At 43.1% G+C, this 71,806-nt stretch overlaps 4 protein-coding genes across 5 annotated transcripts; 2 read left to right on the top strand and 2 right to left on the bottom strand.

Moving 5' to 3' along the window:
* Positions 1 to 6,928: 6,928 nt before the first annotated feature.
* fam120b (family with sequence similarity 120 member B) lies at positions 6,929 to 21,290 on the bottom strand. The gene is made up of 15 exons (XM_083992493.1): positions 21,232 to 21,290; positions 20,747 to 20,872; positions 20,440 to 20,630; positions 20,228 to 20,361; positions 19,920 to 20,042; positions 19,492 to 19,683; positions 18,908 to 19,184; positions 18,618 to 18,795; positions 18,190 to 18,291; positions 17,759 to 17,931; positions 15,795 to 15,887; positions 11,595 to 11,801; positions 11,323 to 11,476; positions 8,012 to 8,294; positions 6,929 to 7,904 (listed from the first exon to the last, which is right to left on the bottom strand). Exons 2-15 carry the CDS (start codon positions 20,868 to 20,870, stop codon positions 7,874 to 7,876), a joined length of 2,262 nt encoding a protein of 753 aa, XP_083848619.1. The 5' UTR covers positions 20,871 to 20,872; positions 21,232 to 21,290; the 3' UTR covers positions 6,929 to 7,873.
* A 7,602-nt stretch (positions 21,291 to 28,892) lies between these two features.
* On the top strand, positions 28,893 to 35,195 carry dldh (dihydrolipoamide dehydrogenase; the record flags this gene model as incomplete). The annotated part of the gene is made up of 12 exons (XM_084001538.1): positions 28,893 to 28,946; positions 29,078 to 29,380; positions 30,177 to 30,237; positions 30,976 to 31,233; positions 32,633 to 32,693; positions 32,848 to 32,978; positions 33,106 to 33,275; positions 33,375 to 33,591; positions 33,705 to 33,878; positions 33,989 to 34,718; positions 34,839 to 35,070; positions 35,190 to 35,195. The coding sequence occupies 12 exons, from the start codon at positions 28,893 to 28,895 to the stop codon at positions 35,193 to 35,195; spliced, it is 2,397 nt and encodes a 798-aa protein (XP_083857664.1).
* Positions 35,196 to 54,782: 19,587 nt separating this feature from the next.
* mis12 (MIS12 kinetochore complex component) lies at positions 54,783 to 56,522 on the bottom strand (the record flags this gene model as incomplete). Its single annotated transcript, XM_083998772.1, has 2 exons — positions 54,783 to 55,102; positions 56,100 to 56,522. 2 exons carry the CDS (start codon positions 56,520 to 56,522, stop codon positions 54,833 to 54,835), a joined length of 693 nt encoding a protein of 230 aa, XP_083854898.1. The 3' UTR covers positions 54,783 to 54,832.
* Positions 56,523 to 57,043: 521 nt separating this feature from the next.
* ppm1g (protein phosphatase, Mg2+/Mn2+ dependent, 1G) lies at positions 57,044 to 67,138 on the top strand. Of its 2 annotated transcripts, none has more exons than XM_083997883.1 (14): positions 57,044 to 57,206; positions 57,540 to 57,680; positions 58,500 to 58,569; positions 58,860 to 58,945; positions 59,488 to 59,617; positions 59,834 to 59,945; positions 60,433 to 60,641; positions 60,879 to 61,060; positions 61,160 to 61,291; positions 62,214 to 62,316; positions 62,671 to 62,802; positions 62,886 to 63,015; positions 64,148 to 64,247; positions 65,478 to 67,138. In XM_083997883.1, the coding sequence occupies exons 2-14, from the start codon at positions 57,570 to 57,572 to the stop codon at positions 65,673 to 65,675; spliced, it is 1,695 nt and encodes a 564-aa protein (XP_083854009.1). In that variant the 5' UTR covers positions 57,044 to 57,206; positions 57,540 to 57,569; the 3' UTR covers positions 65,676 to 67,138. The 2 variants fall into 2 exon arrangements, with proteins under 2 accessions (XP_083854009.1, XP_083854010.1); XM_083997884.1 differs by having other exon boundaries at positions 60,879 to 61,045.
* The last annotated feature ends 4,668 nt before the right edge of the window (positions 67,139 to 71,806 follow it).

The following is a 71,806-nucleotide window of genomic DNA, read 5'->3' on the forward strand; positions in this document are numbered from 1 at the left end:
TATTTTGTCTTTAGGAAACAATATCAGCTTGCTATCTGATTCCACATGTTTATGTCTTTCTGGTAAAAACAGGAAGGAGAGTGTTGTTTGCAGTAGACAATAGCACTAAATGTGCCTAATTTATTTTTAATCTTATGGGTCCTTAATTTCTCCTATTGCTTCAGGCACATTTGCTAAAACCTGCAGTGTCCAGCGGTCTGAGGAAAGAACTGAACCTTTCTAAGAAATTAAACTATGGTTTGTATTTGTAATTTAGTAGGACTGCCCAAAAAGATGGAGCGTCAATACTAAAAAATAATGAGTAATTCCAGCTGTATCCTTTAAACACAATAGTAAAACGATACACCAATAAATACAGTGATTGTTCAAAAGTACTTCTTAAAGTTTGAGACTGGTAAATTATAGGTTTTAGATCATTTTTAAGATTGTTTTCAAATAATTTAGAGCTTTAAAATGTTGTCATTTTTGCCATCATCGGAGATCAGTTTAACTTTGTGAATATTGATAATGTTTTTTATGTTCATGCGTCTACAGAAAGACCAACACAGACACAGACGCCACCATGAAAACTTGCTGAAAGCAAGAGTTTAATGTCATGTCTCAGGAAATCAGTGTCACTATAATGTCCCACAGGCAAACAAGCCACAGGGACCCGTCACTGGTTTCAGCAGGTTCAAATTAAAGCACATTAGTTACTTCTGGATGTCACGGCAGAAAATAGCTTTTGTTTTCAACAGAGAACGAAGAACTGAAAAATACTGACACACAGATATCATGTTTACAGCTGGACTAACGCTTGTTTTACTGAATACAGTGGAGAGAGATGGGGGATAATGAAAGGAGATAGCAAACACACACACACACACGCTTTTACAAAAGAAGTGGGGGTCCCACGAGAGGTGTCTCAGAGGATATGGGCTGACATATGGCCAGCAGACCACTGCACTGGGTGGAGCAGGGTGTGTGTATGTGTGTGTAGTGGGTAGGTGGGGCCAGTGTGTGTGTGTGTGTGTGTGTGTGTGTGTGTGAGGGTGGGGCTGCTGAATGGTCTGACTGAGGGTGCAGATGAATAGGCCAGTGGTTAGAGACAGTTGAAACTCAATATTCATTTTCACTGTTGCCCTGCTGCTGTTTGAGTGTGTGTCTTTATCTGTGTGTGTGTGTGTGTGTGTGTGTATGTGCATGTGTGTATTATGGATACATTTTATAGCTATTCAAAAAAAGAAGGAGGATTCAAATAAATGTGAATAAGACTTTCCAACATCCTAATTTGTTATTAACGCTATTTAAAAATCCAAAATAGTTAAATGAAAAAATGTGTCAACATTTGTAAAGAGTAGGCTAAAGGAAACTTTTGTTTTGTCAGGCTCCTCTCAGACCAATAAATATCTGAATAGATTTATACACGGGATGAAAAAAGTCATAAAAAGGTCATAAACAAACCAAAGAACAAAGAAAAATCTTTGTGAAAGATGTGAAAAAAAAGTGAAACAACGAAGTTTCTCACAAACTAAGAACTTCTTTTTCACTCCTTATTGTATTGTAAGTTTAAACACAGCTTATACACTGTTTATTGTTAGCTGATTAAATCTTACAATGGTTTCTTCTTGGTTTGTAAATGGTCTGGTTGAGTTTCCAGGTCTCCTGGTGACAATGTCCTTCAGTGAGCTACAGTATAAAAAAAACACAAAAAAAAACCCAACCAGTGTGAATGGAGACCAAAGGAGAAGTGGGATAACGTAGGAGCAGGTCGTCCTGGAAGGTCAACCTCATTTCATCAACATGTGGGAATTCCTCCACTCTGCCAGTCAATTCCTAAACATAAACACATACAAACACACACACACACACACACACACACACACACACACACACACACACACACACACACACACACACACACAGAGCCAGGGGTTGTTTGACGGGCTATTTGACAGAATGGCCTATTGCCATGGTTACAGCAGCACTCCATCAGTCCATTCAAGGAACAGATGGCCGATGTGCAACAGGAGGCATATGTTTCAATGAACACACACACACACACACACACACATGCATTCACACAGGGACAGACACACAAACACACACTAACGGCACTCTGTCTCATTCACACACACACACACACACACACACACACACACACACACACACACACACACACACACACACACACACACACACACACACACACACACACGTACACACTCGCATGGATGCGCCCCCGCTCAGAGGGAGGGTATTGAACAACCAGCAGCATATGTTCCACTAGTCAGAGAGCATTCATTCAAGGACAGACAGAGAGAGTAAAGGAGGAGGGAGGAAGAGAGAGAGAGAGAGAGAGAGAGAGAGAGAGAGAGAGAGAGAGAGAGAGAGAGAGAGAGAGAGAGAGGAGGAGGGGGCTGTGGAGGAGAGAGAGAGAGAAAGAGAGACAGAGATATGCGAAAAAGCTAAAAGGAGTGAAGAAGGGATGGATGGATGGATGGAGGTGAACGGAGATAAAGAAGGGAGGAGGAGTGGAGGGAGCAGCAGACACACTGGCTGGGAGCGCTGAGGTCGACATGAAGCACACTTACACACTTCAGTCTTTTTTTTTTTTTTGCTGTTTGCTTTCCTGTTTTTTTTACAGGATTTCTAAATTAGGACCGAACCCAAAAAACAACTGATGATGACAAATCATTCAGTACGATCCGTGACACAAGTATAGGACCAGTCCTTTTAATTTAAGTAGGCTATGTATACTTGAACATAAATACTATTTTTGTATAAATGTATTTGTGCTTTCTGCTCAAGTAGAGGCTCTGATTGATTCTTCCAGCTCCACCACACCAAGTAAACTGGAAAATACAGTGGAGACAGATGAAACAATGTGCACTGACAAAACAAACCACATACAACAAGCTAATTAGTGAGCGACAGAGGCGCTGGTGGGCATGTTTTGAAGAGTTTTAAAACAGAGCCAGGCTCGCTAAGTGTTACCAATCTTCTCACACATGTTCAGTGGATGAGTTATTGTTTGGAGAATGAAGATCTCATCATTGAAAACTGTCCCTTCTGTCGAGACAGTAAAACACATTAAAGGTCTTTATGGGGGAGAACCAAACACTTCCAAGGCTGACGGACTCATTAAAACTACATTGAGGGTAGAAACTATTCATAATGGAGCTTTCTATAAACATACGTACACTCTCTCCATTCAGACTGTATATATGATGCTGTAAATGTGCATTTGTTGAATGTATAAACCTATTATAAGGAAAACAAATATCATAAAATACAAGTCTGTTTCTAGTATTTCAGTAAGAAAGACAAATGTTGGTATTTGTTACGTTTTTCCTCCTTTTCCATTACCTTTTTATCCATCACCTCCCCTCTCTCTGTCCAATTCCACTAACTACATGCTATTAGGCAGCAGGCTGGAGCACGCCATGATTGGTTACTCTCTCTCACACACACACACACACACACATATTGCAGTCTGGGAGTTGTTCCCTCTGTGTTTTGGCCTCCGCTAAAGAAAGACGTTTATATTTATAGACTCTGCTGTAAATACACAAGGGTTATATTTGGCCACTATGGCTCTGTGTATTTTTGGACGCCTGTGTCACTTTGGTGCATGCCTCTGTAAAATCGACTAAAACAACTACAAAATAACAGAGCCGCTTCTGTCGCCAAGATTCTTTCTTTGTGTGCGCAAACACACACACACACACACACACACACAGAGACACACACGCACAGAGACACACACAACCAAGAAAACAAACAGGCCTTCTTCTTTGCTTCGCTGCCTGAACGCAACAACAGTTTAACTGTATAAAAACGTTCATAACGAAACAAGCTACAAGATTTATTTGTAATAAAATTGAAACCAATTTCCCATCTGTGTCCCTGCCAGTGACTCTGTATATGAAAAGAATAGACACACAATGTGCACAACAACACTGTATCTCTGGGTACTTGTTAACTTAGCAGAACATGTCATCTATACACTATACATTACCCCCTGCAACTTCAGGTTTGTTGCCAGTTTGCTCAACAAGTGGTGCTGCGGTTGAGCTAATTACATTTTTTCCCCAAAAATACTATACTTAAATTGGATAAACATCTCATACTAACAGATTATAGTCATATGTGTGGCTCTGAGGCAAAGTGGTGCCTTGGGCTGAATGCTAACGTAAGCACGCTCACAATATAATGACAATATAATGTCAACATGCTACATGTTCATCAGGTGTGATGTTTAGCATGTTCACAATCTTAGAGTGCTAATTAGAATAAATACTTAATCATACACCAAAGTGTTGGACAAATTATATTTTTGACCTGATTATGGTGTTCACAGTTTCTATCCCAAATTCAAAACCTATTATCATAACACATCAGTTATTGTGTTGTGTCAGATAGGTAGTTTGTCAAGATTCAACACATTCGCTATAAAATCTCATCTGTGCTGATGCTCATTATAAAAAAATGTTTAAAGGGATAGTTCACCCAGAATTCAAATTTCACTCATTATCTACTCACCCTCATGTCGACTGAGGGTTGGGAGAAGTTTCAGAGTCCTCCGTGCCTTCTCTGAGTTACAGCGGGGCTCCGTGCAGCACTGCATGTCCATATGACGGTAGCAAACGGAGCTCACTTTTCTTTGTCCAAAAAGACACTAACAAGCTTGAAATATAGACTTATTTAATTATTTTCGGAACAATTTCTCATGTTGGGGCTTCAATACAAGAGGGATTACAGACGAGCAGTATGGAGGTATTTGGATGTTTTTTGGACGAAGAAAAGTGAGGCCCATTCGCAACCGTCATATGGACATGCAGTGCTGCACGGAGCCCCACTGTAACTCAGCCCTTAGTCAACATGAGGGTGAGTAGATAATGAGTGAAATTTGAATTTTGGGTGAACTATACCCTTTAACTTTGAATGTTAAACAACATAAATCTAACAAAATACCCAGGACACGGCCTCTACAGTAATATCATGTTGCCTGTGCAAAGCTAAGTGCAGTAACAGAATGAAACTCTGCTGCTAAGTGGCTGTTTTCTTGAGCTAAAGTTTATCAAAGTGGTTTTGTGGTCGCCTTCCAGGATCAGTGTAGGTGCTGCCCGCCGTGGCCGCCGCCGGGCACCGCAAGCGTTTCACTCAAATCCGACCGTTGCATTTTGGGTCACACACACAAATGGGTGCCTGCAGCCTGGCTTGATGACTTCAGCCTCAGAGACTTCAGATAAGACGCAGGCAGAGACTAAGTTAGTGTGAGACAGAGTGGAGCAGAGACAGCCTGTTGAATGACAGCCACCAGAGAGGAAAGAGGCCTGAGCCAATCCCACGGAGGACGGAGCGGAGGCCTGGAGAGGGGGTTTGACTGTCTGTCGCCCTGCTGCTGCTGCTGGAGGGACCACGCCCAGACCTACACACACACACACACACACACACACACACAAAGCTGATCCGCTGGGCAGCCAACAGGGTTTCCTGTGGCGGAGGCAAGACTACCGACTTTATTCAAACTGTCTCCTCTAAATTCACTTAGTCTCTTTTCTCCACTCTCTCCCCTCTCTTCCTGTTTTCTGTTGTTTTCTCTATTCTTAGTCTTCCTCCACCTCTCTGGCGTTTCCTCCGTCTCCCTCACTTTCCTCTTCTTAATGTTTACTTCTCCTCTCTCCCTTATTACACGCTCCTTCGTTTCCCTCTTCCATTTTCTTTTTTTTCCCCCTCTTCCTCCCTTTTTAACCTTCCATCCCTCGCTTCCTCCTCACCACAGAAATCACATCCCTCCTCCTGTTATTGTTATTATCTCAAAGGGGCGACTGGACCCACGTTATGTGTGTGTGTGTGTGCTGTGCGGCCCACCCTTGTCCCCTCTCCTCACATATTCACCCACACCCTCTCCACTCACCACAGTTACTTTTACACACACACACACACACACACACAGTTTCTTCTGCTGCCATGGCAGTGAGAGGAGAGACAGCGAGAGGACAGTTCAGTCAAATCCCACTGAAAAACGTTTTGCATACGACCGAGTCTTTGAGATACCCCACTTCTCACCACTTTAACCCACGAAACTCAAAACATTAACGTGAGGACTAAATGTTGAACATACAAAACCCAACCATTTAATGATAATTTATTGAATTATTTATTAATTGCCAGGATAGTGAAAATGACAGGGAAGTATTGGGGGAATGACACGCAGTACAGTTCGTCACAGTCGGGAATCGATCCGGCGAGCACCCAAAGAAAATCATTTTTAAACCTTAACTGTATTTAAACTCATCCACAGTTTCTTTAAGGCAGTGGCTCCCAACCTTTTTTGGCTTGTGACCCCATTTTGACATCACAAATTTCAGGCGACCCCGCGATCACGTGACTGCACGTCAATCAAGCCAGCTCAGATATTTTTATATGCTGCATTTTATTTTAACTTGATTTATATTCGAGAAAGTGAAAGTATAGAATACAGTTGTTTAAGATTGTGTGTGGTGTTTTTAATCATAACTTTAAAAAGAATAATAATTAGTTTAAAAAAATAAATCAATTACTAGACACTTCATGCGACCCCACGTGGGGTCCCGACCCCAAGGTTGAAAAACACTGCTTTAAGGTGTTTTAACAGTCATGTCTCTGTGCTATGCAGCCTTATGTGTAAAATGTGCATATAAATGAAGTTATATTTTCGTTGTTATTCTTGTTACTATTACCATAATTGTTAGTGTTACAGTTTATAGCACCTGTCAGAGTGATGAGTGGAGCTGAACTGAACAGTGGAAAGAAACACACACACACACACACACACACACACACACACACACACACACACACACACACACACACACACACACACACACACACACACACACACACACACACACACACACACACACACACACACACACACACACACACACACACACACACACACACACACACACACAGAGGAACTTTCTCTGCATCCTTTTCCTCTGGTGGGTTTTACAACGTCCATAGTGCCACAGGAAGAGAGTCAGCCAAATTTCAACTAAAAAACATGTGGCACCATTTGATAAAAATCTAATAATGGCAACAAACACCTCTGCACCAACGCTGCAGCCTCTTGGTACAGGGTGAGTGCACAGTCCTCCTCAGTAATCAAGACATTCACAGTAAAATAGTTTAAAATATATCCGTCTTTCTCCATCAGTAATGAGACAGCTGACATTCTTGTGTGTGTGAAAAACAGAAACCAGTTGCCCAACTTTGTTTTTGAGTTGATACAAATGACTCCAGATTATAAAAGTTTATAAATCTATGACGCTTTTCTTTGATGTCCTCTTTCAGCCGAAAGCCGATACCGGCTGATTACTGCTTCTCTGGTGAAAACCACCGACAGGATTATGGCACTGGATACACACAGATTTTAAGATCTTTGCCCTTTTATTGTCAAAGATAAGAGGTAAAAACAGGATTGAGGATTAACCATTAATCCACTTCTCAGTTCATGTTTGAAGTGGCTCATGCCTGTGTTTGTTTGGTGACTTCTCCTTTGTGCTGTTGACTTTCTGTCAACTTCACGCAGGCAGGTTTCCCTGAGATCATTTGTGATTGGCATTAAAATACACCACAAAGAGTTTTGTTGTTTTTTCCCTCCTCAATTTAAATTGGCAAATTATTGTAAGTATCTTCCGATCTCCCCCTTTGGCTCCTCTTGATCCCCATTTTTCTACCTACTGCATCCTTTAGACAAACATTCCTGACGGGTAATTCGCTAATCAGTTTGCTCAGAGAAATTTGATTCCCTCTCTCCTTTCATCACGACTTTACCATCCTCTTAACGCCTCAAGTCCTCCCCTCTAATCCTCCGCTCCTCTCCCCTCCGTTCAGGGTCGAGTTATGTTCCTGGTGCAGGAGGCTGAGACCATCTGACAGCAGAGGAGAGGAGGAAACATGATATTATAGAACAGATAAGAACAGAGGACACGGCCGAGAAGGAGAGGGAAGTCATTTTTGGTTTTGATGCCGGTGTTACCTGGGAGCCAGTTGGTATCTCCCTCTGTGGTACGACGGACTTCTGGGCTGTTCAGGAGGAGGGTTCGTGTTCGCTGGGCCTCCACTCTGCCAGTCAGGAGAGAAACGAGGATGAAAATGTCGGCCTCCTCTCCGTCCACCTCTGTGTCGTCCTCTCTCCCACTGGCTCTCTCTGTTTTGATATTCACCACCGTCTCTTCTCTCCCTCCATCCCCCTCCGTGTTGTGGACCTCCTGTCACCTCTCCCCTCTCCCTCCAGTTCTCACCGCCACCTGACGGCCAACCTGAAGATAGGAAACAGAGCCATACTACTGTAACATTCAAATACACACAGTACGTTTACATGCACAGCTTCAGCGAGCTATGCTCAAAATTCAATTTTGGCGTCTAATCGGACTTCTGTCCTTGTCCCAGTTTACATGCAACAGAGAAAATCGAATAACTGATGGTGTCTGCCTCCTCAGGTGGCAATATGCGTCGTTTCAGGTTCAGCAGGTTAATACAGCCACCTGTCCTGTTGAGTTTTCTGTCCCTGAGTAAAAAACTGAATATAAACAACTTAAGCTTAATAAATTCATACATGCTGAAGAAAATCGATTTCCAATCACATTATCTGGGTGTCTTAATCGGAGTTGGAGAACTTTAGTTAGTCGGACTAACACATTTACAGTACATGCACTTCAGTTGTCCAGTTATAGTCAGATTAAGGAAATAATTCAGTTTTTTCACATGTCATTTAAACGTACTGACTGAAAACACAGTAGACTGCAATATAATTTTGTGATTTTTCCATCCGTGGAGGATTTTTCCAAACTTCACAGTGGGTAACATTTGTTCTGTTATGGATGATAAAAATGATTGACTTTCTGAAAACATGTCCCTGCTCATTTTTACCAACCATTATGATCTATCTTCTCTTCAAGCTTTTAACGTGCTTTTCACATACGCTGACAGATGTGGCAGATTTTTTAGCCAATTACAAAGTGCTGGTAATAAAACATCAAATCCAATTTTAGCCCTTGCCAAAAGGGAGCAGTAGTTTGCTATCATCAACCCGCTGCCAGAGTGTGAAACTGCAGAAAAACGGACATGAAAGCATGCCACGCATAAGTGAACAATGTGTCAGGCAGGCCACAAGTACCAAAACTTTTTAAAGGTCTATTTTAGTGGTTGTTAGTTCTTTTGGAAAAGTTTCTCTGATTTAAATTCAGAGTAAAACCAAAAGAAAGAGGCAAATGAATTCAAAGAGATTCAAGATTATATGTTATTTAAAAATATGTTATTTCGACATTAGAAACATGTTATTGAAAATTCACATGCACAGATTAAGTACTCTCAGAAAGCAAATGTGAGCCAATGTGAAAATGAGGTTGTTTTTCATTTACTTTTTGTCTTTTTTAAACCAAAAATAGGCTTTAGAGACGTGGTGAAGCGGCTACACTGGATCCACTGCTGGAGTGTAATTGCGAGGGCAGGCGGGCAGAGGAGATATTTGCTGAGGAGACTAAACATCAGGCCTGATTCCAAACAAAAACCAAACCGGGCCCTCAACGATACCACATAGCGCCACCACTACTCTCACGCACACACATTCCCCCCACCCCTCCTCTTTCTCTCTCTCTCTCTCACACACACACACACACACACACATCCCCACAGTTCTGTAGTAATGATTGGTGTCTGCGTCTAGCAGAAATGAAACACTGAGGTATAAAGAGTGTATAGCCTTCCATCTATAAAACCAGAAACATCCTCATGAGACCCACAGGGGTTGACTTGGGCAAAGAGCAGACAGTTCGGCGCAAATTGGAGACTCTGCGCCAACATGGCACGCAGAGAAACGGTCGCAAAAGGTTTATAAGTCGCAGGGTTGAATAGAAACGACGGGTTCAAATTTCATAGGCTACTGCTGAGTCGTCTTCTGAGATTGACTACTGAGTGGGACGGAGCGCGTAAATTACAGTCGACTCGACTCCTGTACTGACAGGGAGCCGGACTTGGCCCCATGTCCACACATTACAGTAAAGAGCATCACACAGACAGGCCACATTAACATTTCTGCAAAATCAACCAGTGGGTGTACAAGAGGGTGAATGTGTTGGACAGATGTCTCGAAAACTAGAAGGAAAACAACAGCGATAACTGAGGAAAGGAATCAGAGAAAGAGTGAGGAGAGGAGGGAAAAAACTGAAAGGATGAAGAGTGAAACGGAGAGAAACAACTGAGGGGAAGGGGAGCAGGGAGAGGGGGGAGACAGTAGAGAGAAGCCTGTAATCAGTTAGTCTTGTTGTGTGTCTTAAAATAGAGCTCTCTCAGCCTATAAACAGAAACCTACTATTACTAGTGCACTGACAAAGCAAGTCTCGGACCCAAGCGTGCACTTGTGTGCATTTGTGTGTGTGCACGCACGCTTGCGTTATGCATTAAGGCCGCAGCACACATGGACCTCATTACAGCATGGCCCTCTGGGTAATGTGGTTCTGTGTGGGGCACCAGAGAACTACAACCACAGATCAACTATCAGATTAAAACGCTGCTTCTCTGTTTGGCTCCAGAAGCCAAACTGTTTTCTGTCTGAGCTCCAGCGACTCAGACTCTGGAGGCCGGTTCATGTCTGTGCTCTTTGGACGGCGATTAGACACAACGTCTAGCTCCAAACTACTGGGGGCTTTACAGTAATATAAACACCATAATATCACGTTTTATAACAATTTTACTTCTTCGTTGGAAAGTTGACAGTGTGGATATAGAAACAGAGAGAAGAGGACGAGGGACGTGACATGCGACTAAGGTCCTGCATCGGATTTGCACGGAGAATACTGTGGTTAAGTGGCGTGCCTCTAAACCACCAGGCCACCAGGACGCCCCAGAAACACAATAACATTTCTTAATTCAGGTTTGAAACGTTTTTCTCTTGCTGACCTTTATTTAACCAGGATGGTCTCAAGATCAAAAAGTATTTTTCCATAGAGTCCAGGCTGTGTGATTACGCCACACGAAAACAACATAAGTGAATGTTGAGTCAGAGTGAAGGAGGACAGAGCATAAACTACAACATCTCTACAAACCTAAGGTTATGAAAACATTTTTTCAGCACTAACTTTTTTACTTTCATTTCATGCATTGAGAGCTTTTTTGTAGTTTACTTTCATTTTTACTAGATATCACCAGCAACATATTTACAGACAAAGATCAGCCCACCGGCTTTAACAAACAGACAGTGATCCTTTGCACTGGGAAAATCTGTTAAAAATCAGAGGTCTGAAGTGTTTGAAAGGTCTCCTATATGCCTCACAAGATATGACGTCTCACCTGCGTGTCTGTCTCTGTACCCAGGTCCCGGTGTGGTTTTATGGCCTTGCTCTGGTGCACTGGGTCTGGGTCTGGACTGCAGGACTCTGCCTCTCTTCCTGCAGGTTTCTATAAGTCTCTCTCTCAAGAGGAGAAACAGCGACAGGCAGGATGACTGGACAGAGGAAATAAAAAATCATTAATATAAAAAAGGTATCTCCTCAAATCTCTGCCACATGCAGCTTACACACACACATGCACATTCCCCTTTTTGTTTTCCTGTCTCCACTCACGTCGCTGTCCAGCAGCACAGTTTTCTCCGCCCCACTATGTGCCAGCAGGTATTTTGAGTGGAACAGCCGTCCGTCGAAGCTGTGCCAAGGCATCAGGGCAGCGCTGGGCAGCGGGCAGCCGCTGGCGCAGTTAGCACCCAGCAGGTGGCTCAGTCCTCGGACATAGAGAGATCCCAGCTGCACCGCACGGCTGGAGAGGAAGGGCAGCTGAGAGCAGAGGAAGAAAAACTGTTTTTATTTGGTCGGTGTCTTTATAAAGAAGCCAAATATTTCAGTCCATTCATTCTGCGAAAGGACAGAGCCATGACTCGGCAGCTGCAGTGGATCCTCCGAGTCCGATCACAAATGACTTTACAAGACACGACCGTAAATTCCTCCAGCTCAACATTTAACAAACCAAATAACAGATCCTCAACCCCACACAACAACAGACCACACAGCCTGCCACTCAAGTGTCTGGAGACAGATCTCACTGTCTAGCATTAGTGCTGCACGATTAATCTAATCGCAATCGCAATCGCGATGTCACGCCGTGCGATTACGTAATCGCACGAAAGAGTGCGATTGGCGATTTAAAGTCTACATAAATGTGCGACCGCGTGAGCCTGTAAACGGGACTTTAACTCCTGTAGTGTGTGGAGCAGAGCCGCTAATGTTTGCAGCATAGCAGACTCCGTCAGTAGTCATGTGACCAGCAGGTCTGATCACGTGACTACCCAGCTGGCAGACAGCGCTCCGTGTGCTGCAGGACCGTCTCCCCGTGATTACAGCAGGTGTGGAGCTTTAGCGTCACGGAGCGAACTGTGTTTTCCTCCGCAACATGTGCAGTGCGTTTAAAAAACGACGAGGTATATGCCTGTTGGGGCGAACGACCAGAAAGCTCCAGTGTTTGGTTTTCTTTTAACTGTCTTTTTTATTTATTTTTTATTTTTATTTTACGGTAACAGCCACACTCATTTGCCGTCTCCTCTCGTCCGTTGTGTGTGTGTGTGTGCGCGTGCGTGCATGCGTGTGTCTGTCTGTCTGTCTCTGTGTTACCTGTGTACCTGTGTACTGTGAGAGGAGGGAGGGGGGAGAAAGGCATAATGATGGCATCGCAGTAGACTATGAAACTGCACAAAAAGTTACCTATTTTTATTTAATACAAAGATACTGTAAGGAAACACTTATTATTTGAGAAATACACTCCTAAAATATGGTTATTTCCTGTGCTGTGCTTGATAATCAAGCAAATAGACTCCTTACAGCATTAATTTACAATATCGTAATCGCAATCGCAAATCGCAATATTTTCCACCATAATCGCAATCGCACATTTTTATCAAATCGTGCAGCACTATCTAGCATGATTAATAATTGCAATAATAGCTGCTTTAATTTCTATTTTTACGATTACAAAATGTGGATCTTCATTTGTTTTCACTTACTGGCTGTCCAGCGGCTGAGGAATCAATAACAACCTCAGTCTAAACGCCACACGTCTCCTCCTGGCCTGCAGCGTCATTCAGACACCGCTGCTGTGAAGAGCCATCTGCTTTTTCAATTAGTGTCACCACCCGGAAGAAAGTCCTTAAAATTTCCTCTCACAGTTGCTTAAATAATTGCCCCTCTTCCCAACCTCAATTTGGACAACCTTATCTGTCCAATCTCGACACACAGATCAGACAATTATATACGACTCGGACCACCCACTTCACCGTCACCTTGCTCTGCTTCCCTCTGCTCACTGGCAGCCAGCAGCCACTCTATCTGTGTATCTGTCCATTCATCTGACAACCGTATGTGACAGTGAAACACCTTTGATCATTGCAACTAATTTCATATTGATTTGAAAGTAAAATTTTGCATTTTTGTGACTTTTCCCTATATAAATTATATGTGATAAAAGTTAAGGCATTTTGAATAAAGACACACTGAGAACATGAAATGAATGGTGTTTCTTAAATTAATTCTGAAGTAGTAATTTCGATACATCTAATACATACATTTATCAAGATATTTAACACACAATATCAGCTTGACGATATTAATGTAATGAATCAGACACACGTCTTTTTTACAAATGTTTTTTTTTAACAGTGGATTCATATGATGATAAAGGAGCTGTTGTCTGCTGAAGAAGAAAGAAGAAAGGAGAGAAAAGGGAAGAAGAAACTGGAGAAGGACAATAAAGACAAAAAGGAGACGATGAAGAGGCTGAGAAAAGGACAGCAACTTTAACAGCAGGCAGATGCTCTGTGTGTGTGCGTCTGTTTTCTGCTCTCACCTGTCCTCTAGCAGATAGCATTGATAACAGGGATTACATGTATGCACACACACGCACACACACACACACACACGCACACACAGAGCCATGCCTGCCACCTGCTTCCAGTCAAACACAGCTTCACCTTCAGAAACAATGAACCACTGGACAGAGACACAAAAGCCTGAGAGCGAACACAAACACACCGACACAAAGACAGAGAGAAAAGAGACAGAGAGAGAGAGAGAGAGAGAGAGAGAGAGAGAGAGAGAGAGAGAGAGAGAGAGAAAGGTGAGCAGAGGCCGAGAAAGAAGAGAAAGTGCTTGAGAGTAAAAAAGAAGAAGAACATGAGAACACACAAAGACAGAGAGACAAAGACAGAAGTGTGTGTGTGTCCAGCAGGGCGATGTGTGTAAATAGCTCCATGTGGTGAACGACAGCCAGGAAAGACAGGCTACACACACACACACACAGAGTTTCTAATAAACAAATAAACTATGTCTTTCTTTGATGCGCTGTGTTGTCATGTGACGTGTTGAGGTGAGAGCAGCATGTCACTCTTGTGTTAAATTGTAGCTTTCTGTAAATTGTGCACACACAATCAAAACGTGTCTTGTGTGTCTGTGATTGTGTGTGTGCGAGTGTGTGTGTGGTTAATCCATACTAGTCACCCAGTTAACCCCCTCCTGCAGCTCTGAACTTCACTCAGACAGCATATTCAAATCAACGCCCAGCCCTAATTATTGTGTAGAAAACAGACGAGCAGCAAAAATACAAATTACTAGACATAAGTATGGTAATTAAGCAGTAAAAATAAATGGGGCTACAACAAGGCAGCAAACAGCCCGGTCGTTTTCCCAGAGAATGGAAAAGCACAGCTGACAGTCTGGGAGCTCAAAAGTCACACATGACAAGTAGGTTTCAAACACAGCGCTGTCTAGACGAGAGAGTCAAATATGATTACCTTCAGGATCAATCAATCAGTGTTATAATTATTGTTCAACACTCATTCAGCAGGAAATGGTTAAAAAAAAAACAACAGCGCTCATTGCAGGTTCACAAAGCCAAAGCTGGCAACAAAAAAGTGATATATGCACATTTAAAGCATATTTAAAATGGCTAAAATAAATGTATAAAATCAAATCCTCACATTTGAGAAACAGGAAATGAATAAGTTCAGTGTTTTTGCCTTCATGTTGCGAGGTGACAGTGTGATCAGACATGAGCTTTTTTATCATATAAAAAAATCCAATTAGGTTCTAGGGCTATTTTGAACTATTTTGTGATCAAGTGAAAATGACACAGCTCATCAATTAACCGTCACGTCGTCAAAAATGACACCAATTTTATAGAAAAATGTTCTCTCTTGTAGCCCTATTAATCTGAATTTATACGACTACTTACTACAGTAATCTGTAATGAAACACTTGATTTCTCCATTAGCTTTACTTTCAGATCGAGCCTCTGGTTGTGTTCCGGAACACGTGTAAAGTTCATTCATGTTCTAATTAATTCAGCTTTAATAATTGAGAACAATTGAACTTCTAAGAGGGAAAACGTGAAAATCGGATTGAAGAAAAACAACATTTACAAAACAAATCAACCACACTACAGTTCACCGTTGTTGTTTTGGGTTTTGTTAGTTTGTTTGTTTTGTGTGAAGATGCTCAATCAGTAGTGTGTGCTTGTGTTGTCTCCTAATTTTTTCCTGACTTTCTATTACTGGAAACATTTTGTGAGCAGTGTTTGCCACAAGAGGACTTTGTTTACTGTAAACTGCAGAGAACATTGTCCTCTTGCAGGAAACACAACACAACACATGTTTGGCTGCACTGAGAGACATAACATTGGGGCAAAAATCTGAAAATTTAGCTGTTTGTTTTTTCTTTTTTCGATGAAAATGACAACAAAAAAAAACACCTGGATCATGAACGGTGTTTTTGCTTGTGACTGACCTTAATCTGCTGAAGCTCCTGATGGGACTTAATGCTCAGACAGACACTCTGACTCAGGTAAGCATCCACGTCCTCTTGAGACAAAGTCTGCACCTGAACGCACCATAAACACAAACGCATCCACAAACACACACACATACATGTACACACATTCACACCGCAGAAAATACATGGTTAGCCAATTCAATCACATCCCAGTGTGTCTTCTGCGTGGGTCAGTTTGTTTTGTCTGCTCTCTATGCAACAATTCAACACAGAAAGAAACAATGCTGAATACAAAAACAAGGCTGCCCAGTTGTGTGTTCAAAACAAACAAACCCTGAAGCTATTTAAACAGAAGAGTGACGGGGGAATGTGAATGCAGCAGTGATCAGACAACAACAGCTACTGTTGTCTGTCCCAGCTTTGATTGTCTACTCGTCTAACGGTCCATCTAACAAGCTGCTCCTCCGACTTCTTCCTTGGTCCCTCGTCCATTGAAATGACCGTATACTTGTCTCTGTCGGACCAAAATCTACATCTATCTGCTGATCTTTGTGTGTCAAGTGTTCGATTCTCTCCGTCTGCATAGAGCGTGATGGGTAAAATGATCTTGTAAACCTTAATTAGCTAGTTTGTTCAAACATTGCTGATCCTATCTATGTCTGTCTCTGGATTCGTGTTTTTCCTTTATGCTTTCTACTTCAAATTTAACTTGAAATTAACTTAAACTTTGCTACAGAGCTGATTCATGAGTCTGCAGTAGTTTTTTTGTTAATCTCCCGCAAAGTGACGCATGCAGCTTCATCCAGGTGATCTCTGTTGTGTTACAGCTCCTTCAGATGACGTCAATGCACAAAGTACAAAACAAAAAACATAATTCTCTGCTTCTTTTTCACATACGGGAGAAAACGACCATCAATTCAAATTTGAAAACACAGTATCACAATGGGATTACAAACAGCACATGTGTTTATAGTTAAAATTTTACAACGCAAAATGAGAACAGAGGAGAACTGGGGTGAATTAAGATTTGTCTTGAAATATTCAAAGCCCTTGGGTGCTTATCAGACCTCTTGCTGACATAAGAGCTTAAGTTACAAAGACCAGTGTCTGTGGCTAAACTGGGCCCTCGGTGGGTGATAATGGCTACCATCAAGCCATGACAAAACACACAAGACAGACCGTCAACAAGCTCTGTTTGACTTCACATCACAAGTTGACAAAAGAGCAAAAATAATTGTTGTATATGTTTTATAGATGTAAATCCCCAATCAAAAGCTGACTTGTGTGTTTACTTGTCACCAAATACGTTTGGTCTTTCATTTTCTGTTTACATAAATCACCAGGTGTAGCTGTATTACCCGATTACTGACATTATCTTGGCTGAAATACCTCAATACAAACTGAACTCTATTGTGTTCAACTGCTTCATTAAAGACGAAGCCAAACATGCAGCCCACACCAATGAAAACCAAGAGACCAATCAATCACAGTGGAGACGTCATCATTTTCAAAGCTCCCATCACTAATGATGTTTTCATGTTTTTTGGCAAACAGAACACCCAACGTGATTCAAGAGAAGGTTTTAAAAGTGGAAGAAATATTAGTATAACATCAGAGAATATCATTTACACGTTTTTTCAATCACAATGAAGTAAAAATAAATCACATTTTCCATTGTTGATTGTTCCTATACATGTAAATATTGGCTGATTCATGATATACGGCTTTGTCCAATAATGAAATCATTATTCTGTATGCATAAATCTTCCATTTAGGGTTTCAGTTTTCCTAAACTGGGGGATTATATGTAGTCAGACAAAGTGTTTCCATCTTTTCCTGTTTAAAATAAAAAAAAAAAATAACCCATCTAGACACTGATTTGAATTTGGTTTTGTTTTTTTTGTTTTTTCTTTCTTTCATCTGGCTAGGTTGTTTGTAGCCTCTGACAAATCAAACATAGAACAAGAAGCTGGCCTTACCTTCAGGACTATGTAAGTGACCAGGCAGAGAGCAGCCAGCAGCGAGGCTTCAATCTCTCCATGGAGCTCAGAGAACTCCTCGCAGTCGAAAATTGTAAGGAAGGATGTCAGACGAAGGGCAGAAACATTAGGACCAGTGCCGAACCACAACAAGTCCAGACTGGGACGATCATCTGCAAATACAGTATATATACGTATATGTTAAAACAAACGTCTAGGTATTAAGCCCACTAGGCTTGATGTTAATATATTTGCCAACAAAAAGCATCTTTTCAGAGCCACTGATTTCTCAGAGGCACTTTTACAACCACATGACTCATTTTGTTGCTTGTTTGCTTCCTGGGCATTGTAAAGTAAAGTCAATTCCTGTAAAAAAAAAAAAAAAGTAGAAGACAGATAGAAAGTTATTGAGAAACCAGCAGGTACGGTACTTGGGAGGCCGAGTGGGACAGGGTGGACCGTGTCAGCGTCCTTCAGAGGGTTTCCAGGGTACACAAACCATTCCTTAATTGCTGGAGTGTCAACACTGCTGCCTGAAAAAAACACAAAACGGTCAAAATAAGACTTGGCTTGACTTCACACCACCGTCTGCAGAGAATAAAAAACACATTTGTTTTTATTTTTAAACTTCAGCATACACATGACACCAGAGAGCAAAAGCAAAAAACTCGACAGCAGAGCATGTATTTCGAGTATGGTGTGTGTGTACCCGTGTATGTATCTGTGTATGTGCACAGCCTGCATGTTGGCTAGTCGTTGCTTTTATGTGACTGACTGTGAACCTTCTCTGCAAATGTGTGTGTTTATTATGTAAAATGTGTGTGGCGGCACATGCATATGCACACTTTTACTGTCCTACCATCGTGCCCGAGCAGCAGTCCATAAACGTGCTGTCTGCAGGGTTTGTAGAGCAGGGCCTGAGGCAGCAGCTCAGCGTCCTCTTCATCCTCCAAATTATTGCTACATTCAGTGACTCCTTCACAAACAACACTATGAACCATGAAACCCTCTGCTGCAACGTGCTTCTCTCTGCATGCCTGGGGAAACCACATGGTAAACAATATTTAGTCAGTCTGGTATTTAGTACTCTCAGAGGTTAAGAAACTTCTACAGGATGCACAATGTGTATGTGTTTGAAATATAACAAACCTTTAATATTTCTGGACTAACATATTTCTCAAAGGCAGGTTTGGAAAGATATGCAGAGATGTCACCTCGCTGAAGATCCGCCTGTCCAGGTAGAGAGTAGGAGCTGATCCCCCTCTTGAGCAGCTCTCTGTGAGGCGCTGATAGCTTCAGAGACTGAAGGATATATTCAATATCAATATCGTCTGCCTGTCTGCCCCACAAAGAGCCCACAAGCTGGGACACAGCCAGGACCATGTGTCCCCGAGAAGCACCAGAGCGTGGTGCAGGATTGTGTTTCCTGGGAAACAATAAAACAGGGTTGTCATGTAATGTCCTCATCTGAACTCTGGCAAAGTTGGCTCGCTGTCAGACACTAAAACAAGATGTTTTTCTTTCGCTGCAGAAAAATCCTTGTTTAAAGTCTGAAACACAAACTTATTCCATGCATTTTTTCTAAAAAACAAAACAAAAAACATTCAAAACTATTATGACAGGGTGCTGGTATTTATTTGGAAGAAGAAATAATAAAAAATAAAAAAAAACAATATTTGTGAATTAGAGGAAATACTAAACAGTGAAAACACCAAAAGTAAAAGCCCAAACACCTGTATGTTGCCATAGCATTATTCCTGATGTTTTGCATCTTGTCCTCTGACACCACATCGTTACCTAGGAGACATGCCAGCAATGGTAGCTGGGAAACAGCCAATCCTGTGGCTCGACAGAACCTCTGTTGGTCATACAGGACAGTGGTAAGGCTGCTGATCTGCAGCTTTGCCACTGACAAGTAGGGAACACTTTGAAAAAAAACAAAAAAACAAATGTGTTGATATCAAACACACTATTTTCAAATTGCTTCATATATTATGAAATGTATGAAATGTCTAAGTATCTTTAAATGACTTAATTAAATCCACTTTAAATAATTTGACTGGTCACATTCAATATGATTTTTACATCCTGTGGTTCTGATGCAGAAATAGAGAGACTCTTGGTCTTTACTTAGCACAATAACATCATCATCTTAACAAACCTGTCATATATCATGAAGTCTGAGTCTTGTCCCAGTATTCCCATGCAGCCATGCTGACGGGCATAGCTGGCAATCTCATAGTCAGCCTCTTGCACTGAGCAAAACACTTCCTGACCCAGTGACCTGAAAACAAGGGAGGACGATATTTAAGAAAATAAAATCAAAGAACAAGATACACAGTAACTCTGCTATAAACACCATGAACAAGAATCATAGGTAAAGTCTTTTAAGTACAAAATAACTTTCTAATGATTGTATGCACTGTAGATTATCCACAGGAGGGCTTTTTGTTTTTAATAAATGCTTACTTCAGAGCAAAAGGTGTGAATGTTGCCAGACCCGAGGGAAGGCAAAAGGACTCTCTACCAGGCTGCTCTCCGTGCACCTTTATGTAATAAAATATTTTTGAAATCTCCCCATTCACCCTGTGTCTCCTCTTCACCTGCAGACAGAAGAGGATGATTGAGGAAACATATTACCCAGTATTCAAATATACAAACACAGTGTTTTTCCCCCTTACCCACTCATGTCTCTTCTTCTCTTCCACCACTCCATCGAAGAAGAAGACTAGTCTGATCCCTGCAGAGGTAAATGCCCCAACCCAGTTCTTCAGGATGTCCACATACTCCTTCCACTGCCCCCCACATATCCAGTCCTTGCATGAGTACCAGTGGCACAAACAGGCCATACCATCTACAACGAGCGTGGGACCTGCACAAAGAGCGAAAAATGTAACAGAGCAGACTCACACACTCAACAAATGCATGCATGTGATGTGTGGAAACTGGTATAAAGAAACCAAAATGGTGGTAGAAGTTCTCTCTAACCTGTGTTGGTATCTGTGGTTGTGCTCCTGGCAGCATGTTGCATGGCCATGTCCCTGAGGTTCACAGTCACACACGCCTCAGGACAGCAGTGCTCCAGGAAGGACTGGAGACCTTTTACACCCATCTCTTCAGAAAAGAAAGCACAGGGACAGAGAGTGAAAGTGGCTTCACCGTGAACCTCTGAGGTAACTTAGCGAAGATAATTACATTTATAGCAGTTTGTTGGAAAGTGTTGGTAACTTCCTGTATTGTTATGGACGAGCCTGTTTCCACCTCATATCGCTGCAGGACAAACACTTTGCAGCATCTCGCCTGGCCATTCAGCCTGGACCTGAATGCTAACCGTTAGCTTAGCTTCCAGACGATAAACAAAGCGTTTTTGAAGTTTTACGCTCCTCCCAAACAACCTCGTGTCATACCAAGTTATATCTGCAAAAAATCTTACATTTACCCCCACTAAAATCGCTTTAATGTGCGGGACTTACTTTAAAATCTTGGAACAAGGGGCAGCATTTCATGTGTTGAATGTGTTGGTGGAAATGCAAATTACTTCCTGTACCCTACGCGTGGCGTCATTACGTTGCAAAACAAAGCACACGTGCTCGGCGCATGGAGCAGCTATCTGTGACTCTTGAGTGTTGGGAGATGTGTACAAAACATAAAACTACGGCTACAACTGTATTTAAATACATTTAACTTCAGGTAACGGTAGTGTTGTTGTGCCTCATGTTGTGTTGTTTTTTTTTTTTTAAATTCATATTAAACAAAATCTGAAATATTTTTATTCTCTTTTTTTTTTAATCACTTTTCTGGACCTTAAACTGTGTAAAACTTACATTGGAAACATGACAATGAGCCTCAAAACTGTATTTAAGGACAATAATTTATTTCCTTTCTACTTATGCAATAGCTTGCACAGAACACCAATAGGATGTTTAATTCGGGTCATCACAGTTCTGATACTGCTGTGACTGAAAAAAACAAACACCCATGAATAAGAATGGATGATTGAAGTTTCCGTGGACTCAGTCCTCCCATAATAACTCTCCAGGCTAGGATCAGACACAGGCTAATTGCTCTCCAGGCTCTCCTGGAGAATGGGGGCTCTTCTCTGGAGTCACAAGCTATTAGGTCTATACCTTCTTAACACAAAGCACCCCCGTCCCTTCAGTGCTATTGTCTGAGCGGAGCAGGAATAAAGAAAAGGGACATATGCTGGCTGTCAGTCCAGCTGTCAGCATCTGTCGTTCCTCAGCCAGATGCTCTGTGGACTGGAGGGACAATCCAACCCTCCCGGTCAACTGATCTTCAAAACGGGAGGAGCTGTGTTATAAATCTGTCCTCCATGATTGCAGTGAAAAGTTATGACCACTGGATCTATGAACACCACAGGCTCAGAACTATTTCAGGGCCCTTTCTCTGAAATGCCAACAGCTAAAATGACTTTGTTTCTTCTCCTGAGGACGATTTGGTGAAACAAGGCCATGGACATGTCCAGATGTTGAATCCACAGCTGCTCTACCCTCTCCTCTTCAAACTAGATCTGTGTTGCTGGCCTGATCTGATGGTCAGATTGAATGACCTATACAGAGAAAAACACAGATTGTGTATCTACTCAAGCTACTCCATTCAAGGTTATTGATCATGATAACCTGATATATAACTTGCTGTCTTTGAACAGTTTGAAGTTACCCTGTTAGATTCCTCTTAGTTTTTCCACCTTTTTATTTTCTACATGTGCATTTTCTGGTTTGAATGACCCAACAGTCAAAAACACACAATAGAAAAGTACGTCAATCTGAAAATGGTCACATGTGAAACGCTGTAATGGATTTTGTGTTTTTTGTTACAAAAAATTGCTAACAGGTTATTGATTGACTAATTGATTTGGTTTTAATCAATCTAGCGCTGGTTTGAAGACATAGAGGGCATCTCTGTGAGTAGCTATGGAGAACTTTTCATTGGGTTTGTAATGGAATGGAATTATAATGGAAAATATAATTGTCATGATTGTTCTGATAGAATATACTTATATACTGATCTTTGAATGGTTGTTTTTTTTGTTTGTTTGATTGTTTTTTTTTTAAGTTGTACTTAACTAACCTTAATTGACTGATCTGAACCAGTTTCTGGATCCTGCTCTTTTTGTACATGTTACACACACTCAAACATACACACGATGCACACAAACCTGGATGTGCACATGTTTACCTATACAATGCCTTCATGCCTTTATCTTCTATATGTGAACACAATACCCAGCCCCTGAGACAGGACTTACATAATCCTGCATCCCATTTGTAGTTGTCAGTGTTTGGGCCTGTTGCCTATTCACTTTGGCTCTTTTCAACTTCCTCCTCCTCCTCCTACACTGACTCGTCCTCCTCTTTGAGTTCCTCCCCCATGCTGCTGCCTCCCTCTCCTCCTCCTCCTCCTCCCCACTCCTGACCAAAGCTTGACTCAGGAGAAACTGAGGCAGATGTTCCAGGAGCACACGACTGCCCTGAGCCCTACCCCCCAACACCTCCCATTTGTACTGGATCAGCAGTTAACCCCCGGAAAGAATTGACCATACAAGCACGCACACACGCATACAAAGAGCACCGCTGCCCAAATCTGTACTGGCTCAACAGTTGTCCAACTGAATGAACAACACACACACACACACACACATACACATACACATACACACACTCGCATTTACACACCAAATGCTGCCCAGATCCCCTCAGTGTCCCTGATAGTAGCCACCCTGGGGTCAGGCCTGGTGTCAGCGTCCAGGGCCCAGGGTCTCTCTGGGCAGCTGGTCTGGCTAATCCTGCTGCTGGAGGCCACTGGTTCTCAAACTAAAGGCCAAGGACCCCTGGAGGCCACAGGGCAAGGAGCTCAGGGAGCAGGGAGTGTGTGATTTGTTCAAAATGCAAAGAGGTTTTTGTTTGTTTGTTTGCTGGCTTTATTTGCTTGTTTTAAAGCCCAAATCAAACTTCAAAATACTGTATCATGGTGAAGCAAAATGAGAAATAGTACAGTCGTCATGTCAGAATTTAAAAGCTGGGTCATCATCACAAACCTTCATTCATCATAGTCAAAAAATACCAAGTGTTTCAAACTGCAATGAAACATGTGACGTGACACAAAACTTTTCATTAGATGGATCTGTGCAGGAATTCAACTGGGTTTCCACTCAATAATCACACTGTAAACTGACCATTATTTTCATTATCAAATAATTATATTATATTATAATTTCCTAAATCACAAGATGATCGCTTAAAATAGCTTCTTCTTTTTTTAGTCCGGCAAACAATCCAGCATCCAGAGATATTTAGCAACACAAAGAAAATAAGACACTAAAGAACAGGCAGATGTTAAACATCGCCTACAAAACATGTGATGATAAATGTTTAAGTTAAAGAGACTCAAACATGCCCAGGTGTCATACAGTGTATATATATATACAGTATATATTTATATTGCAGGTGTAATTTAAATGTGTGGGCACACACTCGGGCCAGCAGGTGTTATTAGTTGCTACATACCTTAATGGGATGGTAGGTAGCGGCCTCAGGTCTTATCGGCTCAGAGAGGGAGGGGTCACTGGAGTGTCGTGTTTCTTCACCCACACGCCTCTGCTGTTATTATTATAATCAGCACAGGAAAGAGTGTCTATCTATCTATCTATCTATCTATCTATCTATCTATCTATCTATCTATCTATCTATCTATCTATCTATCTATCTATCTATCTATCTTTGTCAGCCTTGGCTCACATTGTCTCGGTCAGCCCTTGTTTTAATTAAAGCCAGTGTTCATGTTGTGCGTGTTTGAACCCCGTGCAGAAGGAGTTACATCTGAGTCCCCTGTGAACTTCCTATAACTGACCAGACCCAATTCTGCCATGCTATGTGCAACAGTGTGTGTGTGTGTGTGTGTGTTTGGTGTGATGGCAATGATGTGGAGGTTCCCACGACGGCCATCCATCCATTTCTTGGCACGCACGCACACACACACACACACACACACACACACACACACACACACAGGCCATATGGCCACCTCATACCCATTGCATGCCTCCACTGTGATTTGGCCCAAAGTCCCACTAGTAGCTTCACCTCCAGAGGCATTTGGCCTGTAACTCCAAGGATGGAGGGAGGAATGAAGGAGTTACAGGTGGAGAGAAGAAGGAGAGATGTGAGGAAGAGGTTGGCAGAGTGAGGAAGGAGAAGATAAAGGAAGTGAAGAGAGAAATGAGGATAGTTTATAGAGAGTTAGAGGCGAGGGAAGCCATTTGGTTGTTGGTTGGTTGGTTGGTGCTGTGGTGTTTGGTGAGCAGATGGCCGGGCTCGAGGAGGGGCGTGCCTTGTCCTCGCGACCCTTCACAAATCACACGGCTCTCCCCCGAGGGGCTCGCGACTCGCCGTTCAATAAGAATCAATGGGAATTACTCCGCGAGAGAAAGGGATGAATGGGCGGCGGGGCGCGAGACCTCTTCCTTTGTTGTCCCCCTGCGTGTCACAGAGCTCCTGCTCTCTCTCTCTCTCTCTCTCTCTCTCTCTCTCTCTCTCTCTCTCTCTCTCTCTCTCTCACACACACACACACACACACACACACACACGCGGACCCACATGCGCGCGCACGCAGTTACACACAAACACACACACGGAGTGAGAGAGAGGGAGAGAGAGAGAATAGGAAAGCACTTCAGTTAAACAATCGACCTCCAGTTAAACAATTTTTTAACCTCATACGTACACACGTGCACACACACACAAACACACGCACGCCACGCACGCACGCACAAAGAAGGATCAGAAGGGAGGAGTTCCTGCAGTTTCCTTAAGACACAATTAGAAAATGTGGCATAAATTATGTTTTGGGGGAAAATGTCGTCTTGATGCTGGTCAACTTAGGGCTGGGGGGTGAGGGGGGGGGGGGGGTCACTTTCCATCTACCCATCATGCCTTTCAGTCACGGTTTGCTGGCGTAATCGGAAAATGTGTGCCACGTCATGGTGATGAATGACTGATAGTATATTGGCGTAATACAGGGAGGGAGAGAAAGAGCACCCTGGACCTCTGAAAGTCGGGATGAGTGTAAATAAAGGGCTTCAAGAGAGGGATTTTACGCCACGCCACATAGGAGCATTGTAGGCTATTGAGATGGGGGGGGCTGAAATCAACTGGTTAAATGAAATGAGCAGCTCGGAGCAGCGTCCTATAGCTAAACACACATACGGGTATCTGGAAAGAATGTGGCAGGCAAGGATAATAGTGTTAAAGCTTAAGGTTAAAGGCCCTTCAATCAGCCTCAAGGGGTGTAAAGAGCATATCATGGACACGCAACCACATTAGACATAGGCCTCTCATTTATCTACACACTGACCCAGGGGGAATTATAACCAGGGTATATAGGCACAGATCAAACTTAGGCATGATGGGCAGGACCAGCTCTCTCACAGCACCATGTGTGACATGTGTGACATGATGGACTGGTCCTGGTTCACATCTGAATGAAGGTGAGTTAGATGTGGAGTGTGAATAAGGGGCCTTGTGTGATGTGTGTTGGAGACAGCATGAAGCAGAACATCAAAATAGATCCCGAGAGCCCCTCCCACCCCCCCAAACACATGCACACACACACACACACACACACAATGCTGCACGCTCTTGTGCTCACATGTGTAAACATTAGAAATCTGTGGTTTAGCTGCTCGCTCGCTCTTCGCAGGGCTGTGCTATACCTGCTCCAAGACATTAATAAAGAGATCAATCAGAAAAAAAGAGAGAGGAGATTGAGGCTCGTCCAGCATCACTGTGGCAGAGGGGTGTTGTGAAAGTTGAGTTGAGTGACACCAGGTTACACCAAAACCCAGTCAGCTGGCAGCTCTGATAGATAGATAGATAGATAGATAGATAGATAGATAGATAGATAGATAGATAGATAGATAGATAGATAGATAGATAGATAGATAGATAGATAGATAGATAGATAGATAGATAGATAGATAGATATGTCATAACAACAGCATGGTGCCAACAAGTGAGAATTCTTCCACTACTTCTCTCTGTTGACACACACAGTTATGTAAATTAGACAGTCAGTCCATATGTTACGTTCCCATAGTCGAGGCCTATGGTGTTTTATCTATCTTGACTGTATAGGCTCTGCATTATGCTACGTGTGATATTTTTATTATCAAACATATAGTAAGATAATTGTTTATGCAACTGGTCCTGCTCTCTCTCTCTCTCTCTCTCTCTCTCTCTCTCTCTCTCTCTCTCTCTCTCTCTCTCTCTGGTGATGTATTATTGTGGGAGAGCAGGTGCTGCCGGCCCAATTACCATACAGCTGAAAGCACAAAGGAAAAAAAAACTTTACTCCCTCTCCTCTATGCCCCCCCCCCCCCCCACACACACACACACACACACACACACACACTCCCTTCCTCCTCCTCCTCCTTCTCCTCCTCCTCCCCCCTCCCTCTCCTCACAAAGTCTCTTAATGACAGCCACGCGAGTGACACACCACCGAGTCTTTTTTTACAGCCTGAACCAAAAAGCAAGTAAGGGAAATACACGCAGGCATGCGGTGAAAACGGTTTAGGTGTGTTGGCCTGCAGCCAGTGTGTGTGTGTGTGTGTGTGTGTGTGTGTGTGCACATCTAAACCACAATTGGTTTAGATTTTCTCAGGGACACATAAAACTGGGCTCTGTATAAAGGGATTAAAAATATAATTTTATATGAGTCAAATTGGAAAGTGGTTGCCACAACTTAATTTTGCGCTGCTATATGGAGCAAATTGGACAGTAGGCTAGGTTAAATCGGAAGTGATGTTATTAAGTTAGTTAGGCTATATATTGTGCCTTTTATTTATTTATTTATTTATTTTACATTAAATCAGAAAATCTGAATACCATCACAACCTACCACGTATAGGCTAATGTAACATAGGGAAACAGTATAGCTACATATGACCAGTGCGCAAGTGAAAAGTTGCAGCCTAATTTATAATCCAAGAAATGAAGATAAGGTCTAATGTGAACAGATCGGCTCGTTTCGGGGGTGTGAACATGTGGAAGCCACGGCAGGGGTAACACCATAGGAATGCGGCGGAGCAGATGGTCGTTGTAGCGCAGTTGGGACGGCTGGCCGGCCGGCCGGCTGGCTGCTCCTGCAGGGACCATGGGACGAGCAGGGGCTTTAGCATAACCCCATAGATATGTGAAGCCACCCTCTGGACTGGCTGCTGCCCATATAAATCACTTGATGGTGCGATGCGGAGGATTTGGTTAAAGAATTTGTCGGAATGTAAATGGGCCCCTGTGTGTTGTTGTGTTGTGTTGTTGTGGAGGGAGGGGGGAGGGAGGGAGGGAGGCATCAGGGGAAGCAAGGGGTTGTTGCACATTTAACAGCTCAGTAGCCATTTGGTCTGTCCCTTTGAGAGAGAAAGAGAGGAGTGGGGGCGGGTTTAGAAAAAGTTGTGTGTGCCCCCCCCCCCTCTCTCCTCTCCCCCTCTGCCCCCCTCCCCTTTCTTTGTGATGGCCCCGGGGCGGACTTGTGGTGGTGGTGGAGGGAGGGGAAGAAGAGGAGCAGAGGCTCATTTGCATCTTATTACCCTTCGCCTGCTGGCCCGGTATAAAACCCTGTGCAGGGCAGGAGACCCATCAGACAAACACACTGTTATAGAGAGAGAGAGAGAGGCAGAGAGAGACGGAGACTTGTTTTCTGTGTTCAGGATCAGCATATCATTATCAATCAAGTGGAAAAATAAACAAGGCCATCGAGAGCTGCCTCTTTCTCCTGCTGCACCGACTGATTGGAATTAATATTGTATTTCCATCGGGGATTTCATTCACGCTTCTGCAGGAGGATCCTTCTGCTAAAGGATTATTTACACTGTAAAACTTTTATTTATTTTTTTGTTTTGCCCTTTCTGCCAAAAACTCGTGCCTCGCATGGGAAAGTAGAGAGGCAGAAGACAGACGCACCAAAGGAAAAGTTTCCCTTCATCTTCCTTCCTTCCTTCCTTCACCTTGACTGTGACTTATCGGAAAGCTTTTTAAAAACTTTTCTCCATGAGTGTTTGAGCCGGGCTACTCGGACCTGTGGAGCTTTCACTGCTTGCTGAAGGGCTGTCAACACAATGGGACGCCTGTCTCTGCTCCTGGTTGTCACCCTCTCCCTGTTCACCTGCCAGGTAGGTGCAATGTTGATAACTCATGATATATATTTTTAAATAGAAAAACCTGATTTTACCTGTCTCCGACGCACCGGACTGACTGTGTTGTGTTTGTGTTTGTGTTTGTGTTTGTGTGTTGACCTCTGTAGGTTTTGTGCTCCGGGGTGTTTGAGCTGAAGCTGCAGGAGTTTCTCAACAAGAAAGGGGTGACGGGGAACGGCAACTGCTGCTCCGGAGGCTCCGCTCATCCGCAGGGACACCAGCAGTGCGAGTGCAAGACTTTCTTTCGGATCTGTCTGAAGCACTACCAGGCCAACGTCTCCCCCGAGCCTCCCTGCACCTACGGCGGAGCTGTGACTCCCGTCCTCGGCTCCAACTCCTTCCAGGTGCCGGAGACCAACGCGGACACCTTCACCAACCCGGTCCGCTTCCCCTTCGGCTTCACGTGGCCAGTGAGTAGCCTATTGATATTATCTCATCAGCAATTAATCACCACTTACTGATACTAATCTGTAAAGTGTTATTTATTTATTTATTTTTTGCATTTAGCCTATGGGCATCAACTTTACGCAACTTTTTTTTTTTTTTTACTTAATGTGTAGTTTTTTTTTAGTGCAATATTTCTGTCATGGGTCTATATTAGAATTTGTGTCACATTGTGAGGGAGTAATGAAAACCATGGGCAGACTGTGAAGTTATTAAGAGTCTTGCTCCAGTGGGACATATCAGCTTTGAAGAGTGCAAAACGCAACAGATGCTCCCAAACTCAACACTTGTGAGGGTCTTTGTCAGCAGTGTGTGAGAGGGGCTATTGTAGTATTTCTGTGCTCTTTGGTGGGATAAAACGGGGAGGGGAGGAGGAGGGTGCATGTGTGTGTGTGTGTGTGTGTGGAGGGAGGAGGAGGAGGAGGGGTGTGTGTGTGGTGGGGGGGTGTTTTCACCAAACGCTTCTCTCCTCCGACCAGGCGTGGTGGGAAATTTAACATCCTCTGAGTTGGCACATCATTGGCAGCGCAGCGTGAAATTCCGCCTCGTTTGGTTTTACGGCGGTGTCAGAGTGTGATAGTAGCAGGGGTGTGAAAAGGGAGCAGGTAGTGGCCCTTATTAGGCCCCTAATCAACACGGGAATTAGGTTGTGAAGTTTATTGGGAGGCCTTAATGGTCCTCTGCCTCTGTGCGGAGGGAGGGAGGCCTCCAGGCCAAGCAGCTGTTGACTCTCTCTCTCTTTCTCTCTTTCTCTCTCCTCAGGGGACGTTTTCACTAATCATTGAAGCTCTGCACACTGACTCCCTGGACGACCTGGCAACAGGTGGGTGGCAGCCAGAGAAGGCAGCAGTGTAATTCAAAGACAGGACATAAGGCCAATAGTGGCCCTGTGTTCTTTCAGTAGCACCTTTTTCCACACAAAGTCAGACGCATGTTTTATGTGTTTTTTATTCTAAGAAATGCTATGACCTTAGATTAAAAGCACTTGCCATCATGTTAAATCAAATTATTATATGTGAAACATCCGTGAGATGCTGAAGAAACCAAACAGCCTCTGTCTGGAGTAAAGCTTGTTTGTGATTATTTAATTCAGAGACAGTCTTAATGGTTTATGAATGTCAGGTTTCTTCAGCATCACACCTGGAAAAGGCCACCCATGGTTTTTGCAGGTGCCACTTGTGTTTTGGCCCAGTGGTGTGATATTTGCTGTTCTTATCTCCATGCCCTTCTCTTATCACTACCACTAATGATGACTAACTGGAAGCACGAGATCGTGCTTATGTATGTGCTCCTGTTAGAGATAAAGGAAAATCACTGTCACTTAAATGAAAGTGCATGGTTCACAGTGTAAGGGTTGTTTTAATTCAAATGGCATTCAGCATTCAGCACTTTGTTTGTCTTTGAACCATTAACCATGGATTAGAAAAATATTTGAATATTGTTTTTAACATAAATAACACAACTGATCATATCATCAATAGGGTGGTGTGCTCCTAACTTGTTGCTTAGCATTCAGCAATAACATCTGATCAATAACAACCTGCATCCCTCGCCTCCACAGACAACCCTGAGCACCTAATCAGCAGGATCACCACTCAGCGCCACCTCACCGTGGGAGAGGAATGGTCCAAGGACATGCAGACGGCCGGCAGGACGGAGCTGCGTTACTCTTACCGCTTCCTGTGCGACGAGCACTACTACGGCGACGGCTGCTCCGTCTTCTGTCGGCCACGAGACGACGCATTCGGCCACTTTACCTGTGGCGAGCGTGGAGAGATCATATGCAACTCTGGCTGGAAGGGACAGTACTGCACTGAACGTAAGTGGGTTTGATTTTTAACCCAGCAGTAGCTATCACACAGGTGGAATAAGTGGAGGAGAGAAAACAGTGCTTCACCTTCACTTGAATTCACCAAACTCCTGCTGGTGGAGTAGATAAGCCAAAAGAAGAGCAGCAGCAGTAGATGCTGATGTTTACACAGAGCGAATACTTCCTCCACACATGCTTTATATTAGTGAGTGAGCACAAGCTTTTTAAAAGAGCATCATCATCTTACTGTCGACTGTAGAGCGCCCTAGATTAACGGTGATGAGGCAAAGACTTTCTAATAAGTTTCTAAAACTACTTTTCACAGTTAATTTCCTCAACAGTCACTCGCCCATCGTTATTGTTTGGGGACTTTTTCCACCTCCTAATGCGGGGCCCGTGTGCAACAGGCGTCAGTTAGTTATCCCATAGCACCAGAGGCCTCCTTTCTAATGAGCCGCACTGGCTCCTCAGTAATTCACACGCCGCGTGCCTTCCATTAGACCACTGGGGCCTCCTCGCCCCAAACCTCCTCCCCGATTGGCCAAGTGGGGGTCCTGTATTGTTGCGGCTCGGGCTGGTGATTGGCCAAGCAGGGTTGTGTATTGTTGTGGAGGGGGCAGCTGCTCGGTGAGAGGAGACAATGGAGCAGCTGTCTGGTGGTTTGCTCCACACAGACCAGCTGGCCCTGGGGGGAGGAGGAGGAGGAGGAGGAGGAGGTAGAGGCGGAGGAGGGGGAGTGAGGAGGAGGAGGAGGGGGGGGGTAGTGAGGAGAGAGAGAGACGGGAGGAACAGAGGAGGGAAAGGAGAGTGTGGAAGAGGAGAGCAAGAAGAGATGAGGAGACGAGAGGGGATAGGTGGATTGAAGAGGAAGGGAGGAGAGGTGGATCAGAGAGGGGGGAGGGAGGTGGGGGGGCAAGGGTGAGAAAAGGGACTTCTGACCCATAGTCAAGGGGAGAAAGGAGGCTTTGTGTGGGACGCTTTTGTGTTGGAGAGCAACCATGTTAAAGAAGAAGAAGAGGGCTTGTTGGCTGGTCCCCCCCCCTCCCCGTTTGGTGACCAAAGCTGTCGTAGCCCCCCGTGGGCCGCTCGAGCTCAGCCGCAACATTTCCAGTAACTTTTCCGGTATTAAAGAAACCGATATATGTCAGGAGCGACCCGATGACCCTCGATTCCCCTCAAGGTTTTATCCTCTCCTCTCCCACTTGGGCAGCCAGAGGGACGCAGACGATAAAAGAAAAGTGACAGAGTAAAACTAGAGTAAGGAAGAGACGATACTGTAGACAGACAGGTGAACATCTGGTAAACAGACTGAGCAGACAGACAGGCAGTTTGAAAAGCCACTGTATGAATGCAATACAACACTGTATTTCTCATAATTCACCTGTCGCTGTTTGTTTTCTCCCTGCAGCGATCTGTCTTCCTGGCTGTGATGAGGAACACGGCTTCTGTGATAAACCAGGAGAGTGCAAGTAAGTAACTTAACATCTGGGAGCTGCTTTAAAAAAAAAAAAAAAAAAAAAAAGATCATTGTGACATTTTCATTCAGAAAACCCCCTTTTTACTACTTGATCATTGTGTTCCTTGTCCGGTTGTTAACGTATCTAATGAACGTTGTGTTCCCAGGTGTCGTGTGGGTTTCAGTGGGCGTTACTGTGACGACTGTATCCGTTACCCTGGCTGCCTCCATGGCACCTGCCAACAGCCCTGGCAATGTAACTGCCAGGAGGGATGGGGCGGGCTTTTCTGCAACCAGGGTGAGTGCACTGAGAGATTTACTACTTTTTTTTTATTATTTTATTAGGACTCACTCAGCCGCCTTTGTTTCATATTTATATTTTCTCATTGCTCACAAATTGTATTTTTTATTCTTGATGTTTCCAGATCTGAACTACTGTACGCACCATAAGCCCTGCCTGAACGGAGCCACCTGCACCAACACCGGCCAGGGCAGCTACACCTGCTCCTGTCTGCCGGGATACACGGGCGCCAGCTGTGAGATCCAGGTCAATGAATGTTCTGGAAACCCGTGTCGTAACGGAGGAAGCTGCGCTGTGAGTAGTTGTGTATTCATCACGAAATCAAAGCGTTTGATTTGTGGCAACGAGCATCTGTGTAACCATTTGATTTCTTATTTTTTTATCCCAATATAGGATATTGAAGATGGCTACAAGTGCACCTGCCCACCTGGTTTTTATGGCAACAACTGCGAGTTGAGCGCCAACACCTGTGCGGACGGGCCTTGCTTCAACGCCGGCCGCTGTGTCGACAACCCTGAAGGCGGCTACTTCTGTCAGTGCCCGATGGGATACGCTGGCTTCAACTGTGAGAAGAAAATCGACCACTGCTCCTCCAACCCCTGTAAAAACGGTACGTTGTCTGTCTTAACTATTGGTTTACACATTTTACCTTCACCTGAGCCAAGAAGTGAAATATCTGGAGACTAATACTCGTTTTCTTCTTCGTCTTCTTCCTCTCTGTAGGTGCAGAATGTGTGGACCTGGTGAACTCCTACCTCTGCCAGTGTCTCGAGGGGTTTTCTGGTCCCAACTGTGAAGACACCGGCAGCATCTCTGGGTTCTGTCTCTCCTTCCCTTGTGAGAACGGTGGGACGTGTCAGGAGGGAGCGAACAGCTACACCTGCACCTGCCCTCCAGGTATCACAGCACAGACCAGATCTCTCTTTATTATTATTATCAAATTGTTTTGTTTTTAAAGCCGATATTAGTTTTGTTTCTAGACTCTAAAAGCTCTGCTCCCTCTACAGGCTATACCGGTAAAAACTGCAGCTCCCCCATCTCCCGCTGCCACCACAACCCCTGCCAGAACGGAGCCACCTGCCACGAGCGCAGCGGCCGTTACATGTGCGCCTGCGTGCCCGGCTACGGCGGCCACAACTGTCAGTTCCTGCTGCCACACAAAGCGGGTCATCAGCCGGTTGTGGATGGACCGGACCGGCGCTATTCTCCCTCGGGAAACGGGGACGCTGATGACGAAGAGGACGACGACAGCAGGTTCCCGTGGACGGCCGTGTGCGCCGGCGTGTTCCTCGTCCTCGTGATCCTGATCGGCTGCTCGGTGCTGGTGGTGTACGTTCGCGTCAAGCTGCAGGAGCGGCAGAGTCACCACAGCGACAGCGTCCACAGCGACAGCCAGGAGACCATGAACAACCTGACGACCACGAACAATTGTCTCCGCAGCGACAAGGAGCTGGGCGCCGGGATGACAATGTCGATTAAAAACACCAACAAGAAGGCAGATTACCACTCGGACCTCGGCGGGTCACTGGGCGGTCTCAGTGGGATCGGCGGGCTCAACGGATCGGAGAAGAACGGCTTTAAGACTCGCTATCCCAGTGTGGAGTACAACCTGGTGCACGAGCTGCGGCCGGAGGAGCTGCTGCTGTGCAAAGAGGAGGAACAGGAGGAGCCAGAGGTCAAATGTGAAATGCTGGATGAGTGCGACTCAGAGGAAAGCCACAGGAAGAGACAAAACAGGTACATAACTGTTTAAAATATGAGACTACTAACCTGATTCCCAAATGTCCATCTAGTAGGTGTAGTATTTGTTGTGTGAAGGATGGCGTCGCTAAGTCCGTGTTGTTCTTTGTGCCGCAGTGATGCATCAGAAAAGAAACAAGTGGAAGAGTCGCCGAGCTGCAGCGATGCAAAGTACCAGTCATCCAGCGACCTGAACTATCACGCAGCGAGCGATTTTAAATACCAATCAACCAGCGATGCTGAATACCAATGTCCTAGCGACAGCAGGTACCAGTGTACCAACGACACCAAATACCAGTCCGTTTACGTCATGTCGGACCAGAAGGATGAATGTATCATTGCTACAGAGGTGAGTACACAAAAAAAATAGATTTGTCTACATGGATAATAAACGTTTACACCCGTCAGCACTTAACACCGCGCCTTGAAATCACACTAAATCCTGATGTGTTTCTTTCCGTATTAAAGGTATGATACCAGTCCAGACCAGATCGAGATGGGACCAGTTTCCTCTGGTTGAGGGCGGCCCACACACACACCAGCCCTGAGCAGTAGAGCTCAGCTTGTCTCCGGGAGGTTCTACTCCTGCTGTTTGCTGCTGTTCCCTGGGATTTAACCGGAGGACTTTGAGCCAAGGTGCTGCAGAGCCAGCACAGAGTCAGTACCGACTGGCGAGGACTTAGTACTAATGAAGTACACAGATGATGAATCCTGCTGGACATTTATTTTTATCCTCATTGGATGATGGTCTAACTCTGACTCAGTGCTGTGGACGAAGTGCCAAAAGACAGTGCCAGCAAGTTGTACAAAAGTTGTACAGAAAACGGTGCTGAACGAGCGCCGGTGCAGTCGGACGACGACTGACGACGGAGGAGAACTGACGAAGGAAGAGCTTGTTCCACGTCTGGTGCAGTACTGGATGATTTACTGCTCGCGCCAGGATGAACTCTTCTCTCTTGATAAAACAGTGGAGTATTGACTTCGATGATATTGTAGTACCGTGGAGTACTGATTGAATGAACAGTGTAGTACCTTTGGAGTACTGAGAACTTTTCAAGTACTGTTGTAGTACTGTTATGTGCTGTGGTTTTACAATGCAGTGTCATGGATATTGGACAGTTCATGTTCTGTGCAGTGCTGCAGAGCAGAAGGTGGAGTTGAAACAGTGTTAGAAGTACATTTGAACTGCAGCAAGCTAATAATTAATTTTACAATTGGGAGTTTTCCTGACAATAAGTAAAAGAATAGATAAAACAGCAGGACTTCTACACCAACTATACATCTTTAACTCTGCAGCACTGACAGAGACGGTGTTGGCTGAGCTGGCTCTCAGCAGGAAATAGAGAACTGTAGACTCCAGTAGTGACTGCACATCGATCCAACATGGATCCAGTTGGGCCATACTGGCCTCTGACCCCTGAAGGTTGTGATACACAGGGCAATGTTTTGGGCAGGGCAACTCAGGAAACACTTTCAGCATTAGAGGGCAAAGAAAGGGAGACAAAATGAAACAAATCAAAACAAAACATGAATGAAAGTTAAACATGAATTAATCTGTAATTTCTGTTCTGTATCAAAACTTAATTTGCTCCTTATTTGTTTATAAAAAACAGATTAGGTGAAATTTACGTTGCAACAATGTTGCAGCAACTCAAAATCACCAAATTTGTCTTGGTGCAAAGCCGCGCCAACCTCTGATGACGCTGTCGTGTTTCATTGTGAGCCGAGCTGTAACAGACTAGTCTTAACTGCCAAGACCTCATTGCACTATGGAGGTGTGTGTGTATGAGTGTGTGTCTTTATGTGGTGTCAGATGTATGCACTGCCCACTCCTCTCCCCTTCACTCCCAGTCTTCCACTATTAGTCAATAGAAGGACACCATCACCCCTACCTGCCATTGGTTAGGATCATTTGTTTTTATTTTATTTGTTATCTAAAGAAAGATGTATTCTTTTAATTTAATTATGTAATTATTTGTGTTCCATTTTGTTGTGATGTTTTTTTGTTAAACCTGTTATAATTTAAGTTGGATTGTTTTTATTTGGCAGATAATGTATGTATGTAAGTATGTATGTATGCATGTATGTGTTAGGCACTTGAGACCACTGTGACTGTGTTGTATTTAAGAGAAGAGTCGTATGTACAGAGCCTGTCATTTTTATTACTGGAAAACAGCGCAATATTTTTCCAAAATAAAAGAGGAATGAAATATGGAACATCTGGTGTTGAGTGATTTTATATTTATATGTTGTTGTTTTTTCTTTCACTGAAGGAAAGAATAGGAAAAATAGCTCATCCTGTGTGGTGTGATACTGGCAGTGGATTCATCACACAGTAATAGGAGTTTATATCTAGCTAATGCTGTAGCTTTATTTAGAGGTGAGGGCTGGATGTGTTCACACACATGACCATTTTTACAAGTGAAGTTCCTCTAAAGGCCAATTCAATCTCAGGGATTTGTTGTCGCTAAGTGATAGTGTGTTGGTATTTGCATGTGTATGTGAGTGTGTGAGTTCGTCTGACACAGCAGAAGACTGTCTCCTTGTGGAACCACTAAATGAGACAAAGACACACCCCATAATCATAGACCGCTTAGCTAGCCTCCTCTGAGGCCGGAGCCATCTCTTTTGTGTGTGAGTATTTGTGTGTGTGTGTGTGTGTGTGTGTGTGTGTGTGTGTGTGTGTTAGAGAGAGAGAGAGAGAGAGAGAGAGAGAGAATAAGTGTGTCTTTAAGTGCATGACTGCATATGTGCGTATTTATACGAGTCTGTGTCTTCATACGTTTGTGTTTTTTTCTCTTGTTACATGAGTATCAGTGCTTTTGTGTGTGTGTGTGTGTGTGTGTGTGTGTGCGCGCATGTGTGTGTGATCTTGTTTTAAGCAGAGGGGTATTTATAGCTGGAGAGAGAAACCACCAGTCTGGATTTAGTCCCGGTTGCCCCTGCCTGACTACTCTGTGTGTGTGTGTGTGTGTGTGTGTGTGTGTGTGTGTGTGTGTGTGTGTGTGTGTGTGTGTGTGTGTGTGTGTGTGTGTGTGTGTGTGTGTGTGTGTGTGTGTGTGTGTGTGTTAGCGACCACTGGGAGTGTAGAAGTAGTCATCAAAGGAACTCATATGGTTTGCAGTCTCATATAAACACACACACTAACAACTGGATGACAAATGATCAGAAATTTACTACAATTACAGAGGACAAACTGTATTAAGTGTCAACATGGAGAACGCACACACAAGGACACACAAACACACACACACACACACACACACACGAGTCATGGTCACGGCCACACAGACTGAAGTTTGTGTCAAATGATGAAGGGGAAAAAGGAAAGAAAGTGTAGTGAATGTGTTGGTTCAGATACAGATACAGACACAGCAGCTCTGTGCCTTCACGCAGCAACAGGTCGTAGCAGTGACCTGACCTGACGCTTGTAGACACAGGGACGGTCGCCCTTCCAAAGACTGCGACTGTCGCTGCTCAAAAAGTATTTGTTTGTATTACACAAGCGGCAGGCAGTTGTTAGCACATACCATGCTAAGCTTTTTAACTTAACTTTTTTTCAGGGGCCACAATAGCTTTTCGCTGAGTTGGAAAATCACAGGAGACAGGCTTAAAGCTGGTCCTTTGTTGTCGTCAGGCTGTCCTCCGGCCCCCGAACAGTCGCACACACTCGCATCCTCCCTCTCTGCATCTCTCTGGTGTCAATAGTCAGACAAAGCCCTGGTCACTGGCTGCCATATGCTGCCCCGCTGCACATAAAGAACAGCGCTCTTTGAACTTCTGAGGGGGAAATCGAAACTTCTTCATGGTAAAATATTAGGGGAGTGTATTTTAAATCAGTCACATATTCTTCACAGGGCTTGTTTTTTTCTTTTTTGATATGGAGCTATAATAGCCTTGAACATTTTTGTTTTGATTCACATATGATACAGGATTGAGGGTACACAATATAACACAGAGAAACAGTGTCAAAAAAGGGAGTAAAAACCAAAATACACCAAGTATAAGTATGCCTTTTGATAGAGTGTATAATGAAAATATATTCTTCACAGGGCTTGTTTTTCTTTTTTTGATATGGAGCTATAATAGCCTTGAACATTTTGTTTTGATTCACATATGATACAGGATTGAGGGTGCACAATATAACACAGAGAGAAAACGTGTCAAAAAAGGGAATAAAAACCAAAATACACCAAGTCTAAGTATGCCTTTAGAGTGTATAATGAAAATATATTGTCTCTTTTTCTCTTCCCCCCCCCAATCTCCCCCCACCCCTCTCTCCGCTCACACACTTTTTATTCTGACAGGGAGTAGGCAGGACCGTGTCTAATCCAGAGAACAGGCTGTTTAAGTGTGTCTCTGCTATAATCTGATTAATCTGTCCATTCATACGCTCGTCTCCTCTCCTCTCACAGATTTGTTTGAATGTATATGTGTGTGTCAGTGTGTGTTCATGTGTGTAAGCATGCACGTCAGTGTGTGTGTGTGTGTGTGTGTGTGTGTGTGTGTGTGTGTGTGTGTGTGTGTGTGTGTGTGTGTGTGTGTGTGTGTGTGTGTGTGTGTGTGAAAGAGAGAGAGAGAGAGAGAGAGAGAGACTGCTGGGAAGAGGACAACAAGAGGGAAAGAAAGGAGCTCACACTTGCCCACTGACCCTTCCTTTGTCCACGCTCTGGTCACCTGTCACACACACACACACACACACACACACACACACACACACACACACACACACACACACACACACACACACACACACACACACACACACACACACACACACACACACACACACACACACACACACACACACACCGCTGAGAGCGGTTGAAACTGGACAAACTGGAGCACCCTCATGACCTACAGGTTAACGTGCCCCTAACGGACCACAGTGTCTGCAGTTTGGGTCTAGCCGCCTCCAAGTTACAAGTTATTTCCCACCTCCTCATCTGTTTTTGGGTTTTTTTTTTCCAACAGTGTTTAATGTACATTTTCCCACGAGTTGGTACCTGGAAGCATTTAACTGCATTTGAAATCAATCTTCAAATGTAAAGTTAAAAAACATATTTTCCAAAATCATCTAAGCGACTTGTGTGAGGATAATTTTTGTTTAAAGTAAGATTATGTAACTTCTGCTAAGCAGTGGCACCAGTGGCCTCTGTGGCCCCGACTGGTAGTTAGAAAGTGCTGACACATGTGAACCGGCAGCAGTGCGAGCTGAAAGTTGCCAGGAGCTACATTTACATTGACTGATGACTGAGTGGCAACAGGGAAGGGTCTTTCCTCAGCAGGGGAGTCCAACATGTCGGCCCTGCGCAGATCTGACGTTACACATCAGATCTCACTTCTCCACTGTTTATCCTCGTAAACATGTCTGAATTTAAACCGGTCCAACTGTGACAGATGGGTCCATTGTCCACAGCTCCGTCGTTTGAGGCATTTGAGTAAAATATTTTCAGGTCATTGTGAAACTGATCAGACTGTGACAGAGGACTTAAGGTGAATTGTTGGCCTTTAATGGGAAATGGTTAAAACCTCCAGATGTGGTCTTAAATTGGGTTCCAGCCTGCACTCAGGACTGTTCACTTGTGATCAGATCAACTGAGACAGATGTTAACACCTGGGCCCAGCTGTTCAAAGGTAATCTGATCGGATTTTGGATAATGGATTGGATCAAATCTTGAAAACTAAAAACAGATTCTGAGATCGGATTAGATCACATGGATCAAATCCTCAATTTGTGTTGTTCAAAACTTTTTCGTAGGATTGGGATAACTTTGATCCAAAAAATCTATTTGAAAAGTTTGTGTCTGGATCAGGCTGATCCAATCTAGCTGTGCTTTGAACAACTGTGATAAAGGTGAAACAGATTACGTGATCCTGGATGGCAAAACAAGTCTGGATAATAATCTGGATAATTTTGATCCAGATTACAATTTGTGAACAACTGGTCTCAACAGGGCCAATGATCCAGTCACGTTACAGTCACATCATCTCCTCACACTATGGGAAATACAGTCAACCGGCTGCTTTTATGTAGCTCAGCTCTGCTGCTGACACACTGAGATGGAAACTGACGTCTATCATTCATGTTTACATAGCCATGGCCACACTAGACAATGGGCAGTTTGTGTGACTTAGCGATAGATAATGATACGTAGGTAGTGGGACTCACCGTTATTATCCACCGCTACCGAGCATGTCTCTGTTATCTTTGCTGCTTCATGTGTCAGAAACTGTCCACACCTTGTTGCTGATGAATGCATTTGATAGTGTTTTCCAGCTGGCACATCTGGTCTGACTCTGAAAAGAAAGATTTAAGGGGTGAAATAAAAGTGGCGGATTATTTTCATTGCTTGGAAATTGAACATAATTCACCTGGAATATACTTTTGCACATTTCAACATTTCATAGTCTCCCTTTACTTTTTGGCCGAACCAGTGGAACAGAGTCAGTGGAGGTTTACAATACTGTAATCATGTTCACAGTGTCTGCAGCAGCAGCATCTATATTAAAACATGTAACACATTGAGGTCTATGTATGGTTCACACAACTCAGTAAGATTTTTTTCTCTTCCTTCTGTCTCTCATATTGTGGGAAACCTGATTCTGAACATCTGGATTTGTTCCAATGCCACTCGCTGATGTAATATAGATGTAAGCTGTGTGTGTGTATGTGCACTACAGCCTTTAGAAGTAACAATAGTATGTTTTTGTGTGACGAGCGGGTGTAAATTTGAAGTCATTTCTTCTCTTCACATCTTCATCTAACCCTTTTTTTTTTTTTGCTAATTTGCAGTCGCAGTCACAACAAAGCATCAAAACAGCATCATAACAGTGACTCGCAGACTTTACACCTTTAATTAGCATCTCAATTTGTGTCTCTCTCTCTCTCTCTCTCACACACACACACACACACACACACACACACACACACACACACACACACACACGGAGCATCACTGACTAGTGATTTTTGGGGCTAAATCTTGTGGGAAAACAGAGATTTCTCTCTCAGCCATCTCCATTGTTGAGTTTGAACAAACAAAGTGACCACAGCAGCCCGAGTCACACAATGACAGACAGCTTATTCAGCTACTTCATCTGTTGCAGCTCCCCAGGGACCAGGCTCTGATCTTTTCCCAGAGCTCCATCTCTCTTTCACTCGCTCCTCTCCACCTCTTTCTTCCTCTTTGCCTGATTGTTTCTCTCCTCCGACTCTGTTCATATCCCCAAAACATGACTATATTAACTTTCTCTTTCCTTTTCTATCGCCAGTCTACATGTATTATTCATTACATTACAGTTTTCTGGGGCGTCGCTTAAGGTGCAAAGGCGATTAAAAACAACAACAACAACATGTGTCTCATTTCTCACTCTAGCAGCATTGTTTTTGTTTTTATTTTGTTTATTGTGGTTTCTCCCTGGGGGTTAAAGCAGTTGTAAAGGCAGCCATTCCTTCAGAGACACCAGCAACCATCAGCGCCTTCTGGTCATTACTGGTGCATCGTGGGAACAGCTTGGCAAGGACAATGATTGGCTAGAACAATGAAGTTGGGGGGCAACACAAAGGACACGCCCACTGCATGATGGGAAAGAGCAGCGGAGGAAGCAGATGTTGCCACAGAGGACACACAGGAGGGGAGAGAGAGAGAGAGAAAGAAAGAGAGAGAGAGGTTGATACTGAGAAAGCAGATGTCTCTCCTCTCTCCGACTCTGTCTCCAGCTCTTTAGCAGCAGGTGAAAAGATCCAACAGTTTTACCTGCCTTTGACAACACAACCTCAATCTTCCCCTTCAGATCTCCTCTTGACCCTCCAAACTTTTGATTTCCATCATTCGCAGATGTGCAAGACATAACTTTAAAGGAAAAGACTGAAATAAACGAGTGGAGAAACATGGGACGAGCAGATGCCTCCATGTTACTGTAAAGCACAAGGAGACGTTACTGTAAAAGGTGTAATGATGTGCATGGTTATGAAAATGATTTACGGCCTAAATGATGTGCAGGCAGACAGTGCTGCCCTCTGAAGAGCGGCGTAGGCTACATCCTGCTGGTGACTTTACAACCAGCAGACGTCAACAGGTTGAGTGGATCTGTGCCAGAAAGCATCAAAACTCTGACTAAGGCATATGTTTTTTATCTGCATGTATTTTCTATGTGCTTATTATTCTGTTATTTTATATCTTTTTTACTATGCTTTAGTTGTTCCGTCTCCCTTTCTGTTTTACTTCTTTTTATACCTGTTTTAATTCTTTCTCTTGTCTGTTTTTAAATAATGGGATAAATAAAGTAATCTCAACTCAACTCAACTTAATGTTTGCTTTATATGTTCTCATTTTGCTAATATGTAAAGCACCTTGAGTTGTCTTGTTACAGAAATGTGCTATACAAATTAACTTTCCTTGCCTTGCCTTGCCTTATTTCAATATGTGAATGAGATTCATACAATATTGAAATATACAAATGTGTGTTTTTTGTTCTTTTGTATGGCTGCATGAGTAACTTTAAAAACCTTGTCACTTATAAAGTTCCCTGCAAGTTTTAGATTTTCTTATTTTGTAGCTGTGTAATCAGTATTTTTTCATGGGCACATAACGTGAGTTTGTGATGTTGGGTCTTTTTTGGGGGAACATTTTGAGTAATGATAATCGATCATTTCACACCCGTAACGGCTCCAACACAGTCTGTGTAATGAATGAACTGCTGTGACAGTTTAATTGTTTAATGACATGAAGACTGAAGAGCTCAGATGAAGTAAAAGTAACAATAGTGAGTCGGATTAAAATCCATTATATGGTAAGTGACTGGACTCCAGGAGTCACCATCATCATCATATATCATCATTATATCATTATTATAATCAGATCTTATTATTCACCTCAGATGCAATAAATCACATCACAAGCTCTAGTTTGTTTTTGTTTTGTTTTTTACCCTCCTAATATATTTAAAATCTACTACAACTTAATATTCACACACAAATCCAATGTGTATTGTTTTTTTTTCTCCTCAAATTTAGGGTCAGAACAAATTTGAACTTTCCAACATGGAGGCTATTTGGCTTTGTCTTTGCCTTCTGTGACATGGTTTGCTGGTTGGCCTATACACACCGCTGACATTTATACAAGTTCATGGGAATACACTCTTCTCTTCAATATGCCCATTCATGACGGCCAGACAAATTAGACAGCAAATTCACACAATAATACTTGCCAATTCATCCCATGAAGACAAAAAAAAAAAAAAAAGAGAACAGCTGATGGGAACAATCTCCCTGTGTTCACTGACTGTGCCACGAGGGAACAGTCGTCACTTGTGAAATAAAAAGCACAGGAGACATTATTAGGTCGCCAGATTTGAAAGGCAAAAAAATTCGGGGTTGCCAGGTCTGATCCGCCAAGATGACAGGTGTGGTGGGGAGGACCCAGTAAAGTGTGCTCTGGGATGTTTCTGTGATTAGGGCACTGTGTCTGTGTCTGTGTGCGTGGTCTTTGTTTTCATCTGTGTGGCGTGTATGTGTGGGAATGGACCCTGGTCTGACTTGTTGATTAATGGCCAGTGTGTGTATGTGTGAAAACGCTCTCGGTCCTGTTTCCATGCTAATGAGTAGCAGCAGATGGGAGAGAGGAGGCTGGACCAACAATGAACAAACACACCAGCAGCCGTACAACCTAAAAAGACCAAACAGACCTTCCTGTGTAGGGAGTGTTTCCTCACACACACACACACACATATACTCTGATGTTACACTTCTCCGCTTGTTGGTCGGAGCTGAATACACTCACCTCCGTCATGGATAAGATCATAGCATTTTGGGATATATAACGGCAAGACGGACACTATAGCGTATGGCTAATACACTTCACCATTGGCCTACACAGAGTTAACCCAGTGACCTGGAAAACAGGGAGCTAATCAGAGTGGGGAAACACACACAGGAAAACCTAAGTGTCAACTGCATCTAAGAAAATATCTGTGGTGTTTTGACATTTAATCATCGTCCTGTACAAGTCTTGGCTTGTGCAAATTGTTCCATTTGATAAAAACAGCTTCTTTTTCCCATTTTCACACATGCATTTGATATTTTTAGGTTTTTTTTTTCTTCTGTGCACAGCAGTTTGGTCTTGTCACATCTTCACTCTATCAAAGTTTGTTCTGCTGTGTTGTTAATATTTAGATTTATAGTTTCAGTAAAACATTCAAATCCATCACACTATGATTAACTGTGCATGTGTCCTTTGTTTTTTATCAGAAATTTAGAAAATAGCCTCATAAGTAATTTTTATTGATGGCTTAGCAAAAACTTGCCAAACTTGAACAACTTGTTGCCTGTTTTACAGCTGTTTAGTATTTGTAAGTTGATCTGCAGACAGATTCAGCAGAAAATATGTTTTTCTTTATTCTATCTTTGTAAAGACCTGAACCACTGTATATTTAGATTTGTAGACAACAGATTCTTGATTAGTAATTGATCATATTTTTAGTTGTTATCACAATCATTTGTTTTTCAACTTCCTCATTTTCTGGCATGAAATTTGAGTTTATGTGCAACTGTTCAGACGGGCTGGATGTGTGGTATCACATGACTGACGGGGAAACTAGAAGACACAGAAAAGTGGAGTCTGGCGGGAGACATCTTGTTTTTCGTAGAGTTTTATAATCAGAAATATTAACGTATTCATATTTTCTGTATTTTGCAATATACATCCTGCACAAGCATCTGTGTTTGTGTGTGTGTGTGTGTGTGTGTGTGTGTGTGTGTGTGTGTGTGTGTGTGTGTGTGTGTGTGTGTGTGTGTGTGTGTGTGTGTGTGTGTGTGTGTGATTTCGACTTGTGGTCCAACCTTTTAGACAAATATAAACATTTCCTCTCGTAAGTCTAGATAATGTTGCAACTGATTAGAAACGTGTGTGTGTGTGTGTGTGTGCGTTCTGCCCCATGTGTCATGCGGGCTCGTGGTGTTACTGTAACACTGCAGGAAATCATGTCTGTTTCCTGAAAAACTCTTTATTTTTCAGTCTTAGTGTCCTTATCTTCACTCTTTCTCCTCATTTTATTACTCACACTTTGTTTTTCAACCTAGTCACTTTTTTTTTCCATTGGTGTTTTTCCAAGTCTCATTTTCTTTTTATCTGGAAAGACCGGAAAAAAAACTACCTATGGACAATGCAATGTGAAATGAAATTATGTTTATCACCTAAAAATTGTCTCAGTGTTAAACTACATAGGCCTATATTGTCTAAACAGACACACACACACACACTAACGACTGTGTCAAACACAAACACATCACACAGTGTCAAACATAAGGAACAGTCATCAAGTGCAAGTATGTGTGTGTGTGTGTGTGTGTGTGTGTGTGTGTGTGTGTGTGTGTGTGTGTGTGTGCGCACATGCCCGTGTGATGGTGAAACTCCTGAGGAATGCTCTAAGTGCTGCAGTAGTAGGTCCGAGCAGGAAATGGATTCCCAGAGACAGGAAGTAACTTCGTGGAGAGAGGAAGTGTTTGCCAGCATCCGCCCTCTGTCTGCTGGACGGGGAAGGAAGGAAGGGGGTGGAGGAAGAGAGAGGGAGAATGAATTAGAAGAGTTGTTTTAGGAAGAAGAGAGAGTGTGTGTGTGTGTGTGTGTTAGTGGGTGTGAAGGAGATCCAGATGACCCGTCCGAGACTAACAACAGATTTCAGCGCTGACTGCAGCACGAGCCTCGTTGTTGACCCTCAGCTCAGAAGACATAAACATGTATTACATTATTATAGAAGACCAGCATAACCAGTGCCTCATCCATAGTCTTATGGTTGGATTACAGCTCAAAACGACACGGCCCTGGGCCAGTAGAGGTAGATCAGCATTCGCTTTGCCAGTCATTCAACCTGAAAGCTAATTTAACATAAAGTCTAATACAAATATCACACATACAGTAGAGACCAGATAGGAAAGCCAATAATTGTCAATAGGTTATACTGTATGGCAAAATGCCAATGCAACTGATCTATTTATTCAAGGACATAAACAAAACAGATGAAAAAAACAATTGGATCATATATGTTTAGAAAAGAAGTGGTTGTGGGGGTCATTGATGTTGTGAAAACCAGGTTTTATTTGCCAGTTCAATCCTTTAACAAGTAGCTGCAGCCAGATTCAGAAATCTCAACCTGGACAAAAAAAAAGTAGAAGCTGTGAAAGGATCAAATTAATATTAATGGTTTTTGAATGAGATGTTCATCATCAATCACATCTGGGTGTGATGTTTGAATGTCCACATACTTCCTTTGTTAGTTTTGGCTGTGAGAAGTGAAGTCACTAGAAAGCAGAGATAAAAACGTTGCCCCATGTCCAGTTCACATGTTGCTCTCACACTCCTCTGTCAGCTCTTGTCCTCAGAGAGCAGTGTCGTCCCACTGCCCTGACACTTTTAACAGCTCCCAAGAGGAGGATTGTTCGAGGTGAAAGGTCGGGGGGTCAGCACAGTGTGTGTGTGTGTGTGTGTGTGTGTGTGTGTGTGCGGGCCTGTATGTAGGCCTGTGTTGGTGAGCAGCTAAGGAACTTGAGTTTGCCGAGTTCAAAGTAGGAACAACATGCCACACACACACTGGACTCTGATGGGGTGGAGACCTGTGGAGGACGTTAAGCCAAAAAGAAATATACAAGACTGGAGCTCCAAAGTGTGTATTTAACTGTAAACAGGCAGCTGACACAATGAGCTGAACAGACAGGGAAGAGAAATAAACTGTGAAAACAAACTTGAATGAAGATGAAAGATGAAATCTGTGAAAACCGACAAACGAGGAGAAATGAGGGTAAGCGGCTGCGTCGAGGCATGTTGTTGTGAGGAGGAAAGTTTAATGTAGCGTGTGTGTGTGTGTAGGACCGGATGGACAGATGGTCCTTTGTGACTCCTGACACCTGCCAGCTGCTGCTCTGCTCCTCTTCACATCTTTTCTTCTCCTCTCCTCTCACCTCATCTCTTTTCTCGTCTTTCTCTTCGTCGTCTGGTGCAGGACGGCTCCGTTCATCCCGTCCTCCTTTTGATTTTCCCCTCGACGAGGCATTTAGAGGAAGACCGAAGGAGGTGCACCGGCCATGGGACACCTGGGGGTCAGTGCGGGGTGTCAGGTGTTACAGGACCAGTTCATATTCACACATTTTCCTCATATGCTCTTGTTTCATTTAGTTAGATGTTAAAGGGATAGTTCAACATTTTGGCAAGTTGGCCCATTGCCATAATCCCTATAGTTTTAGGAGTATAGGGCCTTGCCGTCGGTGGCAGTTTTTCGGCAAGCAGTCTCTGCATTTGACGAAAACAACTCGGTCTCGTAACGTTCCGTTATTATCTCATAGCGTGGTGAATGTGCAGGTCACAACTTGTCCACGAGAGCGTTTTGGAGTTGTTGGATTGTGTATTTGATGAGTTTGATGAGGGAAACCAATAAATCCCATTAGCCTCCATAGCATAGCTCTGGGCAGCTCGCGGCTCTGCTCCGCCATTCTAGAAATAGCTTTCACCGACAATTAAAGGCAACAAACCTACTGCTAAAACTATAGGGATTATGGCAATAGGCCAACTTGCCAAAATGTTGAACTATCCCTTTAAATTTCTTCAAACCACTTCATATTACATTAACACACAGTGTGTTCAATATGACAATCATGTATTGAGCTGCAGCGTGGTGATAAAAGAAAAGAAATGAAGTGCAGGCTACTTAACAGTTGGCTACATGATGACCAGCTGTTATTCAAACACCATGATATCAAAGCAGATCCAGTGCCCGCGGCATGCAAAGCGAGCCAGTTGTAAATGTATCATTTCCATACTGCTGTAGCTAAATCTGAAATCTTAAAAACCTTTTTCTTGTCTCTCTGTACCCGTTAAACTGCTGTTTTTGAGCAACAATTTCTTCCTCAAAGTGGACGGCATACAAAAATGCTGAGGTTTTAGCATTTGACCTGTTTTTGGAGAATCTTGACTTCCTGGCATTTTAAGTGTTTTTAATGTTTGTTCTGTAAACAACCAACAATGCCACTAAAACAACAGAAACCTGCTTGGTAGAGATTTCACAAAGTTGTTGAGTGACATGTTGTCCTGCACACGCCCAGTAGGGATGTGTGCTCTCTGTCTGACGAGATTGGTAACAATTCTCCAGCACATGCAACATTATTTAACTGACTTACTTTTAAAACAGTGACATATGTGAAGTAAACAAGCTGGATAGTTAGAATCAACATCAATAATCACAAGAGCAAAGAGCAGAAGCTAAAGAAACTGAAAGTTAAATATTAAAGGGATAGTTCAACATTTTGGCAAATTGGCCTATTGCCCTAATCCCTCTAGTCTTAGCAGTAGCTTCGTTACCTTTAATTGTCGGTGCAAGCTATTTTTAGAACGGCGGAGCAGAGCAGCAAGCTGCTCAGAGCTACGCTACGGAGGCTAATGGGATTTCTTGGTTTCCCTCATCAAACTCATCAAATACACAATCCAACAACTCCAAAACGCTCTGGTGGACAAGTTGTGACCTGCACATTCACCACGCTATGAGATAATAACGTAATGTTACGAGACAGAGTTGTTTTTGAGGTTGGCTAAATTCATGCAAAACCGCTGATGCCTTTTCCCATTGGGGGCAGTTTTTCAGCGAGCAGACTTGTATTTACCTCGAAATCGTAGCGCTCCATTAGTATCTCATAGCGTGGTGAATGTGCAGGTCACAACTTGTCCACGACAGCGTTTTGGAGTTGTTGGATTGTGTATTTGATGAGTTTGATGAGGGAAACCAAGAAATCCCATTAGCCTCCGTAACCTAGCTCTGAGCAGCTCGCGGCTCTGCTCCGCCGTTCTAAAAACAGCTTGCACCGACAATTAAAGGTAACGAACCTACTGCTATGACTATAGGGATTATGGCAATGGGCCACTTTGCCAAAATTTTGAACTATCCCTTTAAAAAACAAAAGTAATAAAAACATTTTTGGTGCAGTTTCCTTTACTGCTGCTTCCTCGTGTCTTATTCCTGGCAACAGAGACGTAGGATGACGCACTAGACCAAAAGTACCAAAACCAGCAGCACACGACAACAGTTCAGAGCCTGTGCAGACTGAAGAATCAACCTAATTCCTGAAAGTAACACAGTTCAATGACACTGTGTTGTCACAGCCTGAGGAAAGGCAGCTGAAAAAACCTGTTGTAAATCTGTTTAAAATGCTCTTTCAGACAGAAACCTCACGAGGGCCGAGGCCAGAACACATTACTGACGCGAGGAGGTCAGATTTTTACGATTTCGGTAACCACTGTTTGCTTCACTGCGGGATAAAACAGCTCCCAGCTGTCCAAGGTGAGGACGTGTTCGTGTTTCCTAATTCATGATGTCACAGTTGGAAGAAATGTCTGCACTGGGAAAAAGAGGGTCCACCACCACCACCACCACCGCTGCTGCTGCTGTGTGTTGGTTTCCCTGCTGGGTGACACGTGGCCTTAAAAAAGTCAGAGTGAAATCCAGCCTGAGAAAACAAGCCTGTCTGTCTGCCTGACTGCCACTCTCACCTCCTCTGTCCTCTGTGTGGGACAGTCCATCAGTGAGGACAGCTGGCTGCCTGAGAGTGGATGTAGGCGATATCTACGTATGTGTGTGTAGGTATCTGGGCTCATATATATGTGTGTGTGTGTGTGTGTGTGTCTCTCTCTCTCTCTTTGTGTGTGTGTGATCCTAAGAGGTCGGTAGGTCAAGCTGCGGTTCACAGAGACTCACGTTGTTCCCCTCCCAACAGGAAGGGAGGGCACTGTCCATATGCTGTCTTCACTCACATATAGATTCACACGCTCGCACACTATATACAAGTGGCCACAAATTCTGACAGGTACACACATGAGCTCACACAACTACACACTAAACACACACTCCTACTTTCACACACCGACACGTATAGATCCGCTCATCCTCACACTGTTGGCTCCGCATTAAAGCAGCACTGACACTCGAAACACCCAAACTTTATGAACAGTAAGAGTCTTATTTTGGTGAGGACAGGAGACAATACTGGAAAAGCATTATGTAAAGGTCTTATTATGTTACAAATGAACTACACACATCTATACACAACTTAACAAACTACATCCACTGAGAAATGTTGTGAAATGTGCTTCCAGAAAGTTCTGGGAACAGCAAGAAAATGGACACTGAGTAAAGTGCGTTTCATGAGAAATAGTTAGATACATTGAAGCCAAATCAGACTGTGATTCAGTAATGAAAACTTGTGACTGTCTCTGTTGTGATCATCCATTTTAAAATAGATCAAGCTGATTACACAGTACAGCTGCTGCTGTCATCTGGATTCACAAGAAGATTGTGTAAGACGACTTTGAGTCATAGTGTCTAACTGGATTCACTGTTTAAGGATCAGATATTATTTATTCTTTTAGTCTATTGAAGACAAAAGAAATAAAAATCCAGAGGCCAGGGTGATATCTACAGATTACAGACAAAGGCTAAATTAATCAGCAGAACCTGGAAAAGAGAAGCAGAAGAACATGTGAACGAGAACTTACGCTGAGGTTTTATCTGATGGATGTGAAGAGAGCGAAAGGGAAGAACAAACTCAACCAGATGTGAGGGTTTGTCGACTGAAACAGGAGGAAGAAGGAGAGATTAAGACGTTTTTCCTTTTGTTGTGGTGTTTTACTGTGGACAGACAACGACAACCTGAAAAAGCCAACATGGATACATGTTGTTTTCACGTGTAAATAGTACTTTCAGCTCGCCAGCTTAGTGTGGATGAAGCCTCGGTGCCAAAGCTGTTTAGGACAGCAGCGTGAAAGCTGGAGACTCTCCTCCACGAACCTCTGTCTCTGTTTCGTCTCCCCCTTCCTCCCCTCAAATACAAACACTTTCACTTTTTAAACGCTGTCACTGACACTTGTTTGGCTCCCTCTCCGTCTCCCTCCTGCTGATCAGACACTCCTTATCCCTTCTCATAATGTTCTCCCTCCACTCCAGACATATACTCAGCCAGCTGCATACAGCTGTGTCCTGTAGTGTCTGATGATAACATCTTTTATAGGCAGTGAGACAGGCGTTTAGACTGCAACAAATGTAGGATGGTAGTTTAAAATGTACATTTCCTTCAGGACAGCTGTGTTCACACTGACACACACTTTGTTACTGCACAAACACAGGAGGAGGGTCCGAGCAGAAAGTGACAACACGCTTGGAGGTTTTAAAGTCAAGGTGCCAAATACCCACAGTGACGGGTGGAGAGTTTCCTCCGTGTTGTACCTGCTGCGACTCCCGGACTCGTAACTTACTCCCAACGCCACGGGTCACGATCAGCAGACAAACTGGTGCCACTCAACAGAGAAAATATTTTGTAATCTCCTTTTTGTTCTCATCACATCCACTTACAGTAAAAACCAGTCGACAGGATGCCTCACACTGGTTAAACCAACAGTTTGAGGCCAAGTTTGAGGATGAAAATGAATGTGTCGATGGTTGACGCGCCAGAACTTCCCTCAAAACAATTCACTTCTTTATCAGGCCTTTTATTTATTTATCGCTTTGTGTTACTCTTTAACTTCTGTTCTTAATTTGTGGCAAGATTGTTACAAACATGGGAGAGACACAACAATGTGATAGCGTAACGCAGGATATTCAACACTCACCATCTTGAAGCCTCGTGTGTAAAAAACAGTGCTGTCATGGAAACCGCAGACCGGTGCTTCAGGATTAGGTTTGTAAATGATACTGCCAAGCCAAGAAAAATAAGAAATATGATACATATAAAATGCTTTTATCCTTTTAGCTCATTTCAAAACAGCATAAAACAAAACAAATTCTGTTTGAAACTGAATTCAACGTTGATTGGAGAGGATTTTTATGTTTTTTCCCCCCATTTTCATCACAAAAAGAAAAAGAAAAAAGAGAAAATGCTCCAAGCAAAATGCAGTCACTTCCTGTACTTACCATCATTTATGTTCCCAGCTGAAGACACACAGGTCTAATGACCAGATAAAAACACACTGAAGCAAGCAGGTATAGTTCTCACACCTCTCCATCTGGACGGATCATCCCTCAGGTCAATCACAATTGACAGACACACACACACACACAGATTTGAGGAATGCTAAAACAAATGTTGACTGTTTACACTGGACCTGTTGTTATTGTTTATGCACTTTCTTTCAGCTCAGTTGTTGTTGTGGCTGTAAATCTGACATCAGCAGAACCACTCACTCACAGCTTCAGCTACCAGGAGATTAACATTAAAACTTGCACATAAGACTAACGGTACTTTACTTTATGGATCAGTTTCACTGCCATGTTGTATATTCTATTACCACGGGCTGACACGCCTTCAGTTCTTACCCTTCATTAGATTTAATATTGATTGCAACTCACTTTTCACTTGCTCCAGAGTTCAGGCAGTTTCAGCAGTGTCCTTTGATTCCTCACCATTAGATTATATTTCCCTCCTTCACCATGTTGGCACAGCCTGACCCCAGATCTGAGTCTTATGAGTAAAACAAATGCACTCCAGTCAAAGACTTTCCGAAACAAATTATTATCATTACATCTGGAGACATTACCTAGCAATTATCACTCCACCCTGTTATTCTGCTGCAGTTGCTCTGTGGCGTTCATATTAACGCTGGGAGGACATTCTGCAAGGCATCATATCACAAAACACATAAGTATTATTCTCAAAATGATTTATTGCCCCGAGCGATCTGATTTATGAAGCTGTGAAAATCTAGAGGCATCATTTGGATTATAAGAAGGAGAAAAACAGATTTAACAGATGAAACAGCAGGGAAATAACAGTGTGTAACTGATGACAAATACAAATGAGTCCTGCACACAGGTCCTGCAGCATGTCACACATTAAAATGAGTATGACATGCATCTGCTGCCCCCTACTGGTGATGACGGAGCATCTCTTGGCCAGTTTCTAAATGGCACATCTCATACACAGTAAACATAAAATGTAATGCTGAAATTAAAAATGGAGAATTTAGAGGTATTCATTATGTGATGTGTACATGGCATGTCAACTAAAAATTAATAATTTGTGTCCGTAAAATAGTATAAAATGCCATTAATGATATCCCACAGCCCAATGTAATATCTTCAAATGTCTTGTTTTATCCCAAACAGCCATACAAAAATCCAATGATATTCAGTTTACTACTATATACTGTATGTTAAAGTAAAGTATCAAATATTCACAATTGACAACTGGAACCATCAAATGTATTTTTCCCCCTTTTCTATTAAGTGAAATGATCAATACTGAGTCTAGTGTGGCCACCCAACTGGTTAATATTATAATAATGCGAGGTAACTGCAAAATCTCCCAGTGTTATTCATCACGTTTTATGATTTAAATGTTTCTTGTGCTCCTGCTTATTTAGACAAATGTGAAGTCCATCACTCGACTGTGTTAGTGGTATGAACATGCACAGGGCGCCCTCTGGTGTTTATCACTGTATTTTATTTAAACCTAAGCAGTGGACACACTTTCATGAACACCATAACAACTTATTAATGCAGTCCAGTGAAATGACAATGAAACAGATGTCACCGCCTTTAAGTTAAAAATATGGTTATTTGGAGAATGAAGTTGTGTTTTTGAGGCAACACACTATGGTGCTGAACTGCATCGACTGTTAAATGCAGAGATCCGACATCGTGTCCACACAGCGAAGGGAAGAAGATGAGGAGGTGTTATGTGTGACAAACAGCACTCAGGTATCACGAATAAATCAGTTAAATGGACAAAGAAAAACATTAATCTGTTATTATTTACATAGCATTACTGTGGAATAGATACTATGGTTAAGCGTAATTCATGTTTGCAGATTTTGCTGTTGAGTCTTTAGGTAACTAAAGTTTATTGGGATTAAATCATTACCTTCATAAAGTCATAAAAGCACACGCTTCAGTTGGAGTCCTACTCGTGGCGTCCAGCTCCAGTCTGTCTCTCTCTCCAACTTTCCTGTTTCTTTATCACTGTCACTGCATTAAAAGCAAAATGCTCCCAGGGGGAGGGGGCTGGTGATGAAAACTCACTCCTGGAAACACGAGGATAGTCTGAGTTCACTCTGTTGCAGAGTTCCCACAGCGTCAGTTCAGTGAGGCGCTTTGCTGTAGACCTCTCGGACGGCCTTCTGCAGTTTCTTTACCGACTCCATCGCCAGTCTGAAACTTTCGTGGAAGTTGCCGTTACCTTCTTTCACCCAGGCGGCCTGCAGCTCGCTGACCCACGCCAGCACCCCATCCAGCTGCTTCTGCACCTCCTTCTGCTCCTCCAGTTCGGCGAGCAGAGCCTGTCTGGCACAAACCTCTGCTTCATACGCACTCCGGAGGTCGGCCATGGACGACTCCAGCCTCAGCACCTCCTGGCCGGGGGACAGTCAAATCACACACAGATACATTACTACTGCACTGTTCTCCATGACAAACTGTGCAGACGTGAGAAAACTGTACACAATCAAATTAATATTAACAATAAGTTAACACCAGATACAAACAGGGTGGTGTATTGTAAGAGCCACCTGCAGATTAACTTAACAAAATTAGTTGCAAAACCAATGTACAGCACAATATAGTAATTATGGGGTAGGTTTTTACATCCATGTGGGGTATAAACAGGGTATAAACCGTAATATAATGTAATGTTCAGACTTGTTTATACATGAGGGTGGTAACTTCATATATGTCGTGTCGTAATGTTACATAATTTTTATACATTATTATTTCATAGGGTGGTGAATGTGCAGGTCACAACTTCTCCATGAGACCGTTTTTGAGTTGCTGGATGGTGTGATGAGTTTGATGAGGACCTGTACTGTTCACCTCCATTGTGTACATTGAGCAGCTCACGTCTTTCCCCTGCAGATCTCAAAACAACATGCACCGATAATTAAAGGTAATGAACCTACCCCTACTACAGGGATTATGACAATAGGAGAGTTTCCATTCATATTTGAAATAAAAACTTCCATTTGAATAGCTTGTCTGCATGATTACCATGCAATTGACAGACATTGTTGATATTGGCCATGGCCTTGGTATCATTTACAGGTCTGTTTATAAACAGTACGACCACCCTACTCACTGTACAAGTTTAAAATAAAACTTGAATATGATCCTGTGTATTATATGAACAGTTTAGTATTGAATCATGCACAATAACATGGTACTGTATGTTTAAAAACACAATTGTATACAGTGGGGCAGGGTCCCTGCTCTATCTCTCCATCAGTTTGGGGGTCCTTGGCCTGAAAAACGTTGAAGACTCCTGGTTTAAAGACAACATGGGAGCATTTAAATACATGAATTGAACAGTAGCCTGTCCCAGTGGACGACAGCCCCCTCTCTTCCTCTCCCACCCACCTGTAAGTCTTGTGGGCAGTTCCTGTGTGACTGGTCGTCGGGCAGCAGGACGTTTGGCGGCACGGTGAAGCAGCGGTCCATCAGCAGGGCCTCCATCCGCTCCGCCAGCTGCTTGAACCGCTCTTCCAGAAAGTGTTGCAGCTTCTGGCTGCACTCTCTGGCCCGAGCCCGCAGCAGCTCGTCGGCTCCGTCCGCCGCCCCGCCTTTACTCAGCTGCCGCACACACACCTTCTCCACGACGGGTAAAATGTCGCACAGACAGTCCTGGAAAGCGCTGTAGACCCGCAACATGCAGGTCTGCGGCGTAAAACCGAAAAACTGCGCCTCGTACAGCTTTAACGTCGACGGAGGTGGACTGTCCATCCCTGCGTCGCCCTGTTCAACTACATCCATTTCGTTTTCTTCCCGGGTTTCCCGCGCCATGTTGAATCTCTGACGTTTCTTCTTCCACCTCCTCTTGTGACGTAATGGACGTAACCAGACGCAGCGTTAGCGCCACCTCCTGGTATGGAGAGAGTCCGACTCCACAGCTCCAGGACGAATAAACAATATTGATCAATAATAAATGACACAATAGAGTAAAAATAATGACCTACTCTGATTCAACTACGTCTTCTAATATATGTTACCGCACTAAAATTAGAATTAAAGTAGGATAGATCTGTCAACAGTTATAGAAATGTGTTGAGGAGTTCATGCTGGGACATCCGTGTTGAATAAATATCTAATAACAATAATAATCATTGGCAGTGGCTTCATGTGATTCTACATAATGTTAATTTCGTCACGATCTGTTTTATAAGTAAAATACCTGAGTATTTTTGTTTGTTTTTCCGTTGGGCCTCGTCTGTTTTTCAGAACGTTCCCTCTCCGCCGCTCGTTTAAAAACCGTTGACGCTCTGACGTCAGACGCACGCCTCGGGCACGCCTCCTCGTCGCGACGAAGTGCGCAGGCGCGGGCGCGCTAACTTCCTCCTCGGCTGCTGCCTTTTTCCTCGCCTGGTCTGTGTTGATAGCGGCTCCTTCTTCCACACGTGTGGTCATTCATATGTGAATCTCTCTCTTCGGGACCCCGTTTACAAGTTCATCCTTACTCCACCACTATAGGTAAACCCACTGTGGGCGGCGAGCGTGTGCTGTTTGTGCAACTGCGCGGCCGTTTTGCCCGGTTGGGGAGGGGAGGGGGGGGCAGAGGTTACTAAAGGCTCGAAGTTTAGCCGGGTTTGCTGCTGTTAGCTCGGGGATGTTAGCTAGCCGCTGATACGTATACTTTTTTTTTGTTGTGGTGACGCTAGCGTTAGCTAGCTAGCAACCGTAACTAGCCAGACATGATGAACGCAGCCGAAGTAACGCACCACCAGTGTTTTAGCTTGTACGTGTGTCTTCGTGTGAAGCTATAAAAAATGTGATGTTTCCACCGTGTCGTCCCTTTTTCTCCAGGTGTAAAAAGCCATAGAAACCGACACAACCATGGGGGCTTATCTGTCGCAGCCTAACACGACCAAGACCTCTTCCGATGGCGGCAACACCAACATGAGCTACGGCATCTCTGCCATGCAGGGCTGGCGTGTTTCCATGGAGGTGAGCGGAAAATGAGGGGCCGGATCAAAGATGAGCCATGTTGCCGCTCTGTGTCCTGAACCCTGCGAGGAAAAAAAAAAAAGGAGTTTAGAGTTATAAATGGTTGGATGAGGCGTAATAGGCGTCTGTTTGATTGTAGGCGGTGATTGAGTCTCCAGAGTTACACTGAGAGTCCGACCAAACCAGCATCAGCTGCAGCGATGACTTGAAATCCACAATTCAACCACAGGGCTGCTCCTTGCATGCTGAGTTACATTGTAATCACTTCCTCACAGCAGTCAAGAGCCTGTAATTGTTGTCTGCTCTGAGATTCTTGTCTCTTCACTTGTGAAAATAGTCCTTCACTGCAGCTGGCAGCATTTGGAAAAAAAACAACAACACTGCCCTCTATCTAATTTTATTAAACCACCTTTGAGGAAACAAATCACATGTGTTGAGTAGATGTATTTCTAATCAGATACCACCAGTAAAACAATGGTTAAATTGGTTGTCAAGTGATTGCATGCCAGTAATCAAATCCAAAGACGTGAACATCCGTGTGTGCAGTAATGATGACACAAGGCTTTTCTGCAGCTAGAGAGCAGAAACGTTGATGTTTGCCAAAGTTATTTGCCCAGTATATGTATTTATATTGTATGACAGTTATTGGATGGATGTATTATTTCTCTCATCTTATCCCCTCCCACTTGCTTTTCCTGAATATACAGGTTCTCTCTTCTCACCAGAAGAGGGACTTTGATTTCTGTGCTACTGTACCAATTGGTAAATGCTGTCTGTATTTTAATATGCATATTTTTCTGTTTCTTTTTTGCACCACAGGATGCTCACAATTGTATCCTAGACTTTGATGAGGAGACTGCCATGTTTGCTGTGTATGACGGACATGGAGGTAACATACACACTTTACAAAAGGAGTCCTCTATTTATAGTTAGTGCAGTATATATTGCACCATTTACAGCATTTGTTTGCTAAACACCGTTCCTAACGTTGATGGTGTACAACACGTACTGCCCACACAAACGCCACGCAGAGACGGAAATGTTTGTTCCTTTTTTATTTTAGGAGCACAACACACCCATATTTGTGAAGTCTCTCCTCACTTTATAGTTTGTTTATACACCTCTCTGAATACTACACACCTACCCTGAGAATTTATATTACCTGCTGTTCCCGTTTAGGTGAAGAGGTGGCTCTGTACTGTTCAAAGTACCTTCCTGACATCATCAAGGAGCAGAAGACCTACAAAGATGGCAAACTGCAAAAGGTGAAACACCGTGGAAGCCACAATCTGGCCTACTCATCTTCAACTACTCTGACAGAGCAGAGGATTATGTCACTTTATCACTCTGAGCTCTCTTTGATGTAGGGCTGCAACTTACGATTATTTTCATTATCGATTATTTAAACGATTAATCGATTAGTTGTTTGGTCAATAAAATGTTGAAAAATATCAATCAGTGTTTTCCAAACCACAAAATTATGTCCTCAAATGTCTTGTTTTGTACACAAACCCTAGAGATACTCAGTATATTGTCGTAAAGTAACAAAGAAACCAGAAATATTCTCATTTAAGAAGCTGAAATCAGAGAATTTTGACTTTTTTTTTCCCTTCAAAAACTACTCAAACCGATTATTCGACTGTCAAAATAGTTGACGATTAATTCAATAATCGATAATTGTTCGATTAATTGTTGCAGTTGTACTTTGATATGATCTCCAACATGATTGTTATCACTTTTAAACCCAGTATTGCATTGTGACACTTGTGACTTTTGCTGAGAACACCTTTTCGCATGTGGTTTCCAGGCACTGGAGGACGCCTTCTTGGCCATCGACACCAGAATGACCACAGAAGATGTCATCAAAGAGCTGGTGCAGATTGCTGGACGACCCACGGAGGAGCCACCTGCTGAAAAGGTGGCAGAGGAGGATGACTGTGAGTAGACACAATAACCTTTAGGGTTAGGGTCCTGCTGCCACATCTTACAAAAATCGTAGAGGGAACACTGCAAAGCATTCTTATAAACACTAATAATGACCTCATACCACAGAGGAAACAACAAGAAAACGTCACTGAAGTGGATCAAGAACTGCAGTTTCAAATAAAGAGGCCCAACTTCGGAATAACTCCATGTTTGTGTTTTTCTTCCAGTGGAAACAGAGGAGGCAGCTTTGCTCCACGAGGAGGCTACAATGACCATAGAGGAGCTGCTGGTGCGCTACGGCCAGAACCGCAATGCTGTCAAACATGCTTCTGCCCTCAGGTAGATCAGCAAACTCTTGTCCAATATTTTTTTTTCTCACAGGGAGACAAACTAGAACTACTTGAAGACAAACATCTAATAAAATGGCTTTATCATTTTCCTGAAAATGTTACTTTTGCAGTGAAAGTGCATCTTGTGTAAGTCCAACCTGTGAGGTGAAAAAATGTTTTATATTCCATTGATCATCTCATTGTTTAACATCCTGTTACGCCAACCTTTTGTAACCAGAATCATATAACTTAAAGGAAGTGATGAGAAAGCCAAACCACACCCTTTTTATTTAAAGCTTTTGGTCATTTTGTTGATTGCATGTGATAATGTATGTTTGAATTTTGTGAAAATCGTCCATATCCATCACACCAGACGCCTGTCTTTGCTGGGACTCTGTCATTTTTCATGATGGGATCGACATGTCAAACAACAGCCGTTCAAATTTTAACACTCAGGTTTTTGACCCCTTTATTTTCTATTTGTTTTTTGTTCTTAGTGCAGCTGCTAAGAAAGCTGCCTGCCAACACGCTGAGGCCTCAGGAGACAAAAAAGAAGGTGGGGAAGGACCGAAGAAAGAGGGAGTGAATGGGGAGGTGGAGGAGGAGAGCAACGGGAAGGTGAAGGGCACCGAAGGAGCGGCAGCGTGTGGGTCTAAGCTGAGAGCCTGTCGGAGAATAGGAGGAGGTGAAGGCAGCGCCGGTGCAGGTACAGAGCTGGGACTCGTTTGTTTCTGCTAACACATGAGATGGAAAGAGTTACATTAATGTAGTTCTACAATATGGAAACAATGAGTGAAAATAAAACGATCATGGATGGATGAATGATGATGGTGTGGAACTTGTGACTTCACAAAATTTGAGCACCTACTAAATACCCTCTCCTTATTGGTCCTTCTCTTCTTTTTCTTCTCTCCCTCTTGTTTGCTCCTCTTGTCCCTGACAGCAGCGGACTGTGGAGAGTCGGGAAGCTCCAACGGAGAAGAAAAGGCCGGCAAGGCAGAGGGAGACGCTGGTCCTTCCTGCTCCTCCTTGTCCTCCAAGGCTGCCGGAGATTCAAAGTCCAGGTTCTTCGATGACAGCGAGGAGTCTGAGGAGGGAGAAGAAGAGGAGGTCAGTGATGAGGAGGTGAGAGCAGGAGAGCAAAACAGATTTATCCATGACTGTGAAAGCTCAGTGTCTTTGAAAAACAATGTAATAACTGTTGTTTGTTTTGTTTTTTATTAGGATGGCAGTGAAGAGGAAGAGGGGGACAGCAGTGAGATGGAAGAAGAGGAGGATACAGAGGAAGGAGAGGAAGACTCAGAGGATGAAGAAGAGGAGGAAATGTGTCTACCTGGAATGGATGGCAAGGAGGAGGTGTGTACAGTATAAACACCAACTACATGTAGTACAGTCAACGTATTAGGCCTCATTGCACAGTCAGATGTTGCATGTTTGTTTTTTTTGTGCTGAATATCTATAATTGATTAGCTGAGTTAAGCGCTGGATTGTAGAGAGTTGTTCAAAAATATTTATGTAATGGTCATTCCAGTCATTTAGTGGCCATGTCAGCTCGAGGGGGGGAAGAACAAACCAATGTTCTGCAGTTAATCCGGTACCGAAACGTCATTTTCATATTAAAAGATTCTTACATACGGAGCCAAGAGTGTGCTAGACTTATTTATTTTCAGTTTACACTTTCAGTGATTAGCATCTCCCAAATGAACTGTTGGTGTGCGTTACCTCCCTCCCCAATACGGTGATTAATCACACTTTCTGTTCTCAAGGCTGTCGATTCATCGCTGCAGTCTTGGCTCTGAACACTGAACATTATTCCTGATGCAAGAAATTCATAGCGAACACAAAGTTATTATTATTATCCACTCATCATTTGCAAGTGCTTGAACAGACTTGTCATAAATTAGACGTTATTATGCAAATGTTCATTAGTCATTATGAACCATTATTTTGTTTCCCCATGGGGATAAAAGAAACGACCAGAAATGTTTCTTTTCAGTGCCACAGATTGGCCGAGTGAGCAGTCGCTGTTCGTCGTTGGCCTTTTCAAGAGCACAGTTGTAATTGCAAGCTATGAATCCAACAAACGGTTCTCCAACGAGTTGGACAGCTGCACAGCTGCAGAAGCCAAACGTAATGACTTGTGATGAGTTTATGTAAATAGAAGAGGTTTTAATGGCTGCCCTTTTTTTTAATTGGCTGAAAAATGCCTTCAAGCTTTGATTTATTTTGTTGGTGGAAGCCGTCGTGAAATTTAAACAATGTTGTCACATTTTAACAGCCTGGCTCGGACAGCGGCACCACAGCTGTCGTGGCTCTGATCCGAGGGAAGCAGCTGATCGTGGCCAACGCTGGAGACTCTCGCTGCGTGGTGTCTGAACGCGGTAAGTCCGAAACATTGTTTACCTTTTGTGATGCATGTGCTGTTGTGACATGTATATTAAATACGATTTAAGAACTTCAGTTGGAGTCTGTGAGCCCTGTTGCAATCAAGTCACATCATTGTATGTTTGCTTTTCCTGCTATTTTTACAGCCCCATCAGGTTGATACAGTATATTATGGTGCACAGAACTCCTCTTCTCTGTCCCCTTACCTTATATGTAGTTTGTTTGTTTTTATCCTGAAGGCCTCATTTTTCTCTCTATTTAATCCCAGTGTTTGGGTTTTTCATTTGTAGTGTCGTATATTTCAATGAAAGCTGTTGCATTATATGAAATTCTTTGTTGCGTTGCCATAGGCAAAGCTGTGGACATGTCATACGACCACAAGCCAGAGGACGAGGTGGAGCTAGCTCGCATCAAAAACGCCGGAGGAAAAGTGACCATGGACGGACGGGTCAACGGTGGACTGAACCTCTCCAGGGCCATTGGTACAACCAAACCCATGCACGATCTTTAGATGAGTCCCGAGATAAGCAGCATGAATAAAACTAATGTCGTTTGTTTATCTCAGGCGACCACTTCTATAAGAGGAACAAGGCTCTGCCCCCAGAGGAGCAGATGATCTCTGCGATGCCGGACGTCAAAGTTCTGACGCTAAATGACGACAACGACTTCATGGTCATCGCCTGTGACGGCATCTGGTGAGTAACGGTGGCCTCGCATTTCATTTTACAAAGGGAATCATAAGTTCTTTTTCACACAGACGGCTACTGTAACTGCAGGTAGTTTTGATATTTGAAACAATCAAGCTGCTTTTAGTAGTGTTAATTTTGGCAGCTATCAAATGTCCTTGTTAGTTTTGGTCATATTTAGTCTACCCCATCCTGTTTTTATTCAGTCAAGTTTTAGTCGACTAAAAGTCTAAGCATTTTAGTCTTGTATTAGTCAAAGAAAACAACTACAATGAAACAAACAATGAAAACTGCTGATATATGCATCCTGACATGGAAGATGTACTGATTTGCTAATTTATATTTGAGCCACTGACTGATTAAATTACACATCTCAACATGGCATGTCGTTCTCAACAGCATAGTAGGGATGCACATTATCTGTTAAACCGTTACAAGAACTTTGACCAATTAATAGTCAATAGTAATTAATTTTTTAATTATCTCCTTATGTCGTCAACTCATGGGGGTGTGTCGACACGTGCAGACTTCCACGTGTGCCTTCACTCATATTTCACAGCAAAAAATTATAAGGGTCGGCTTCTTAGCCCAAAGTATGTGCCAGTTGAGCAGTGCAGTCCCCGTGAAGGAAGGTCAGACGATAAACTCCTACACGGACGTCTGCATGTGCGTCACCTGTAAGGGCAGTGCTGTCTTTTTTCGTCAACAATATTGCATGTTGGTAATCGTCACAGTGGCATGACGACGGTGCCATCTTGTCATTGTCTCGTCTTCGTCAGTGAAAAAAAAGGTTGTTGATGAATATATTTCGTCATAGTTTTCGTTAGCGAAATTAACACTAGCTTTTAGGTGATCAGCATCAAAGTTTCCCTGTTTATCAGGTTGAACTTCTTGTTGTTTGGTACTTGCTTTACCAAAAGCAGAGCTATTCTTCAATCTCTTCACTTCCCATTTGACATTATTTATATTATTTGATGGACAGTTTCACAAGAATTTAATCAAATGTTTTCAGCTCTTAATTGTCTTAATCTTGGGAAATCACTGATCACTGACATTTGACACTTTATAAGCTTGAAGTTGTGTTTTTTTTCCTCTTTGATTTATCACTCTTGATAACCTGTGTCTCCGTGTGTGTGTGCAGGAATGTGTTAAGCAGTCAGGAGGTTGTGGACTTTATCTCTGAGAGGATCAAACCAGACCAGAGTGGCCAGGCCAGACCCCTCTCGTCTATAGTGGAAGAGGTGAGACACTGAAACTGCAGCTGGATCCAGAGCACAAGAATCAGAACACACCAAAACTAACGTAGTGTAGTTTACATTCAGTGACCCCAGAAAGAAATGATCTATATCTCGATTATAGATTCAAGAACTTTATTTTGCCATTTTCTGCACAGACAACCTGGGTACAATATGAATTTTTGTGCGGAGTCCCCCAGGAGCCAGACTGAGTAAAAAGAGTTAAGAAGTTTTAAAAGAATTTTAAAGGAATTAGTCAAGGCAAAAAAGACAAAGAAAACATCAATAACTAACATAGATAAATGACATTTAAGAAATTAATAAAACACACAGAAAAAGCTGCCAAAATATATTATATACACAGAAATTTAAATGTATGTAAGGTCCATTTAAAATGCAAAAGTGTCAGAGATGTCCGTGGTGTAACAGTTTTGCAAAGTATTTTGCATTTGCTATGAGTCTCACTGTGGCAGGGAAAAAGCTGTTGTAGAAGCGTGTTCGGTGTGTGGTTATCCTCTCCCATTCCCTGTTCCCATTTTCTTTTCTGCGAGTGGCACGGGGCAGTTTCAAAGACTGAAAGCTTGGTCCTTTCCAAAGTATTAGTCACTTTACAATAATGTGTAATCACTGCGTCATCTGTCTTGTAGCTTAAAGCAGAAGTGAGTGATCCGGTCGTTTTCGCTAATGCTGCGTTCCAGGCAGGCTTTTGAAATCGTAAATTACAGCTTCAAGTCACAACTTACGACTTTGTAGCGTTCCAGGCAACCCACTCGTGTTTTTCCGACCTGTTTTACCGGTGAAAGTCACTATAACGGCCACTCGTAACTTCCGACCGGTGAACTCGTACCAGATCGAACTGGTACCACTTCACGGTCGGAAAAATACGAGTTTCATTGAACGCACCATAACAGTCCTCGTCGCTACGTCACCACATTCACGGCGTTCCTTGGCTGCACACACAGCCCTGCATGCCGTTCTCTCTCCTCATTGGATAAAAACTGTAGGATACGATAAATGTTTTCTCTTCGGCTCAGAGCAGAGCAGAGGGACTGAGAGACCCGTGTTTCAGTCTAAACACTCTATGTAAGTGATTGCTGTCGGAAGATATAACTATTTAAGACTTATATTAACACAAATATATCACTCACTTCTGCTTTAAGTCAAGTTCACTCCCAGACATTTTCCACAGTTTGCTGCCTTTTTTAATCCCAACTCCCATGTGCTCCCTCCTCACAGCTGGTGGACCACTGCTTGGCTCCCGACACATCTGGAGACGGGACAGGGTGTGATAACATGACCTGCATCATCATCACCCTCCGGCCACACCTGTCCTCGTCTCAGTCGGACGACACAAAGAAGAGGAAGCACCCGGAAGAGGCGGAGGGGGGCGAGCCAGAGGAGAACGGAAACAGCAAAAAGGCTAAAAGTGACTAAAGGAAAAAGAGAAACTGTCGCAGGGGGAGCAGCAGGTCCCAGTCTACCCCAGATTCGCCCAGAGACGCGTTCTGTTCAAAATTAATTCCTTACCTCACAAACATCAGTTCGCCCTCAGACAGAAAATGTAAATGCTATACATATGCTCAAAGATCAACTGATCTGTGGTCATCGGTATAGTTTTTGACCTCTGTTTAAGGTGGATTCTCACTTTAACTGCCCCTCCAGTTGTTTTTTTTTTGTTTTTGTTTTGTTTGGTCTCATTGGAAAGAAGCTGGTAACGGTTAAACTTTTTAAAAATTCAGAGCAGGTAGACTCAACACTCACTGGCATGCTCATCACTCTACTTGTATCTGTGACTGTCCCAACTTGGCATTGCGTAAAGGTAACATCAGGAAACACATCTTGAATGACAGGATTCAACCGTCATTGGTCGACCAGACTGAACCTTTATGATGCCGTGAGACTGCGGATGCTAGTCTAGTGTTGCACTGAATGTGTTGACGCCCTGTTTCAGACTCCTCTCTTGTGTCTGTTAAAGTCATACTTCAACAGAGAGGACCTGAATGATATAAGGGTACTACTCCAGTCCCTCTACTTTGCCTTTTTTTTTCTCAATAGCAGCCATTGAGAAGTGAGGATGTTTTTTTTTTTTTAGTCTTGTTAGTCCCAACACCCCCCCCTAAATACTTCACCATGATCCTGCCTTTCTTTTAATTCCTGCTTTGTGTCTTGTCTTGATAAACATCTGTAAATTTCCAGATTCTGAAAAGATGCCAGGGTTTTGGGAACGAGTGTACTTTTCATCTTTAGGAGATGATAGCAGGGAAACGGAGGCAAGCAACGCGTGTCTCTTGCTGTATGTCCACCCAGACGGAGGTGTTGATCGAAGCCCTGGACTGGCAATCCACGTGCAGCTCGTCTTCAGGACTTCTTATCTTCCTCCATCCCGTTTACTTTCCCTGTCTGTCCCCCAGGTCTCCATTGAAAGGTCTTTATCTCTTGACCATGTGTTTTATTTAAAAAGTATTTCCACTCAGATTGTCATATTTTTCATTTTTGATGAATCAGTCCTCTGGCAGTTTTTAAAAGAGAGAAAAAAAAAACCTTTTTGTGAGCACACCCTGAAAAAACGCCCCGACACTGGACTGTGGAGAGGATGCACAAGGTAATTTCTTTTGAGTGGAAATACAATTTGAAGTTCAGAGCACCAAGACAATGTAACTGTTTAGAGGATTATTTTCTTTACTTGCAGCAACCTTGTTTAAAACCATCTTGTGTGACTGTAAGTTTGTTTCTAGTGATCTATCTCGTCACCATGCCCTTTTTTCTGTACATAGTTTTTTCAATACTTGTAATTGAAGAAAAAGAAAAGGCTTTTTCTTTGTAATTGTGAGTCAATGTGACATTTTGGTGCATACTCTTTTGACACCAGTATGTAAGTACATACAATACATTTTTTTAAATAAGGAGATAAACGGTATTCCTGTGTGTTTCTTTAAAAACAACCACCACAATGTCAGCTTTTATTCACAAAGGTCTGAGAAGTCTTTCATTGTGAAACTCAAGTGACCAAAACATTTCTCAGGTATTTTTCCCTAAAAAAAAAAAAGTTGTGTTAAGTAATGCATTTTTCCATTGTGACTTTTGTAATGTCACATCCATGTTCGTGGTTAAGAAATACTGCCTGCTACTTTTCTCACTTTTTTCAAGGGCAAAATATGTTGCAAATCAAAGCTGAAATTTGATTTGACTTGAGGGGCCACACAGCAAGTCATTCTGGTGATGTTCATCTGTTCAACAAAAGACATCTCCACAAACACTGAACACCTCTGATGGAAGAAACACTCATGTTTCTGAGGGTCTCTTTCCATTGGGAGGTGTTCTTCACTTTATACATACAAACGGGTGCTTTTATTTTTTGAAAATCAGAGGAATCTGGCTAATCACAGGTTTAAACATAAGCTCCTGTCCTTTTTTTTTAATATTAGAAATAGATGAAAAGTCAGGGAGACTGGGAGCTTATTATTAAATGTTATAGCAAATTCATTCAAACCTTTATTCTCGAAAAGGACATTGAGGCATTTGCGATGAGATCACAATTCAAATCAAAAGCATGTATAAGAGCATATGCACAATTAGGACAAATCGCAAATAATAAACCATATGCCTAATTAGGATGAGACACAATTGCAAAACGTAAAATTTAAGAATTAAAAACAGACTGGTGGGGAGGTTTGAGATTATGTTTTTGTAATGTCCATAGGATAGAGGAGTTGAAGATCATTCTAGGAGGCAGCTGCATCATAGCAAAAGGCAGACTTACCAAGTTCAGTCTGGACCTGGGGGAATGGACATGGACCATGAACCAAATTAAAGGACCATGCATTCAGCCATGGGGGCACTGCAGCTAATCGCATATGACATGTGTACACCCTGGACATGTCACCACGTCTTGGTCTGCATGTCTTTGGACAGTGGGAGGAAGCTGGAGAGATATTTATGGACCATGCATTTAGTAACTGTGAAATTATTTCACTCAACGCCACTCATCATGTGAACCTCACGGTGGCGCTGTGCTGTTTGACATTTGCAGAGCAATCACTGAGCAGAGCTGTTGAGACATCTCCAACCAAGTGATGCAGCCACCACAGATGTTCCTGTAGATGGCAGCAGAAATGCTTGTGGCCGCTTCACTGAGCTTCTGATCTATTGTGTTATCATGATCCCAAAAGCAGGGAGATGTTGTCTGTCATGTGTCTTAAAGGGTCCGGAGGGTCTGATCCCGACCACGGTGCCGTCAGTGGACTCTCACACCTTCAACCAGACTGGACAGTACAACAGTCCAAACTCCTCCTGTTGTCTTTTAGTATTGTGAAAAGCCGTTTGCCCTTCATGGCAGATGATCACAATGCATCCCATGAAGAGGTAATGACTTAGTTATACTTTAAATCTCCATGGAAACCCGCAAAGTAAAAGAGGACAGACCTTAGCTCCCATCAGCCCCGGGGGCCTCTCTGTCCTGCCCCGCCATTGGCCGCTGCTCCGCGGTCCTGGTGGCTGCTCTGTCTGTTCCCCGAGGATCACTGCTGCTGCAGGAACAATAGAAAGCACGAGAGGAAACACACACTGTCCTTGGAATCTAAAAATGTCATCACAGACACACACACACACACCAGAATACACACATTTTCTGTCTGTCTTTAACAGGCAGGATGTTTTTTGTTCTCATAGTGTAGATTAGTGGTTTCAGTGTGTGTGTGTGGACACAGTTAAGTATGAGCAAAGTTTGTCAGACCGACCGTTGGTTTTCGTGCTCAAAGAGACAGAAATAAAAGGCCAAAACTCACCGTGCGTCTGTGTGTGTGTGAACACGACTGTTTTGTCCTTGGACTTATGATTATCATGAATAAAACTACTCTGTTCTGTTTGAGGTCAGATTACTATCTGAGGCAGAGGAAGCCACATTTATGACCTACAACATTTAGATTTTCATGGACGTTATGTTTGCATATTTCTGAAATACTACGGAAGCTGTTCCTGGCAGATTTTTCACTGCAGTAACTATATGAAAAAAAAATGTTTCTAAAAGGCCACTACTATGTAGCTCAATAGTGGCCTTGTCCAGCTGTTTGTGTTGGGGGGGAGTTGCTTCTGTCTCCAGTCTCTTAAACTTGACGAATGGCAGCGGAGTAGAACCACAGGAGTCCAACCAGACTGCAATAGTACATATAGAACTGTGTGTGTGTGTGTGTGTGTGTGTGTGTGTGTGTGTGTGTGTGTGTGTGTGTGTGTGTGTGTGTGTGTGTGTGTGTGTGTGTGTGTGTGTGTGTGTGTCGTCTAGCCAGCAGGTCTTATATAGAAAGCTAGACCACAATAGCAGGTTGTAGTTAGACACAGTGAGCATTCATCACGACTCGCACAGTCTTTTTTGATATCCTGTGCCTCTTGCCCCGAAAACTGCACTGGCTCCGTTGCCCTCACATTGCAGAGGGTTCAGCAAAGTCCCACACATACACACGCACACACACTCCTGTGGTCACACAATGTCTGTTTAAATACGGGCTGAGAACAGAAATAGTTTATTACAAGGTCTTTTGCAGAGTTGCATACCTCCACACTGCATTCCTCTAACTAATGTTATCATAGCAGCAGCAGCAATGGTAGTTGTAATAAAAGACATGATAGAGAAAGACAGGAGGCAGGTTTAGACACAGATGTTGATGTTGTTATGATATTCTGTCATCGATGGACTATTGGTGTGTGTTTCTCTGCCACAGGTCAACGTTTCCTGATTGTGAGTCGTTGCAGCCATCGTTGTGTTAACGAGAAAAGAGGTCACTCGTCAGGACATGATGGATTTCACTCACGTAAACCAAATCATCGTCATAACCACACGTCAAAAACCTCTAAATCCAGACATACACACTTCAGGTTTTGAAGAATTGAGGACCAGACAAACGCACCTGTACACAACACACACACACACACACACACACACACACACACACACACACACACACACACACACACAGAGAGGATGTTTCTGGATCTGACATGCTGAAACATCCTGCCAGCAGAAGAACAGCTGACTGTGGCATCTTCGTGTGTGTGTGTGTGTGTGTGTGTGTGTGTGTGTGTGTGTGTGTGTGTGTGTGTGTGTGTGTGTGTGTGTGTGTGTGTGTGTGTGTGTGTGTGTGTGTGTGTGTGTGTGTGTGTGTGTGTGTGTGTGTGTGCGTGTGCGTGTGCGTGTGCGTGTGTGTGTGTGTGTGTTTGCTTCATCAGCATCAGGTTAAGCATCTTAGATAACCTGATAGTTGTTGTTATAGGAAAACAGGGAAATTCCCCACATCCTTCTTTCTTTCTTTCCCTCTTCTCCTTTTCACCTCTCTTGTGCCCTGCTTGCCATTTTTACTCTGACACCCACTCCAACTTCCTTCCTCCTCTTCACTCCACTTCCTACCCCCTTCCCTCCTCTGTCCTCTGATCTGTCCTCTCTGTTTCCTGATCACTTTGTCGTGTCTCAGTCTCTCTTTTCCTCTTCCTGTATCCCACCATGTAGCTTTTAGCCTCACCTCACTTTGGGAGACTATCAACGTTATGATTATTCTGTCCTGCTTCAGCTATACATACAGTATATGTATAAACATTTATCCCTTTTCAGACATTTTTTCTCAATTTTAATGATTCAGGTTACATAGTTTTGCCATTACTTGTTATTGAAGAAATTGAAAATGCTTTTTCTTTAAGAAATATTTTACTTATTAAAGCAGAAGTGAGTGATATATTTGTGTTAATATAAGTCTTAAATAGTTATATCTTCCGACAGCAATCACTTACATAGAGTGTTTGGACCGAAACACGGGTCTCTCAGTCCCCCTGCTCTGCTCTGAGCCGAAGAGAAAACATTTATCGTATCCTACAGTTTTTATCCAATGAGGAGAGAGAACGGCATGCAGGGCTGTGTGTGCAGCCAAGGAACGCCGTGAATGTGGCGACGTAGGGACGAGGACTGTTATGGTGCGTTCAAGGAAACTCATAACTCGTGTTTTTCCGACCTGTGAAGTGGTACCAGTTCGATCTAGTTCACGGGTCGGAAGTTACGAGTGGCCGTTATAGTGACTTTCACAGGTAAAACAGGTCGGAAAAACACGAGTGGGTTGCCTGGAACGCTACAAAGTCGTAAGTTGTGACTTGAAGCTGTAATTTACGGTTTCAAAAGCCTGCCTGGAACGCAGCATTAGCCAAAACGACCGGATCGCTTACTTCTGCTTTAACTAAGTGTTACTGTATTATGCATTTATTTTTCAATTCTTGCTTTTGAACTGTGACATGACAAAGTCGTCACATGTCCGTGGTTAAGAAATGCTGCCATTTCTTTATTTTGTCTCCCTTCTCAGAGGCAGAATCAAAGCAAAGTTTAACCTGAGATTTGACTTCAGAGGCTACACCGTGAATCAGCATGATGTCGTCAGCTATAGACGACTCACAGGGTGACCCCTATCCCAAAAAACAAATGTGGGACAAAGACAATTTTTATATGGGACATTGTGGGACAAATATTACCAATGAGAGTTGTTTTAAAAAATATAAAAAACAAAACACAAAGATTGCAGGTTTCAGCTACGTGG

This window comes from Trachurus trachurus (genome assembly GCF_905171665.1).
Source record: "Trachurus trachurus genome assembly, chromosome: 3".
Taxonomy (NCBI): Eukaryota; Metazoa; Chordata; class Actinopteri; order Carangiformes; family Carangidae; genus Trachurus; species Trachurus trachurus.

What these genes read in the sequence shown, in the direction of transcription:
- fam120b (XM_083992493.1), bottom strand. Translation starts at nt 20,870, where the DNA reads ATGGGTGTAAAAGGTCTCCAGTCCTTCCTGGAGCACTGCTGTCCTGAG. An exon ending in TTCACACCTTTTGCTCTGAA is followed by an intron (nt 20,043 to 20,227) that starts GTAAGCATTTAT and finishes CCTTGTTTTCAG; the next exon opens with GTCACTGGGTCAGGAAGTGT. An exon ending in AGGAGCTTCAGCAGATTAAG is followed by an intron (nt 11,802 to 15,794) that starts GTCAGTCACAAG and finishes CTCTGCTCTCAG; the next exon opens with CTGCCCTTCCTCTCCAGCCG.
- ppm1g (XM_083997883.1), top strand. Translation starts at nt 57,570, where the DNA reads ATGGGGGCTTATCTGTCGCAGCCTAACACGACCAAGACCTCTTCCGAT. An exon ending in TGTGTATGACGGACATGGAG is followed by an intron (nt 58,570 to 58,859) that starts GTAACATACACA and finishes GTTCCCGTTTAG; the next exon opens with GTGAAGAGGTGGCTCTGTAC. An exon ending in TGAAGGCAGCGCCGGTGCAG is followed by an intron (nt 60,642 to 60,878) that starts GTACAGAGCTGG and finishes TGTCCCTGACAG; the next exon opens with CAGCGGACTGTGGAGAGTCG.